Source organism: Lepidothrix coronata, unplaced genomic scaffold (genome assembly GCF_001604755.1).
Source record: "Lepidothrix coronata isolate B3197 unplaced genomic scaffold, Lepidothrix_coronata-1.0 Scaffold183, whole genome shotgun sequence".
In the NCBI taxonomy this organism is placed as follows: domain Eukaryota; kingdom Metazoa; phylum Chordata; class Aves; order Passeriformes; family Pipridae; genus Lepidothrix; species Lepidothrix coronata.
In genome coordinates, this window is record NW_016690363.1 from 246148 (window position 1) to 318236 (window position 72089).

At 42.4% G+C, this 72089-nt stretch overlaps 1 protein-coding gene across 3 annotated transcripts; it reads right to left on the reverse strand.

Moving 5' to 3' along the window:
* Positions 1-26124: 26124 nt before the first annotated feature.
* Positions 26125-53885, reverse strand: VGLL3 (vestigial like family member 3). Of its 3 annotated transcripts, XM_017830791.1 has the most exons (5): positions 53793-53885; positions 44303-44558; positions 38644-38879; positions 38379-38560; positions 26125-32051 (listed from the first exon to the last, which is right to left on the reverse strand). In XM_017830791.1, exons 1-5 carry the CDS (start codon positions 53883-53885, stop codon positions 31982-31984), a joined length of 837 nt encoding a protein of 278 aa, XP_017686280.1. In that variant the 3' UTR covers positions 26125-31981. The 3 variants fall into 3 exon arrangements, with proteins under 3 accessions (XP_017686280.1, XP_017686278.1, XP_017686277.1); XM_017830789.1 differs by having other exon boundaries at positions 38379-38879; positions 44303-44555; XM_017830788.1 differs by having other exon boundaries at positions 38379-38879.
* Positions 53886-72089: the final 18204 nt, after the last annotated feature.

Here is a 72089-nt window from a genome sequence, read left to right on the forward strand (position 1 = left end):
TAATTTTTTCAAGATGGCACTATCAGAACCCTGAACCCCCTTTCTGCCTGTGTGGTTACAGCGAATCAGAGAAAAAAGAGAAGTTATTCTTTGATGATCCCACCAAGGACTGGTTGTTGTTTCTATTAAGCAGGACTTGTGAGCTGTACCAGGTGCTTCTGCCTAGAACTCTCACCAGTTACAGGGGATGCATTATCATTGAAATGTGAATATTTTACTGTATTTTATGAATATTTGACATGTCCCTGAACAAGAAGCAATCAGCATCCAAGAGCTAACCCATTAAAGATGGAACTACCTCTTGCCTTTTGCTTCCTGCTCTGCTGCTACAATTTTCATAATTCACATCAGATCAGTCTATGGAAAGCTGTTAGTCCTCTGTGATCCCAAGGAAAGTTAATGACTCCCTTTAAACTGCAGTAATTGATAAATTTGTTTTCCATTTTAACGAAAGCAAGTACTTTCTTCACATTTCCAGGATACAGAGAACGCCCAAAGCTCTTGCATAAGTTACTGTAAATATGTTGCTAGGCCTGGTTTTGTCGAATTTGCTCATCCTGAGTAGTTCCCATGTATTACAAAGCATGAGTCGACATGAGCGAAGGTGGTAGGGACTGGCTCCTAGGGGTGGCTTAATCCCTGCAGCAGCAGGGTTGTCATCTAAATTTAGACTAGAATTTGGGAAGCCAGTAGAGTAATTAATAACTGGAGCAAGCTACCAAGTGCAATGACAGTGACAAGTGACAGTTTTGGGCTACTTTGGCATCCCTACACTACACCACACCTGCACTACTGAAGATGGCTGAGTATTGCATAGACAGTGTTGCTCCCAAGGCAAGAGGAGATAGTTGTACATTCAGCTTACTCTGGTTCAAGTTCACAAAAGAGCTGTGGAATGAACCCTCAAGTTGGTTTCCTCAACAACTTTACTGCTTTCTCTCAGGGGAATTGGGAGAAGAGTTTGAATGGTGATTCAAGGATATTATTACTGGAATTCTCCGGTAACCTGGCTCAGAGTTTAATCACCATTACCCATGGGTGCCAGGTTGAGCTCATCACACAGCATGAGAACTGTTGGCCAGAATCAAACCTATGCAAGAAGAGTCATGTTTGCAAGCAAAAGAAAATATCATTTCTGGGAGGCAGTTGTTGCAGAGCTGTCTCCAGTGGTTAAGGGCGTGCATCAAGAGATCCTCAAGGACAGACCACAAGTTCAAGACCTTCATTCCTCTGACTGTAACAGCCTACAGCAGGTCAGAGACTTATTGGCTCCTCACCACCCATGATCTGACTCCAATTACACCAGTTCTTGTCTTTTCCATACAAGATTATAGGTGTGGAACTAAGCAGAATTAGAAATAGGTAACCTCAACCCAAACTGCAAAACCTGAGATTCTCTCAAGTTGCTTCTCCAAGAATCCTGAGGTGAAATTCTGCCCCTGAGTGACAGCCTTCAAGGTTAGGCTTGGTTTTGGCTATGCACTCGAGTCTTGCACTGTGTTCTCATTTGCTTTCATAAGCTCTATTTAGCACTGATAGCCCCTGAATATAGGTGCTTCCTCTGCCAGCTACAGGACAGAGTCCATGAAATTCAGTATCAGCTGAATCCACGTTGGCAACCACCCTAAGGCACTCACACTTTTGGGGATCTGTACAGACACACAGTTAGATCTTAAAAATCAAGCAATCAGGTAAGTAACCATCTCAGTAACTTTTCTGTGGAAAGAGATGGTAACAGAACTTTGACTGTATTTACTTTATGTTGACTAAGAGAAGTCATCTGGTTCTTTTCTAGCTGTGGAGAGCAGTTCAGCTGCTACCACGGTAAAGACAAGACACTGCCCAGAGCAGGATTTTTAACAACTTCAGGTGCTTGGCTGTCAGGTTCAATTACAGGTTTTTTGTTAAACACCAAGTGGTTGCTCTGAGGAAGTTAAAAGTCCACAACAGGTGGCGGAAGGAACCCAGGACTCCAATGCTTAATTTGTTGCATACTCATTTTCTGAAATTTAAGAGCACAAAGGAACCACTAAAGAAAGTCAGACTTGCCTGACAAAGCTATCAATGCTATATGCAGGAAAGGTGCAGGTATACTTGCATAATGTGTGTGAAATAAGAAAATAATATGTGGTCTTAACACAGGTTTTTCTCCCACCCTAAAGCCCAGGCCTCAGGGAGAAAAGAATACATGTTAACCACGTACTCCAGATGATTCCAGGAAAGAATTTCTTTGTGATCTCAAGAGCATCTGCTTGTAAATTTGAAAGATGACTATCCCATTCCAAATGGACTGCTTTAATAAATATGATTGCTAAGAAAACAACAACGAAAAGCAATGAACTCCAAGCCTACACTTCAAGAAGCTTAACTGTGAACTGGTAAAATCAATATGAAAATCATATCTGAAATTAATTGGAAACAATGAATTATGCACTATCTTTTTTTCCCCCACTTCAAATGTGATTTTAGAGTGCATGGGAAAGGCTGTGGTTACATTTAAACCCTTTTCCTGGTCAAAGACCACTGCTATCGTATGTGCCCTTCCCTAGGGACTGTGTCTGGAGTCAGGTTGAATCAGGGATAAATTTGTCTTCTTTCCTCATTTTTGAGCCTCATCCTACTCCTCAAACAGAGCTGTGCAAGGCAAAACACAGAGGGAGTAATGAAGGCAGACCCAGGGTCAAACCAGAAGTGCTGGTGCTCAGACATCTTGCAGGAACCAGGGACACAGCCCAGGATAGGACAGCTCTGGTTTTTGGCATAATCTGCCTGTTGCTCAGGAAACCATGTCCTGGTTACAGCTTTACCACACGACATCATATCTTTTTTTATAGCTGGGTCTGGCATGTCATTGATAACGTCATTTTGCAGCACAGCCTTCCCAAAAAGGAAGGTGCAGGAGATCAGGAAGTGGTACAGCAGTTTTCGTGGGATGGTCCGAATCAACACCTTTCCAGGACCGTGGTCATTCTTAAGTTTGCCTGTGCTCCAGGGTGGACAGGAGCACATCTTTTGAGTGCTCTTTGTCAAAGCTTCTGGAGTCAACTATTGTCATGGCAACAGTTGCATGTGGAGGGTACCATTTGTTGGGTTCTGCAGGATCTCAGCTAGACTGTTACCTCAGTGGAAGTTAGGTCACCATGGCACCAGACAAATGGCTTTCAGAGAAAAGCATCCAGAAAGCTGGCACGCGTGTTATTTCAACCATTTTGACATTGGCCATTTGTGTAGATTCAGACCGAAAGAAATCTGACTTTTCACAAAAGGAAATCCTGAAAATAATTAATCTCGCCTCAACTTAAATATCCATTTGGACAAAACAAGGCCCACTTTTTCCTGCATGGTGACTATTTTTTCAAGCAGAGGCAGATTCATACAAGGTAGAAGGAAAGAAAAAACCCATTAATTTTGGGCAAACAGAGTATTTTAGTTAGAAAAATGCTATAAAACCCCCCCAGCGATGTCTAAAACTCATCTCTACTAAATGCTTTTATTTTCACAAATGACCATTTTCTAGGGTAAATTCAGCCACGGTGCTGGCATAGGGCAGAACCATGTTTATGTGACCCACCGCCCAAAAATAATAGCTACATCAATAGCTGGCACTGATATAAGCAAACAGCAGAAAATCAAAGGTGACAAGTGACTAAAGAGGAAACACTAGGTCAAGTAAATCTGCTACAAACACACAGGTTCAAGTAGTCTGTGCCTGGGATCAGGCAAAGAGTAGTTCAAACTTCTAATTCACAAAAGGACAAAGGATATCACATAATTAATCACCTATGCAAAGAGACATTGATTTCCAACGGGGGCAGTGATTTTTTTTTTTTTTTTTTGCACTGGAAGGGTTTGAAACAGCAAACCACATTATGGAAAGTAAATAGTGCACCAGCAACATTATTAGACACTCGTGTCCATATTTCTAAAGGCACACACAAACAACGTAAAACGTTGCACACAGGCAAGCTGCACAGATGTCTTAAAAAAAAAAAATCCACAAGACTGGCAGGGAAAAGGATGGTTTTACTTCTCAATGTGCCAGTCATCATTAATCAGCCTCACAGAATTGCTGCCATCTCCACACGCTATAGATCCAAGGGCCACGCTCTCGCCAGCACATACGTGGGCCTAGACCCACTGACTCTAGAATTTAATGCAAAGCATACTTTCAGCATCAAGAGGCATATTTCCCCAATCCTGAAGAAAAGTTGCCTGCCTTCTGTTCTTAAAACAAACGGTGTAGTTCCACATCTCCAGAATACTGGATATTTATTTCGTAACGGTTGTGTATTACAGTGATGTATGCTTACAATAAAAAATGCTGAAGTGATATATTTCCTAATTACATTCTGAAAGAATTCACATCCAACACCAGAATCTGAACCACCTCCCAGAAGTAATAATAAGGGTCTTCTCCACTAGCCTGGGAGGGAATATAAACCCACAAGTCACAGAAATTTATATTTTAAATTCTTTCTAGAGGATAATGTGCCCTCTTAGGTGGCTCTTGAATACATGGAAAGGAGCCCACAGGATTCCTGCCTTTAATTTTGACAGTCTTTGGATCTGTCCCTATTGTTTCATTAAAAACTGGAAATAATTTGAACCATACTGTAGCAATGCAAGTATAATTCACTGCAGTCTAAGCCTCCTATGGGGATAGAAGCATAAATTCATGTTATGTGAAAGGGACATAATCCATAACTGCATCCACAAGATGGCTCTGACCAGAATAACATTATTGATCAGAAAACCACCTGCCTTCCCCCTTCCCAACACAGTCATGCACATGGCACAGCAGCTGTTCGTCGGGAGGCTTCTTTCCCACAGTCCTCCTAATTTGTGCCTATCACCCATGAGCATGCACACAGAGCCCTTTGGCTTCCATTTGCTGGGTCTCTCTGCTAATCCAGAAAGCCAGGACATTAAAAAAGCTATTAAATACATGAGCAAAAAAAAAAAAATAAAATAAAATAAAAATGGCAAGTAGCCAAAATATTTTGCATAGACTCGAACTGCTGATACTACTTCTGGATGTGCCCCTGCGTGCTTCACAACGGGCATCTCAGACAGATTCCCTAAAAGTGAGGAGGTGCTTGGGTGTGTAACAGAAGGAGACATTTTTAAATCCAAAAACAACCAAGGGAAAAAAAAAACCTTGTCAGGTTGACTTCTGATCAAAGCTTGATTCCCAGCCACCTGCCAGCTCCAGCCCCATTCTGACATTAAGAGCATGTCACTCATTTTAGTTTGCACAGGGACCTAAAGAAGGTATAAATGTAAAGCTACCTGCTCTTACAGGTGTTCCCTTTGCTTTGCAGCAGCAGACATGTTTTAAAAAGGTGTGAGCTCTCCATCTAACTACTCGTGTCTGTGGAACCAGAGCATAAATCACTCCCCCCACACAGACAACTTCCACACAGAAAGAAAAGAATGCCCTGAGTACAAGGAGGAGGGACACTCATTCCCTCTGCTCTCGACCTGCCAAAGCTGTCAAACTCAAACACCATTCCCCTCATATCACATGATTTATGTCCAATTTGTTTTCAAGCTAAGGGAAGTTTTGTAAGTGGGCAATAACCACTGAATAAACACAATGATTAGGTGAGGTGGATAATCAAATCCACATTCAGGTGTGCCAGCGTTATTTCTTGGTGACAGGGGAGGAAGAGAGGTGGGGAAAGAGCTGGAAGCCAGGATTGCCAAGACAGCTTTGCTCACAGCTGAGGTCTCTGCTGGCTCTCAGTCCCTGCAGCAGCCTAAGGAAAAGGTTAAGCAGTTCAAGGTGTTGGGCACTCACCCTCAACAGCCGTGGGCTACAAGGGCTTGACTGTCTCCCTCCTACTGTCCACCCAATAGGTGCCACTAAAGTCAATCAGAAGCTTTATTAATGCTTCACAGAATCCTTACAGGCCAAAAAGGGTATGAATTGGGTAACAGCTTTTTACTGTGAGACTGACTGAGCACAGGTTACCCAGAGAGGTTGTGGAGTCTCTCACCTTGGACATATTCAAAAGATTTTTGGACATAGTCCCGAGCAATCAATTCTAGGTGATGATGTTTGAGCAGGAAGGTTGAACAAAATGACATCCATAGGTCCCTTCCAACGTGAAGCACTCTGTGAGAAAGTGGAGTGGCAGTAATACACCCTGCCCCCTCCCCCAACCCCCCCCAAGTCCATATGGGTCTTTAGAGCCATCTCTAATATTTTGAACAAAAACATTAATTGGGCATGTCCCATGATTATTTCAAATCACTGTCTCCTTTTCTCTTCCCCACTAAAATTCAAAGTTGCCTCCTGTAAGCTTTAAAAGATTGTTTTGAAATAACCAGCCAAAAATATACACATGTTGTGCATAGTCCTACAAAGCTTGCAGCAAAGCAAATTATAGTCTGGAGTGGATGAAGGAAGCTGAATCAAAACATATCTCTGTACAAAAAGCTTGTGGCTTAGCAAAAGTGGCCTTTTTCTTTCCTCTCATGGTTAAAATGTATTGTGTTATGAGGCAGGCTCATGCTATGAAGCACAGAGAAGAAACCATACTGGTCTTTTAAATAGATTTTTGCGGGACCAAAGCTAATCCACGGAAAATTCCGAATACCTTTGAAATGGAAGAGTTACATTGCTGTCTCTCTTCAGAAGTCTGACAATGGCCTCATATTAGATTTTATCATCAAGCTGAATAACAGCATTTTAGCAGCATTCAGAGAAAGGGAGAGGAGAAAACATCTCTGAATTCTGACCAGAGCACATTCCAAGCAAAATTAAAAGTTCAAGTTTTATTCTCAAACCAACGGCTACCCACCAGGTGGGCAGGTAGGTGCAGCAGTAGGTTGTGTTGGTTTAGAACCCAAATCAGGAACAAATATTTAAACAGCAGAGCCCAGTGCAGGCCAAAACCCACTTTTACTTTTGACCTGGCCCCATGAAGGCTTTCCTGTGGGTTGGTTCCTCCAGAGCCCTGGCTTCAAACAGGGACATTATAACACGTCATGCTCATCTTTGTGATCTAAACTCTGTCTGTCTGGTTTATCATTCAGACATTAAAGGTTCTATCTTTCAGTAAGAGAAATGCTAAGCAATTCCTGTCAGTAAATAGCAACTTCTGCCATGAAAACGGTCTGGATACTGTTAAGCTTCCAAGTGTCTTCCATAAGATAATCTGCATCATCTAAATGCAGTTAAGTACTCAGCAAGTATGAAAAATTGTTGTATCGTGCACCAAGCTGGAAACAGTTTCTTGTCCCCGAGGGTCAGATATGTCACAAGCCACTTGCTTTATCACTCTCACACATACAGGTTGTGTTTTGTAAGATTCCTCACAAGGAGTCATTGGGCAGCTCAATTAAAGGAGTTGCACAAATCACGTGGCCTTAACGCTTCTGTTCTGGCATCTCACCTCCTTGCATTCCCAGTGTTGAATAGCTGGCTATGATTTTCACTCCACTTCACACTAAAAGGTGCCAGAATACAACTCTAGAAGGAAGCACTAGAGAGAACACACAGCCTGCTTATTTTTAATAGGTAGATATTACTCACTCCAAGTACTTTTCTTCATGGACTTGCGTGGTACTCTATTTGCATCTCCTCAGAATAAGGATTTTTTTTCTTTTTTATCTTTAAGGAAATAAAGTCTTGAATATCCAACCTTGTACTACTCTGGTACAGTCACCCTTCTAGTACACTTGGAGCAAAAAATATCCTCTCTCAGCAACCCGTACATTTTGCTTTAGATTTTTAAGCCTTAATAACAAAACGCCAAGCACAGGGTATCTTTCAGCACAATTAAAAGAAGACAATCCAAAATGACAACAGCTCAGCTTTAAGACCCATGCCAAAAAAATTCAAGACTTGCAGTATTCAATATGGCTTTCTCAAGATAAATATGGTTGGGGAGGGGGAACTAAATGTCTTTTTTTTCTACTTGTTTGCTTTTTAATTGATGCAATAGTAGAGCAGATAGATAAGAAAAAGCTCTCAGAGCATCTCATGTCTTGTGCCATACTATCTGATACGCCCACTGCAAGTCAGCCAACTGGTTTTAATCATCCCAGTGGGAGACCATCCTACTTCTAGCAGAGAAGCTTCAGAAAAAAAAAGAGAGAAACTCTGAGCTGCCAAAGGCACCATTATTCAGATAAAGTTTTACACTGGGGTTCATCTATTCATCCATCGCTGATCGTGGGCTTGTGGGAGCCAGTTTATACAGAGATAGAACAGGGGTCACCTCAGTGTCCTTCCCAGCATCTCAGGAGAAGGTTTTTGCTTGCTTGGGGCTGTGCACGAGCAACTGCAAAGCATAAAGTGACAGATGTATCTGTCTAAATGGCCTCACTGCACCACCACCATGAAAGAGGCTGCTCTGGGCCAAACTACAAGTTAAAGGCATTCAGTTCACAACTAAAATTCAATAGCATCTATATACATATATAGATATAAATATTTATAAATTTATTAACTATAAATACATAACCTCACAGGGTTCACATGTCTAGTATATTGGGAGAGTCTGTACTGCCCCAGCTCTGGCCCCAGTCAATTCTCTGCCTTCCCTCACTTCTGTCTCAGTGGAGAAAAGAGTTGGATTTTTCCTCCTGAAATGGTACTAAGATCACCATGTCATGCTCTTCTGGGAGCAAAGGAGGGTCGTGGGGACAGTGATGACCTGCAACACTAACTCCAGCACATTTTAAGCTCCTCTGAGAAGATGCTTGGTTGGCCTTTGAAGAGGAGTACTTTAAAGTTCCTCTTAGCCTTCTGTTAAGCAATTAAACTGCATCTTCTGTTCACTAATTCCATTGGGGTTTTTAAATCAGATTTATTTCTGCAAAACTCTTCACTAAAGGTGAAATGATTTCCCACCCTGGAAAGTATTTTCTCCTGAATGTACCTACATGAGCTTCAGTGTAGATTTCTGCTCTCTGTGCCTGCAGTAATCTTGCCTCTGTTGAAACATCAGAGGCCCAAATTTAGGCTTGAACATGTGCAATAAGAGACAAAATTTGGCTCCCCAAGTGTGAAATATCTCAGTTGTCTACTGACTCAACATCAAAAAAAAAAAAATCAGCCTCTTGGAAAGGATTCGTTTTCAAAACGTAAAGTAGTAAGGAGGTGAGGAGAGGAGGGAAAAAGGAATGAAAAAATAAAACCCACTTCATCTTTTATGTAGCTAAGTATCCATTCATAATACTCTGTTGAAAGCATTGACAAGTGAAAAAAATTCTTTTCCCCCCAAAACAAACCAAGATATTTTTCTGCTACCTTAGATTTCTCTTTCCTTTTAGTTTCGTTACTAATATTTATAAAGCACCTATTGATATAATCACACTTAAATAGAATTCACAGGAAGTAATGCCCATCATAGGATCTGAATTCAGGTGCCTCTGAGAACAAGCAGGTGCTACTTTCTGCATTTGACCAGGGCAGCAGTGGTTTTTATGCTTATTTTTTATTCCATATATAAAAGGAGACCAGCCATAGCCTCCTAATATTTAAAAAAAAAATCAAAACACAGAGATTATTCAATAAGATTTTAACGTCCAGTTCAAGCAAAACCGAAACTGTTTTGGGGACCCTGCAGGACTTCCAGCTGACAAGAAGCAGCTGCACCTGCTGCACATTCCCATCCAGGCAGCCCCTCCCAGCTGAGCCACTGGCATTCCCATGCTGCCACCCAAGCCAGGGAGGAAGGCAAATTTCCTGAGGGTCCAGCCAAAGCCCCACCACAAAACCCTCTCTGACAATCCTGGGGCATTTTGTTCTGAGTGCAGCGACATTTTGCTGGCTTGTGAGTGTGGATATGGGAACATACATGGTATTTAAAGAGCATAAATCACTGAGACTCACAGTCCTCTTATGCAGCAGAAAACTTATTGCTATGAAAGATGGGAATAGCAGGACTCCTACATGGGGGGCACGAAGAACATCCCTTTGTTACACCACTGTGAGACACCCAGATGCCCCAGTGACTGGCACGACATGGGAACCTGATTACACACTAGTGCACCAAGCCAGCTATTATCCCTGGCTTTGCTCTTCCTGCTCCACATTCCTCCCCCCCATCATAAACACGGAAAGCAAAGCCCAGGGATTTCACTGAACAGAGCTCTGAGTGGAGGGGATAAAGCCATAGGACCCGATTCCCGGTTACATGAAAGCAAAAGATGCCAAAGTCTTAAAGTACTTTGGCAGAAAGCTAGCTCTGTATAACTAAGAATGCAAGCTCTGTGGTTAGTTTAATCCCTGGAATAGCTCTGCAGATTTCTGAGTAATATTGCACAGGGCAAGTTTGGCTGTAAGGTTTTGGGTTTTTTAAATCTTTAAATTACTTACTGCTGTACGTTCCTGCCTTGCCTTTCTATAAGCTTTCTTTTAAAACATACAGGAGAAGTGAGAAAAAGAAGCATCTTTCTGAAAACAACTTCCACTGCAGAAAATTTGAATCCTGGGAGAGAAATTAGTTCCAGTAGCTGCCCAAGCCACAACGTAGCCCCATCTAGAAAGGATACATCTGCCGCCTCAAGGAGTTTCTCAAGGAAAAGAGCATTAAAAAAAAAAAAAAAGAAAAAAACCTCTTTATTATTGTTATTACTCTTTTTATTGTCATTAATTGATTCTTAGGCCATCAGAGCTGCACCGACCTGTTCATTGTCACTCTTCTGTTTCCAGAGAAATAATGTCAAGAAAGAGATGGACTAGAAAAGGAGTATTCGAGTTGCATGAATGAGAGAGATGAGTTGGAGTTATTACAGGGCATTTCAGAAATATTCCTTTCCTCCCCCCTTTCTTCAAACACAGGCTTAAGTATCTGAATATAAAAGTTTAGTTTAATGGAGAAAGGAGAGAGAGAAATAGCTTATGATTTCCATATGTTTTAGTACCTTTAAAATAAAGGCATGGTAATACTTAAATAGTATTAAGCTTCAAACAGCTGGTACCGTGTTTGTTACTATAATCATTTCTCTAATTATAGTGGAATGTGACAAAAAAAAAAGTAAAAAAAAAAAAGGGAGTTGCTTTGACAGTTCTGCACTCAGGGCTCCCAACAGGCCACCAATTAGAACCTGGAAAAAGGAAGGAACTTACAAAAACTAATGACTGCTCAGCAATGGGATATAGCCTTATTTTTGTTGTAAAAGTACTTTTTTTTCCCCCTACAATAAATCTAGCCTTCTTTAGCTAAAGCAACTCTATTTAGGTCATGTTCACGATATATGAACAAAATTAAAGATCTTTTTGTCAGTTTGTGTTTTTCCAGTGATGTCCCTCGGTTTCTATAAATGTGTAAAACCTGTCACAAATCTAAAAGAGAATTCCTGATGATGAATGCAGATATTCTGATTGCCAGAAGCTCATGATCAATCTGAGGGGCATTAGCCAGTGATTCCATGAACCTTTACACAAAATGATCCAAATCCCACAGCATTCAGAGAACAGGTTTTCAGTTCTCTGATACAAGCTCTACCCACTGGTAACAGGTTTCTTCTTTCTCAGACTCAGGGACATCTCCCATGCTTAAGAAAAAAAAAAAAAAACCAAAATACTGAGCACTACCCATGTTATTTAAAGCAGCACGAGCTGAAAAAGCTTAACAACATACACAGAATGAGATGTAGAATATGATCCACTAAGGACATCAGTTATCCCAGCTGAAGGCTTAATCCAGCTGCACAGAGGTTAATGGGTATTTTTTTCCTCACTCTAGTGCAGCTGGATTTGGGCTAAACTACTTTCTGTGCAATTAAAAGAAACAAGGTTTTCCCCTCTGCTGCATTTCTTTCACTGCTGCACTGTGGCTTCCATATCTTGTCTTTTCCACCACTCTATTGTTGACATTTTGAAATAGAACTACATTTCCACTGTGTAAGCACAAGAGCATGTGAATTCAAATCTCATTTAAGACAAGGTGAGTAAAGCTTTTCAAATGTTTTCTGATCTTGGTTTTGGTGCCTGTCTGAGTCTATTCCACAATACCTGGCAATTCAATATTCTGTTTTGAAATTGCACAGGACGCTTTTCCACAGACAAGACCGCCCTGAAGTAGTTCAAAGAAAGCCAAGTTTGATGAGGAATTTCTTATTTCTAAATGCCTGCATTGAGGTTATTCTTGCCCAGAAGCTCTGCTCAGTGACAGCTGCACCCCGAGAGCCTCAGCTGGAGGGAGGGCTGTGCTTGGTGTCGTCTGTCCTTGTGAGATGGTTCAAGCAAGAACCATCTATCTATGTTCACACGTGGTATACAAATAATTATGGCTTCATATCCAAAAGACTCCCTTTAATTTAGCATTTACAAAAATGAGTGTTGATAGAGGAGGTTCCTCTTTTTAGTTGAGGGGTTGGTTGGTTGTTCATTCAGTGGCTTGATCCTACCTTACTTAAGAGCAAAGAACCCGATTCAGCCAAGGACTTGTGCCTAAATATGACCACTTATATAAGCTCTATATTTCCCTCAAGTTTAGATGATGGGCTGAAAAGCTGTGAAATAAAAAAAAAAATAATATAATACACTTAGAGTTTATACTCAAATACTATGGAAAAAATATATAGGAGTAACTGATCTTTCAGTAAGGTTTTTCTATTAACATTTTCTTCCCACTGATTCTTTTAATGCTCCCATTTTCTACTGAACTTCCTCCTCCATTTTGTCTAGATGTGATAAAAACCACACATCTTTGAATACCTTGTAATGAAAATTGAAAATAATGGCCTCTCAAAGGTACACAGAGTTCTTTTCAGTGCTTCCAATACAAGTATTAATAAAGACAATTTATATGAGAGATAAGAATGTCATTTTAAATACTTAATACAATTTAGAATATGCTATGAAAGTTACAACAGTTAGATTGTCTCACTGGCCCATCAGTTATTAGCATGAAGAAAAATGTTCAGTTGCTGTATTTCTACTCATGGCATATCTTCAGTCACTAAATACAAAATTTTTGTATTTATTTTTGTAACCATGGTGGTGAAGGACATTTAGTGACAGCAGTCACAAAAATTTAAAACAGGTATTAATTTTTAATGTTCAGAATATTTTTTTTACCCCTGCAATAACAGGCATTTGGAGGATGCATGGTTGAATGTGCTCTAATACGTATTTCCTCTCATTTCAAACACTGTAACAGGAATTCAGAAATCTTTGCAATAATCTTAAAACTTATCAAGATGCATCCTCATACTATAAGATTCTTTCCAGTTTCTGATGTGAACTCAAAATCTCTCTGGTTTTGTGAAAGTAGTTAATTAGTTATTGTAGTTTTTCTGTTAATGATTTCACTGAAACAGACTGAAATTGCTCTTAGAAACCAGCATTGTATTTTCCCAGGCTCTGCAGCTTCTTTTCTGCTCTCATGCAGTGCTGTGGCAGTGACTTACATGAAATAATTTGTGAGGAGCAAGAGTAAAACCCTTTCCTTTACCAAAAGATATCTTGGTCTGATTGAGGCCTTGATTGCCAAGGAAGCTGCACTGGGCTTCTGAAGTTGATATTCACAATATATTGTGAATTCACAATATATTCACAATTTCAATATATTGTGAATTCACAATATATTCACAATTTCAATCTAAAAGTGACAGAGTGCAAGCAGAAAGAGGTAAACCCACAACAGCTACAAGGCAAACCTACACAAAGCCACTGGGAGCTCCAGGGTGGAGCCCTATTGCCACCCAGACCCTGCAGCTTAACAGGTTGCCACTTGGCCCTGCCTGGCTGTCACCAGAGATGTGCTGTGCACTTCAACCAGTTGTACCCATCAGTTTAACTCTGCTGCTTCACTAAGAAATGTTGATCTGGAGCAACACGTCATCCTAATGACATACAATCTTTTCCAAGCTTCAAATCCAGCCCTGGTGTAAGAGGTTACTCTCTTACATAAAAAAAACACAAAGCTCAAAAAGAGGCAGATACCCAAAGCGTGCTTTTTCCTCCTTTCAAACATATATGTAGAACTGTATCTTTCCACTAAGCCTCCTGGAGATGGACTAGTACATCAGAGAATTCCATGCAACTACTAATATCATGTTTTGTATTTGTTTCGTACAGATCAAGCTACAAAAAAAAAAAAAAAAAACAACTTTAAAAACACCCAACCAACAGTAGACCAGAAACCAACCACGTCACAGTGAATCTGGTCTGCTGGCTTACCCTAATAGCGCTGCAGCCATTCAAAAAAGGTTCAAATAGGACCTTACAAGACCAGAAAAACAGCAATGAACACCACCTGTCACAGAAATCACTGTTTGGGGAGGGTTCGAACGCATTCAGCGGAACCTTGACCAGTAAAGGCTGACATCTCAATGAACATTAGCAAGAGGACATTGTGCCTGTGATCCACAGCCCCACAACGGTACTGATGGCAACATGAGGCTGTGCTGTAGCCTTCTTTTTTAGTTCTGTCTCTGCTGGGAGCCTTCCCCCAACAGCAGAGCTGGGAGGTTTTTGGCTGGGCAGCTGTGCCCAGGCTGCTCACAGGCAGGTGCTACAGGTCTCACTTTAAAAAGCTATCCCGCATAGCAAGCTGTCTTCTCACTTCAAAAGCTGCACAACTTCCATTCTTCTTCCTGTTGCATTCCCCCTCCTGCACGTGCACCCAATTTTTGAGCGAAGTAAAACCTTTGTGTGCCTCTATTGGCACGGCAATTTGGTTAAAATAGCACAGGTTCATCCTACAGTGCTAAAGCAATTGTGTTAAAAAATATAAAGTCTAAAAGCAAACGAAACACTGCTGTAAGAGCAGATAGAGGTAAAGCACACAGCTTTATTAAATGACCAGCTTCATAGTAGGTTACATCATTAGCCATTTCACCTCCTGCTCAACAGCTTTCCCCCACCTCGTTTCCCAGCTTGAATTCTTCAGATGAGATCAGCTGTTCATACCCAGTTCATAAACAGCTGGAGAAATTTAGCCTGCTGTGAATGGGACTTTGTTTGTGTAACTCAGGGAAGTTAGCTCAATCTTAATTTCTCTGCTAAGGACAGAAAAGCAGCCTGCTGTAATGGTGAAACACAAAAGCTAAATGCATACACGGGTGTCTTGAAAGTAGTTTGCAAATATCAGAGCCTGTACACAGTCTTTAAGGGTAGATGTACCATTTAAATCCCTAGATCTCAAAAAAAGTGAGGACAAACCCTCTATAGGTATATTTAGTCCAAAGCCTTTTGCTTTCACTGTAGTTCACAGAGCTACTTTTCACATTAACAGTTCAGTGCCAGCAAAAACATTATTGCCTTCAATCCTAATTAGAGAGGTGGCAGTAAGGGTTTCCTAATTAAAGTGGATTTGACTTTTGTATGTTAATTACTCTCAGTATCAATCAAATAAAGGAATAATGGGGTCGTTTCACATTTAAATCACAGAAGCTTCAAGCATAAGCTGCCTTAGAGGAAATTAGCTTGCAATTAAACAGTGTTATTAATAATTGCTTGTAAATAGTAACAGCCAAGCTGTTGCACAGGCCGTGTCTAGTGGTTATAATTATAACCACCCACACAAAAACTGACAGAGGTAAATTCCAAATAATCCTTTTTCAGGATTTCAATCTGCTCACTTTGTTTAAATCTCCTGCCTTCATAGTTAATGTTATCCATCACTGCCTGTCAACAAGACATTTGTCTCACAGGGCACTGAGAAGTGCTGTTTCACCACACCATCCCTGGCTGTGCTCACCTGCCTCCTGACAGCAGGGGGACCTCCCTGTTCTCCCAGCTCCTCTCAGCTGCACTTACAGGCACTGGGCAATTTTTCCAACATGAAGAGCAGCTTTTGCATGCACCAGTTAACCAAGAGTGTGACTCTGATCACACCAGAGCCCTTAATGTAAGGCTATACTGGGAGAACTAGTATTAATAATATTGTCCTCTGACACATTTAGACCTCCTCCTGCCTGTGCAGTCTCTGTATCAATAGTTTAAATATATAATCAAGCAACTGGTACATGTTGTCCACAGAAAAAAAAATAGATACTTATCTTCAGTTACAAGCTTAAATCCTTAGGTTATGTATAGTGTCTTCTGAATGCCCATGCATCTCACATTTATATATGAGCAGGTTGGGAAGGCAGATCAAAGCCAATATCAGAACACTCTCTGCCTTCAGCTGAGCTAAAATTTCACTCAAGGATTCTGGCAGCAGGAGATTTTGTGCTGTTGCACCCATTTCCAAAAGCACACCTATTCTTGGCACCAATAATAATAATTCTCCAGCACAATAAAAGACTTCACTCTGTAAGAGTTCAGTTCAAATGAAAGCTTCTCTAAAAATTCCCCAGAGGAAAAGAATATTAGGAAAAAAAAATTAAGTGGGTGGGAAGAACCTCCAATCTAGAAGACTGTACAATTCCCTCAGTAAAGAAACTAAATCCCCAAGTAAAACATCATGCTATGCCTCTAAGCTTCCTCCTGCTTAAGAATCTCAGACAGCTTTTTTTAAGTTTTATTGAGTGAACAGCTGTAGAATAGTTACTGCAAAACCAAGTAACTTCCTTGACTTCAGGAACAGAGGCACAGAAAAGATTTATTACTCATCAACTTAGCTGATTTCAGTGCTGCTGATCAGACCCTACAGGAAAAAAAAGAAGGCCATTTCACTAGTGAAAAATAGATGAAAACCTGCCTGAGTTGTAATCTTTGTCAGCAACAGTCTGATGAAATATGACAAAACCTCTTATCTCTTTTTTCAGCTTGGTCAGCAGTCAGCTCAGCTGTGAATTTCTATGTAATTACCCTCACCTTTAATTAATAATTCTTTGCTTTATATTATAAATAATATATATTATTTATATTTCAATACATTGATAACAAATGATACATTGATTCATTTCTATCCTGGAATTGAGCTCCTTTAATGACACTCATCTAGTGAGCCAACACCTCTAAAAACAGAGCTGCATCCACCTGTGTTCTAACCAATGTTTCCCCACTCCAGACATTATATCATGGCTCCTAGGAAGTCAGACCATATTCAGCTGTGTACTGAGAAAGGTAACACCTTTTACAGCAAAGAATCAGTGGTGATACTGCTCTGGGATAACTTCGTGGTATTAAAGCATTTCCAGAATGGGACAGAAAGAAAAAAAAAAAGGTGTTCAAATTAATTGTTTTGTTAAACTTTTGGGAAGTTTTTGTAGCCAGCTTCCCCTTAATGAGTCAGCTTATAGGCAGTGGGGAAGAAACATAAACTGAAAACTGTTTTCTTGTTCCCGTTTGAATTTTTAGAAGCCATGACTAGGGTGGCAATATGGAGGTGAACATATATATATCTGGCTGAGGAGCTGCATTGACAGAACTGCACACCTCTACAGCTGGCTGTTTGCAGGGGTTGTGTAAATCTGTGTCTTTTTCAGAGGCTGAGCACTGTTTGCAGCAGCTACAAGTTCCATTTGTATCCCACGATGCTTTCTCTGCTAACTGCTTTTGGGTGGTCTCAGGTTTTTCTCTCCTTAAAATGCCCCACAGATCATTTCAGAGCTCAGTAAGTTACCCTCTCTTACAGTGCTTTCTTTCTTAGTTTTATTTCAGGTTCCCGTTACTTGAGCTTGTTATTCTCCTCTGAAGGAGGGACAGGGACTGCTACAGATGCACCTGCTCAGAGATCACAGTGCAAGGCACTTGCAACTGGATCTGCCATATGGGAATTAATCTCTTAAACCTACAGACAGCTGAAAACCACATGAAAACATATGTCTCTGAGACACCAGACCAGCCTCAACTCCTTGAGAGCATTTTGTATCCTCTTTTTTTGTTTTTTTTTTTTTTAATCATTTACAAAGATATCAATGGGCAGCAAAGGAATAAAGGTACAAGTGAATATTGGGAACACTGGCCTTTTTTTCCAGACCTCTAAAGAAAGCAGTGTAGAAACCAGATCTCCTTCAGCAGGAGCCAAGGTGAGTTGGTCAGATGAGGCTCCTTCATCTCACTCTCACACTGCTCAGTGTGGGAGGTGACAGAGATGCAACCCAAAACATGTCCTGAGCAGTCTGGCTGAGCCAGGGACAGCAGGATGGTGGGGATGATTTTCTGCTGTTTGGTCACTTTTGTGCTCCTTGACATCAGTGTTCAGTGAGTGTGGACGAGCACAGCCAGTGCCGAGGGGGAACATTTCACACGTGCTCTGTGCAGGTGTAAATCACAGTGCAAAGTGCAGAGTGGGGAACACAATACACCCCTTACATAACCCTGGTAAGGCTGTAAATAGTACATGTCCAAGCACTGGATGTCAAGCACAGAGTCAGGAGAAAATAAGCACTTTGTTAAAGTCGGGTTTGATGCAGTTAAACCCAAATCTTGTTACTCTTTCCAATAGGAATATACCTTCTGGATTGATGAGAGTGACACGAATAGGATTTAGCCTCTATTTGGCTTGTTGAAGTTCGGATTCTGGGCCCCAAAATGGGGCAGAGCTGAGGGGAGGCGGGAGGGGAGAAAGAACTGAAACATCTTCAGGCCTTTCCCTTCCTCCCACACTAGCCAAATTATGACAACTGCAACAACATAGTCCCACCTTACCTTGATCCAAGGTGGTTGTGAAGTGGGTTTCTTGAGCTTGGAAGTCCAAGCTCTGATGAACTTGGTCTGATGAACTATTTCCAAAATTGCTTTCAATCTGAGCTATTGTATAACACATCCAGTAACCACTGAATAAGAAGAGAGCAACTCAAATCTTGCACACTGCAAGGGTTCAGATGGCTTAATGATAGGTAACAGCTCACGGTTCCTGAATGCCTTATTCTCTTAGTTTTACCCTGGTTCAAGCACATTCTGTCTACAGATGTATACAGCCAAATTATTTAGGGGATAAAATACAACCTGAACAAATGCCAACATGACAGTGTCAGCCCCAGGAGATGGAAATGACACATGGTTGTCACTTCAGAGCAGAAAAATACACCTCCCAATATCTTCATAGCATTAGCACTCTCAAAACTCATGAGGAAAAGGACAGAAACTTTATTGTTAACTGTCTTAGGTCACGTTGCTAATCTTAATACTGAAACACTTAAAAAACCCCAAACAACAAATGAATGTACATCACCACAGCAGAAGTATCCCACTAAATGGAAAAAACCTGACAAGAGGAAGGCCTAGGAATCATAAACTTCACACTGCTAACGAAGAACCGCACTTCTTCATGCAAAGACACTGAAGTGTGTAAGGTGATTTGAGTTTTAGACCACTTTGGGAAACTCATTCATGTTTCCTGAAGATGCCCATCTTATGCAAGCAGAAAGAATGATTGGTCTTATAAAGAATAGCAAGAAAAACACTAGCAGCAAGATGCACGAGCTCCCAGCAGCGGATCCGGCCTTCACACAAACTAAGTTCCTGTGGAAAGGCCCGCCTTAAAAAGCAGTGGTAACGCTGGTATCACCAAGGAGCCACTAGTGTTCAGACACGAAGCTGTAATCCCATCCACGCTGGGAGGATTTGAGTCATAGCTCCTGGTGTCCCTCCTAGAAAGCTCTGCCTTAAGCCCTTTTTCATTGGCTGCAGCTGTTAATGATGGGGCCACAAAGTAAACAGAATTATAAAAGCAATACGTCATGACAGGTACTGGAAGAGATGGCTGCAGGCTCTGCCATGTGGTAGGACAGTCACAAAGCAGTGCTTTGTATGAAAGATCATGACTATCACTTGGAGAGTCACCCCCTCATGCCAAAACCAACAGGGTCTCACTGAGGCCCAGCAAAAGCAGTACATAATTAAGTGCATGATTCCCTCTGCAAAGCCCTTGGGTATGGCTAAATAATGATCTTGTTTACCTCATTTAGCCCCAAGTTCTCCGAGTAAGAGTTGGCCATGAAGAGTTCTTATGCTCTCTGATGTCCAGCCGGGACAACGTGTCCTGTCTTTGTTTTCAGCCATCAGGCTTGTGTCAAACACACCCTGACAGCTGCAGAATTTTTTGGTGAAAACAATAATTCCACTTTTCCTTTCCATCTGCCTGCAGATGGTTTAAATCTGACCCATCAAACAGCGAAGAAAAAAAAAAAAGGGGAAAAATAATATTCCAGCTGAAATGGAATTATAATGATTACTGATTTCATATAAAGAAAATAACAGGTCTGAGATTTGCGTAAGAGTCTTTGCAACAATGAATTAAAGTGTGCATGGGGGAACTGGAGGTTTTACTGGAAGTTGATCTGGGTTCTCTATACTTCCTCTCAGATCAAATTAGCAAACAGCCACATGAAAAACAATCAGCAACATCTGTCATGGATGACAGCTACACCTTCTCCTTTATTAGGAAGAACCTTTGTTAAGAATCACTGAAACACAGTCCAAAATATTAGAAGGGAATAATTTCCAAAGGGGCAGGTTTGAAGCTCGAGGATCCTACTCAGTGTTCCTCTAAGTTTCTCTATTTTCAAGTCCAAATAAAACAACAGATGTCATCCCCTGTTTATAAACCCTCTGCACTGCAAACGCTGTTTTGCAGGTGCCCACTGTGAATGATGGGTTTGCTCAGGAAGAACATCAAACTACTGCAGGTAAAGCACCGGCCAACTGAGACAGAGCATGTGTGATGGGACCAGGGCATACTGCAAAGTACCATAAACACAAAGCAACTAAAAGAAATTACTTTCTGCCCAGTGATCTAGGGGTGAAGAACGTAATGCCATGTCATCTTGTGCTGGTCTCGCAGCAACATGAAGGCAGGCATTGGATGGAAGTGTCCCATTCTTGAGTTGTTTCTGCCTCTGACTCTTTGGCTCACCCAAGTCTGGGCCCTTCTACACAAGTAGGAGGTCTTTTGGTATCTACTTTCACACAAAAAGCAACTACTACTGCATCACAGAAAAGAACAGAAAATCAGGCCATATATGAGCCACATCTTTTTGAGTCATAGGCTTTAACAGTGGCCTCAAAGACTTTACTGCATCATCCAGGCTGACAGAAATTTCCAGTCACTTCAAGGTGAAACTGGTGGTAGAATACATGCAACCACTGGAAGATGTCATGTCGAGTAAGAGCTGAGAAAACAGGAGATAAGGAACCTGTCGCTCTTTAAACTAGGAGAATGCAAATTGCAATTTAGGAATTGCAAATTGCTAGAGATTGCCAGAGTTTCCTAAACCCATGGTGATGGTTTTTTCACATTACAACAAAGGTGAGGTGACAATGAGGTTCAGTACTAGATTTCATAAAGGTCTCCTCAAACCTGTTCACAGGCAAACGTCACTGACAGCAAGGCAAGGAGGCCAGGCAGCCTACTGGGAGCAAGGAGAAAAAGCAGCAGCAAACCTCTGTAGGATGGTTAAGTTAATAACTTATTTCCCTGGACAGAGTAAATGGGACTTTTTCTGAGGGAGCCGGAATGTCTCCTGGGATGCTCTGCTTCCACTTTGTCCTTTACCCAGAGCTGTTGTTCCTGCCAAGTACTTCCATTTATTGTGACTGAAACCACCAAACAAACAAAACGAGCTTGCATTTGTACTGCACCTTTTGACATCTACGAGCCCAAGTGCCATTGCCTTGTGGGCAGATCAAACTCAGTGTGCACAGGGAAGCTGTGTGCCATGGAGCCACTGTGCCATGTCCCTAGATACCCACATGGCCAGCCAGCCAGGAGTTTGAAAGACTGCCCTTAAAGCAGTGAAACTGGAAACAAAGAGCAAGGATAGAGGTGGGAAAAAACCAGTAAAAATAACAGGTGGCTAAGTCACACAAAATATCCTGTAGAATTTGGAAGTGGTACAGTTGCTACGCATAGGGGATGAATTACCCTCTGAAAGGCTCACTAAAAAGCAGCACACTGCTTAATTAAAAAAAAAATATGATAAGTCTAGTAGTGCCATGGGCTGAGTGTGGGTGACTTTCTTCTCACTGTGGTGCTCCCCAGCCTTCAGCAGGCTGACACGAGCACAGAGGCTTCAGCTCTCTCCCTGGCTAAATAAAGGCTAAATTGAGGCTGCAAAACCCTCGTCCTTTCCTAAGCAAGAGGTTCAAATCAGGAAATTCCGATTCATCCACTGGTGACTAATGCTGTTGTCACTCCAGTCACGAAGCACCCGAGGATGGCCGCGAACACTCTGTGCTCTGCTGTGTCTTGCAGGGCCAAGTTCAACCAGACCCAGGCACCATCACACCTCTAAAGGAAAGGGATTGCTGTGTGCTGCCCCTCAGGGCACGTGCTCTCCTCCTGTGCCCTGTGGAAAGCAGGTTTCACCACACAGAAGCAGGCGATTCACCATTCCCAGAAGTTTAGTCAGACTTTAGGGTATCACACAGGCCCATCCAGCCTCCTCCCTCGTCGTCCAGTGGGAATCACAGACGAGAGATTATCTTGGAACAGACACAGATGCTTTAAAAAAAAACCAACAAAAAAAAGACAGGATGATGGAAAAAAACATTACACAAAGCCTCCTCACGTGAGCAACGAGTACACCCCACAGCTGTTAGCTTTGTTTTGCATATTTTACATATTTACATACACAAGATATTTCCAAACATCCCTGTGTTTATTTAAAACTCCATCAGAAACATGTCTGGCGAAACAGATCCAGTGGAAATATATTTACTGGATGACACTTCCCTGCATTGGTTTTAAAATGCATTAGGGTTCCAAGGCTGCTTCTAGTGAAGTCAACAACAACAGAAAAAAATAATCAGTTTTCCAAATGAGGAAGAGCTAACTCTATAATCCTGAAGTATTCACCTTACAACAAAGGCCTTCGGCCAAACAGTCTGCAAATGAATGAAGCAACACTTTTAAAACAAGGACAGCTGGTACATTAGAGAAAGGGATTTTTTTGCTCAGATGTCACAGATGCCAGTTGCTTATGGGTGGGTGGCGAGGGTGGGCTGGAATGGGAATAAATCCTTCGAAGGAAAGGCTGAATAGCCTTCCTCAGATCATGTAGAGGAGTTAAAAAAAAACCTGCTTAAGATCAGAAAGGGAGTGTGGGTGTAGGTGTGTACCTCCCCCTAAAAGCATATTCTAGCTTAAAAACAAGTAGTGACACCCATGTACATGCTCATCTTCAAGGAATATTAACTCCCATCCGGAAATTCTCAAATCATTACATGAGGAGGAACTTTACCATGAACATTTCTGCTTTTTTTTTGTAAGACATCCTTTCTCTTCCAGCCCATCCAGCCAAGCAGGGAACTGGACAGCCACACTGCCCACAATCACTCTCTGAGGGCACAACTTGAAAGTCTGGGCATGGGAAAGAGCAAAGAGATGGCTTCCCACAAATGCCTGGATGAGAAAGCCAAGGAGGTTTGGGAGCATGGGCCAAAACTGCTGCTCCATGTTACCTTGTCAAGCTTAGTCGTCAGGTGGAGCAGAATTCTTTCCCTCAGAGCGGAGGAATTAAGTTCTCCACGAAAGCAAACCGGAAAGAAAAGGGTGCAGATCAAGCAGGGGTAGTTTTGCAACTCGTGGAATTCCCATTCAGCGTTGGCTCTGTTGCTAAAAAGACAGACAAGATAGGGCAGAAAAAAACACACCAGCAAGCAGGGAAGATTCATCCAGACTGTCACCCCAAAAGTACTTTATTGATGGGGTTCTACAGAAGCCTCCTCATTGGCTTCTACAGAGACACCAAAAAAATAAGTTTAAATCTTTTATGCTGGCCATTTGAGAGAGACCAGAGAGTTCCCCACTGACAAACTGGCTTCCCTAAAGTTGAATTCTCTCTTTATCCATCTCCATCAGAAAAGAATAGAGTGCTATTCTTAAAAGGGAACAGATTTTTTGGTTTTGGCCAGAGATAGAAAACTTTGTTGCTATATTTGGCTTCCAAAGCAGGACTCTCTGCTTGCTGGTGGGAGGAGGAAATTAGAGCTGGTGTTATTCATAACTAAATGGGCATGAAAAACAAACCACCTCCCTTTGAACCGTGGTGCTACCATGGGCATTCACATAACAAATCATTTTCAAAGCCTGTGATACCTCTGTACATGCAACAGCCAACATCAAAACTTTATTACCCACTCATTTTCCCATAGTGATAAACTGTTGCAGATGTATAGTTATTGACAAGGCAAACACGTCGGTGTAGTTTCTGGCGTTGTTGTTTTGTTGTGTTTTTTAATACAATTTCTTACTCGTCTTCAAAGAAAGCAAAAGTGATACTTTGAAGGAGAGACGGTTACTGGAAGGCTGCGGCATCTAAATCCCCCTCCTCCTCCTCCTCCCAGCAACCCCAAAAAAGAAATCAGCTAAATTGCTCGGCATCCCAGCCCAACGCACAGCTCAGCCACGAGGAATTCTCACCAGATGTCTTTGTCCCCACCCGGCCTCCAACGTCACGCAGGCAGCATAACCCCTCAGAGCCCGAGGTCCTGCCGGGACGACCGGCCCCACCACGCCTGGAATCTCCAGGACAGGCTGATGGCACCCCTTGTCCCAGCAGGGCTGGCCAGCCCCAGTCCCAGAAGTTGGCCCCTGTGCCCCTGCCAGCACAGAGGATGCCAGTCCCACTCCTCATCTTTTCGTGGCATTCCCCCGTGCCAGGTGGATTGAGCACAGAGGTCACCCAGCCAGACCCTGGCTCTGAGGGAAGCACCTCACCCATGCACCCACCTGGGACCCAGTTTCCAGCTGATAACATCCAAAATGAGATTCATCTGGATTTAACCGGTAAGATTCTCCACGGGTGTTACGTTCACTAAAGCCAACTGAGTGACAGTGATTCGCATTACTGGAGGACATGGATTGCTACGATTAGAATCAGCCACAAAATAAGGCATCACTTCCCCAGCTTTCATTTCTTGGTGCAATGAGGGTGTGTAGAAACAAGCCCCACGAGTAACTGGAAACCCAGGTGTGGAACAAGGCAGCTGGAGACCTACTCTGGCAAGAGCAGTGAAGTTATAGGGAGAAGAAAAAGCACTTCATCTAGCTCATCCCCCAGTTTAACACACTCTTGCTTCCTAAAGTACATTTCTTTGGAGAGGATAATTGTGGTTGTCTTGAAGCAAAGGGGTCCCACATCTCTTCTCACAGACTAAACTGCAGTGCACACGGCTCACTTCAAAGAAAGACATTTTCTGCAATGTTTATGCTAAGTTTTCATTGACACTTAGTTTATACCAAATTTCTAAGTCCTCACATTATTCTAGTCCTTTTTGATAGCTGCCACATCCCACTCTAGACCTTTCATGTGTTAGCCAAGTGATCCTTAGGAAATATTTGCTTATTTTTCAGCAGTCCACATCCCATCTTCATCTCCACTGTCTATGGAGATTGTTTCTGTTCCAAGAGCTCCCAATCCCATTCTCTCCTACAGAAAGCTTTTGAACCCTGTCTCCTCCATTCTTGGCCTTCCTCTCCTGGAGTTTTTGGCTGCCAGCTCTCTCCAATTCCTTCTCACAGCTGAGCAAAGAAGAACACAGTGACTCTGCACAAAGTGCCCTGCTTGCTGCCTGGTCCTGGAAACAGGGCCTGAAGGAGGACGTATGGGAAAAATCCTGCTCATCTCCTGATGCTCCGAAACAGAGAATACCATATGGTCAGGATCTTCAGAGGATTTTGCAACTAAACTCTTAACAGCTCCCTGCTGATTGCGTGCAAGTGGCAATTTTTTTCAAAAGCTGAGTGCTTGGCCAAAGTTTGGAGGGGTTTTTTTCCCCCTCACTGTTGGAATAGTAAATGATATATCTGTGACCAAAACACCAAACCTTCAACACTTGAGCCAGAATACAGACATGCAAACATTTCTTAATTAAACAGTTGTAAAATAATTTCAGCAAGGGCAGTTACCTCCTTAGTGGGAATCACTGAGCTTTGCCAAAAAAAAAAAATCAATTTGAGATAAATAACTTGCACAGAAAGTCTCTGCCTGATGACTGTAAATAAAAACTGCGAGGAAATGATAAAATTAAAAAGGGTCTTACACTATGAAGTCTCAGGTGGTGATTCTACCACATCTGATTGTAAAATAGTCACTGGTGTTAAAGCAATTTAAAAAAGATATTAAAAAAAAAAAGAGGACATTGTAGCAGAAGTAATTGAAACTACCTGAAAAAGCAAGCTTGTGCCTCCATGAGATCCCTGTTTGAAATTCTTTTGATGCTAGGCTTTCACTCTATTTAATTTTAGTACAGAACCAGTTTAGAACACTTGTTTTATGACGTTTTCAACAGAAAAAAAAATTAATCTCATGCAAAGAATAGAAACTCAGAATGCTGTAATTTATGAGTTCTTCAGTTGCTCAAGAGTAAAGAAATAGCTAATTGGTGAGAAATACAGACCAAACAAAAAATTCGACATGAAAAAAATATAACAATAAAATTCACATTAAATTATTTATTCAGTAATAAACAGTGACACTTTTCTTTATACAAAGCCCCCCCCCCCCATCGGTTTTGATGAGAGGGGCAAAAAAAAGTTCGATGGAATTTTGAGGGAAGCAAGATTGGAAAACAGGTGTGGGGGGGAGAGAGGGACCCTGATTCGACTGATGGTTTTAAACAACAGCTACAAACAGCTAGCAGGGAAAGTGCAGCACATTCTGCAGATACTTTAGATTACTGTAAACCTCAACTGCTATAAATATCAGCTGTCTATAGGCACTAAATACCTGAGCCCAAAGCTCACCAGAGTCGACAATGATTCCCATTGATGTCGGGCACTGATGCCCAGGCCACGACACTGTGCCAGCCAACACTGGGCTGCAATTTAGGCATCCAAGGCTGGTCCCAGTGATGCCAATGACATTGAAGATTTCCAAAGACACTGACAGGAGGAAGCAGAATCAGGCTCCTGTAGGCAAATGGCCATGATCAGTGATGCACAGCCAGTAAGCTCGTTTATCTTGAAGGCTTGAGCCTCTGTGCAGGTGCATGAGATCATTGCGACGTTTTAATGACCCCAACCCTAAATTTTATTTTTTTAATTGGCAGTTAAAAACATCTTGCATTTCACAGGGAACTCCAGCCCAGCTTTCATAGGTCCCACTATGGTGTCACAGAGATTGCAGAGCAAGAATAGGGAGAGGGTCATGGGCACTGTGCAGACCAAGGGCAGCTAAAACACAGGCTTCCAGGGAAATTTACAGTTCACCCTGTAAGTTTAAACCTGCTAACAGAGTCTACATTTAATATGTTGAGCAGTGACTGCTCAACCACCTACATAGAATGCTGGAGAGGATCATCTCTGCTCTCAGCTCTACCAGCTCAACTTTTCCAAGAAGACCACTCCTGCCCCTCCTGTCCCAAGGACTGGATTTTGAACTTGCTCAGGCCAAATGGTTCCTTAGTTTTTAAAGGGACATGTTCCTGCATCACAACTGTCAGATTGTGCCCATAGGGCTAATATGTAAAAGCAGTATTTATTTTTAAATACCTTCCCACTTTACATGAGATTATCAGTTCCAAAGAGCATGCATCAACTTTTTTTTAAAAATCCCCACACAAACAATATTTATCATCCAAATACTCTTTAAAGGCTCAAAGGCTGACATACTAAAACCAAGAACTCAACTTAAAAATTATATATATTTCTGAGTTGTTTATAAAAAATACACGTTGCTGGTCCATTGATATGGAGAAAAAGCTTGTACCTGAAATTAATTAAAAGAATCATATTCAAATATATGCTCGCCTGCTGAAAGGCAAAATATTGCACCTCTCCACATAACTCTGCTGTCTCCATGGTCATCTTTACAGATACAACCAATCAGGTGCTTTGAAAGGCATTTTTTGTTGGGTATTTGTTTGGGTTTTGTTTTTACAAGCGTGGAAAAAATCTATTCACTCCTGAGTCAACAGAGAACGCAAAAAAATGCCTACATTTTCCATCTCAGATGAGATTTGGTGATGCCATTCACTTTATTTCCAAAGGATGCACACTTGAAGCATGAGGGTGGAACGGAGGCACCAGGTATAGCTACACGTGTATGTGTACATATATATTTGTATAGACATATATACATACACATAAAAAACTGTGGGAGCAAGACATAGGTCTTTCTGCCTGGAAGCAGAAAGGCTGGGGGGCAGGCAAGGCAATCCTAAGTGCAGGCAGGGGGGAAACGTGACACTCCCCTCCCACAACCTCTGCTCTCTGAGAGCTGTGATGAGAGATCCATTCTTGAAAGCGTGTTTTGATGCAGGAGTAGATGACTGAAGAAAAAACTGCCATTCACTGGAGACCATCACACTGTAAAAGAGGTATTGGATAAACTGATAAGTGAACTTTTGCATCTGGTGACGAAAGGAATCAGAACACAGTGAATTTTACTCTCGCCAAGTGCAGCTTACTCAGCTCTCCAGAAATCAAATCTCCAGGGCAGTCAGTAGCTGCACTATTCCATCATCTTGTGTGGATGGAAATGGGCCGTTGAAACAAACTGGTATCTGCTTTTCAAAAAGTGGTGGACAGCTTGAACCCTCCTGGCCTTCAAATGAAGACACAAAAATTAACGGCAGATTTCTCAACACTGGTAGGAACAAATAAAATCCTGGACAACTTTAGGAGTTTAGTATGCTGATTTTCTTGAAATAAAACAACAATCTCCCTATGTTCTCCCAGAAATAGCGACACAGTACAGTATGTTTTATAAGCCCTCTCAAAATGAATCATCCGCTTTCTTGGGACAGCGTCAGAACTCATTGCACATAAAAAGAATGAAACAACTCCTTTAGTAACGCATTAAGACACGTAACTTATCTGTGACCTGATTTTAAGGGCCTTTTTTTTCCTATCTGCAGAAACTTGAGCAGTGTTAACATTTCTGTTTCTTTCTCACTGCCACCAATTCTCCACAACTGCAACATTGCGGGCGAGCGCTCCCCTCCTCTTTCAAGAACAAAACCAGCGCAGCATCTGCTTCTCATAAGCACATTTGTGCGTGTGTGTGAGAGAGAGAAGTAAATCTGCTGAATTTAACTTAAAAGTTTGTCACAGGGAAGGATTATTTTTTTTTTCCTTTTCCACCCTCCGAATTGTAGAACGCAGAAACAGGGCTACTGCTACGCACTTGCACTTTCAACTCACTTGTTAGCACAAGGGACAGTTAGGGACTGAAGGAAAAGAATTTAATTTATTTAACTTCCAGAGTCAGCTGACTGGTGCAGGAATGGCTACAGATGATGGCAGGTTTTTATTGGCACTTGCCTCTCAGAGCCTGCAGAGCAACAGAAGTTCCTCCTGCTCACTCACAGGTTCAGCAGTGGAAACTGGGCACAGAACAGTAGTCCTCGAGGTGGAAGATGCAAGAGCTTCACCACTTATTCATCCTCCCTAACCAACAACTCAGCAATACAGTCCAGAGAGAGATTCCAGTGCAAACTGTCGGCCTGGGTTTTTTGTGTCCCATTTTGCTTTGACATCCACAGGGAACTGGAGGAGGTCCCTCATAGTATGAACGTGTGAAGAGGAAGGCAATGAACAGACTGCTCTTGCTAGACTTCAAACTATTTCAGGAAGCCAAACACACTACACCTCAAAAAGAAATGTTGCCTTTTCTTTTGCCTCTCCCGCCACCCAAAGTCTCCCTCCCCAAAGTTTATTGAGGACATATTGTTTCTTTGCCTTCTAGCTTTGCCAAGTCCAGGGAAAAAAAAAAACAAACACAAAAATACCTTGGATTTTTTTTTTCCTCCCAGTATTTCTAATACTGTCAGAATTCCTAAGTCAGAACTCTTATTTTTGAAATATTTCTTGAACTATCCTGTCCTGATAAGACAGTGTACTGTGACAGCTATTACTACATTCCCTTCCATACAGTTTTCCCATAGCATGATGAATTTATTGACAAACTGAGAAGCCAGCTCCACCAGAGCAGCAGTAATATATAGCACTGTCATGAGAGTGAAATTTATTAAGAGAAAGAAATACTGATGGACTATAAAGATGAGGGAAAAAACCCCACCACATTTAATTCATCATCCCAACACAAACTATAACCCCTCTATTTTAAAGCATTATTTAAGCATAGTCCATTCAGCACTTATACATTGCCTCAAACTTCAAATAAGATATATATATATATATGTAAGTATAAGGGTATTGCCAAATTGTGATATAATTCTAATGCCTCCAGTGCCAGCATGTCAAGTCCTGTCATGTGACAAGGGAGAACGCTCAACACCTCGTAGGATCAAGTTCAAAAGGGCTGGAGTGCAGCAGCAGTGCGGGGAGGGAGCCCTGAACCCTGGAGTGGCATGCACATCCCAACACCTCCCTCCCCTTTCACACGCAGATCCATGTGGTCTCCACCTGACAAAACTACATTTACAATGCTCAGTGCCTTGAAATTAAACCGTTTCTTATCTCAGTCATGCGATTACGTCTTGGTTTCCACTCAGCTGGTGTGTCTTTCAAAAAGGGACGTCTGAAAACAGTGGTAACAAAACACAATACGTTTCAAGAGCCTCGGGAAACATCACAGAGGGACCTTGGGTGCACAGAGAAAGGCAACATCTCCAAGCAACAGCCAGGACCTCCACTCAGTCCCACCTAAGCACGTTCTGACACTCGCTGGAGTCCCCATGGGTTGGACACGGAGGCAGCACCGAGGCTGCCAAGGGCGATCTTGCAGCCCTTATTCGGGACTGGAGCACGCTCACCTTGGCTCCAACTAAACTCATTATGCAAGTCAGACCCAAGGCCCGGGCCAGAAAGGGGGTTTTCCCAAACACTGCAGAGGGCCGGGGTTGGACGTGGCCCCACTGTTTTCCAAGTTTCCAGATTCCTACACCCTGATGGCAGCCAAGCCTCAACGTGTGCACGCTGAGCACGTGCAACCGGTTATGAAACCCAAGAGCTGCAGCTGGGGTCTCGCAAGGCCCACAGCACAGCCCGGGTTGGACAAACACATTCTGGAGTCAACGGGAGATGAAGATTTCAGCGCTTCTCTCGAGGTGCTCAGCACACAGATCAGGCCAGTTGAGAACGTTTTGTTTCCACGAGTCGCACGTTTTTATAAACCTGGCTTTTTTCATTGGGTTTTTTTTCCCTGAATATCGATGCTATAAGTCACCACCCCTTGAAATGGCTTATCTGAAAAAGTCCTGCCTATAAGGTTGTACTGATATTTATGATCACTTTGAGGGCCTGCAACATAACTCACAGGGGACTGTGTTCAACAGCTTCAGTGGATCATAGAAGAGGCCCAAATTTATGTTTGGTTTAAATCCGTAAGAGTATTTGGTCCATTTTGAAAGAATGGATGGGTTGGAAATGCAGTTCCTGTAACCTCAAGCTTCATTTTATGCTAAAGGTGTTTGCGAGTTTCTGACAATCAGCCCAGCACAAAGCCACCTTTAGAAGCAAGAAAAAATACAAATACCCTTACTACAATCTAACATCAGGAAAAAATACTTGGCTGAAACTTTAGGTGCGAATTATACTTGCTTAAGCTAGAACAAAAGGACAAAAACATCAAAATCTAGTAATGTGGAAACGAGGGAGGTTTAGCTCTTTAAAAAGAAAGGAAAGATAGACATTTGAGGTAACAAACAAAAAAAAACCAAAATGCACAAACACATCACGGACATCTAAAAATAGCATTTTATACATTTTTGCCAGTGCTTCTCTGAGAGCAAGTTCTTTAAACAGAACTTAACAATTTTACAATTTTTTTTTTAAAAAAATATGTCATCCTAAAATAGCCCATCAATCCTTACCCAAACTTTCTGTATTTCTACAAAAATAGATGCACAAAGAGCTACAAAATACTGTATTCCTGAAAGGAGGCGCACTGTAGTCAAGGGAGAGTTTGTTTTTTTTTTCCTGACAATTGAGACTGTTCATAAAAATATCAAGCTGAACAAAACAAAACACTGTTAAAGGAGCAGAAAGGAGTTAGGTTGCCCAGCTGCAGCAGGCTCAGATGAGGAAAGAAAGAGAAGTTAAGTTTCTGGGTTTTTTTCCTACACTGTGGGACCCATAAACGGCCTTACAAACAAAAGGCTCAACAGCAAAACCAAAATAGTTGGCTCTTCATCTTCATGTGTGTCCTCTGCTCCACTGCAGAAGGAGTCAACGACTGCTGTATTGCCCACCCAGCTGTGCCGACTCCAGCTCTAGCTGGTCTTAATTCCTCTGCACTTCAGAACCAAGCAGTCTCCTTGCCCTTGTCCTGATGTTGTAGACCTGCATTTCACAAGAGAAAAGAAGAATATTTAAAATTTGGTAGAGTTGTTTTTGTTTTTTTGTCCCCCCCTCCCCGAGCAACCAAAACAAGAATAAACAAGTTTTGATTTAAAAAAAAAAGAAAAAAAAGAAAAAAAGAAAAAAACCCACAATTTACCAGCTTAGTGAACCTGTTAGCAACGCTGTTACTACTCCCAATTTTTGAGGCATGGTAAGCTTAAACCACACTTAAATTTGAGACTGGCTCAAGCAGCCCAGGAACGCTGATAAAATCCTGTATGTGCTTCCTTGTTTTGACCTAACATGGAGCATGGCACGGTATAAAAAACTCTCCAGCAAGATCTGCATTGATAATCCAGTATGCAACAGAGTAATGTTTCCTGACAGGGGCCAGCCACACACACTACCTCCTCCAGAAAAAGCCTGGGACACTCTAGGATCTCACAGGTTCTGTGGCATTTCACCTTACAGAGGAGAGAGGGAAAACGTTCCTGCAGCATGTAAAAAAACCCAAATAATTTCACCTACAGTGTCAGATTGTCAGCCAAGAACGGCTAGTGCTTCCACATGGGAAAAATTAATGATTTTCAGCTTGCATTTGTTATGAGTTCCTCTAACATTTTCCTTTGTAAAAAGTGAGGACTATCTAATAAATGTGGTGCTATGTTGTGGCTTTAGTATTATAGACTTGGAACCTGTATTATAATCTGGGATTTCTCTGCTCCAGAGGGATTTAATCTTCTCTAGATTTACACCTAACAGGGCGCAAACCTAAAATCCAGACAACAGAAAGGGAGAGGCAGATTAAACTTTCCTGAAGAAGGTACATTCTTGCTCATTCATAGGGAAAGCAAAAAGGATGGAGGGAGGTGCAGGCACATATTTTCAGAGGTAGTAGGGCACTTAAAACTCAACAACATAAAACCTGCCCCTTAGTGTTTTGAGCCAAGCAAATCACGTTGTATGAAATGAAGGTGCACTTCCCACTATAAATCATCATTCCTATACAGACAGTAAAGCTCCTGGGTGCCATCCTACATATTGCCCTTGCTACAGTGCTCCAAGATCAATGCATGAGCTAAGAATTTAGGGGTGATTTCACCACTAATGTAAATCGGTTCAACTCCAGACTTCAACGATGTTGCAGCATGTTCACTCGATATTTAACCTGCCAAAACTGACAGATCCGTGTGCTCAGCACAGATCCCATTTCCGTATTTGATCACCCAGCAAAACACACAGGAAGTCCCACATGTTTCCAGAAAGCCTAATAGGCACAAAGGGTTCAGATCTGACGACTACCTCCTTGTTTTAAGAGTACAAACAGTTAAATATTTAACCATGATCAGCATTTCACACAGCTGAGCTACAAAGCAGTTGATGGTCGCAGAAAAGATGACACGGCTCTATCCATATGAGGATTTCTAAGCAGTGCACAAACACTTCTGTGTCCAGAAGTGAAGAGGCAGGGAAAGCCAAGCACATAGGTATGGCACACCAAACCTTGCCCAGGGGCTTTCTGCTCCATTTCACATGCACTTGTTACCTACTTCTTCAGACTGGAAAAACTGGGATATCCCTCATCTAGAGCACACCTATAAAAACACGTTCAGAGACTCTTTATTCAGTGAAGATGTCTTCTTGCTGCTTAAGGGCTACTTGTTTTCCTGGCAGCATCATACACAGGCAGAGATGTAACAAACTGCTGCTACTTTCCTTCAAAGCTCCCTCCAAGTTAGTGATGACAATTTGGGGCTATTTTTCCTCTGCTGTTCACAATTTTTTAAACAAAGGTGACCCCAGAGAAAAGAAGGAAGGAAGGAGGAAAGAAGGAGGGGGAAAAAAAAAAAAAGATAGAGGAATTCAGACAGCAGAAACCTTTCCGAGGATAAAGAAGTCATTTAAGTTCACCAGTGGAGCACTAAAGGCCACCAGAGGCAACGGAAACTTGTAAGAAGAGAAACATGTTATATGGATCCTAGCAGCTTAAAACAAATGACACACACCTGCTTAAGAGGTCATTCACCTGACAGTAGCAACTGGTAGAAGTGGAATAACCAGCTGAGCAGATACCTTCCTAGACAAGTATCTTTTCAAGACACAAATAACTGTAACAAGGAGGTTTAAGGTATAGCTATTAAACCTAAAAAGCCAGAGAAAACAATAAAAAAAAAAAAAGCCAAAGCTGCCTTAGCTACTTAGAACTGAATGTGGAACACTTTCCATGCCTTTTCCTCATTACATTCCCACCTCCTTCATGGCAAGGCCATGTGCAGTCCTAACACAGAACCCAAGTGCAACCCTGCTGCTAACAGAGAGCTTTCACTTGCAGCCTGTCCTAAGCAGGGATATCCTGGCTTGCACTGCATGAGGCAGGATTATCACAGGTGTCCCGTCTCTGGGACACCAACCTTATAGCTAATTGCCACAGCAACATCGTGCAGTTTCTCTAGGAACATCTAAACAAAGTTAATGAGTTGTGAAAAACTCGTGGGATGTGTGTGAACAGAGACAAATGTACAGGAGGCAGCAGACTGATCCCTCAAATTCCATATTCAATGTGTCAAACTGATGCACAGGCATTTCCAAAAGCAGACTTTCCACAGTTAGCCAAGACTAGAGGATGTTGATTAATTCACCTAAATTTAAAGTTATTCACCTCAGTGGGTGTTAACTTTACACAATAAAGAATGTGCCTCTCAATTTCAATACAGACTTACAGCTGTCAGATATGCCAGAATCCTGCTTTGCTTTTAGTGTGCTGGGGCTACAGGAAGCCTCCTCCAGCACATCTGTCCAACAGCAGGACAGGATATCCTCCTAGGCCCTGCAGTAGCAAAGCAAGTTGCTCTGCTCTCCTCCCCACAGGGCTGCCTGCAGACCAGGCAGCTGCCAGCCCAGCCAGATCCGACTGATCAGCTGAAGTCCTGGTGAGCAGGACATCTCCTGCCCTGCTCCCGAGGGAAACACTCATGGCTGTAACCACCAGCTCCATTGCAAGATAGCAATTCCCCTCCCCAACCCCTGATCTTAAGTGCTGGACTCTGTTTGCACACCCTCCACGTAAACAGGAGGATTTGGCAGACGCCGTGAACCACAGCCAGCGCTGTCAGAGCCTGACCTGGCTTTGCAGGGAGCTGTGGCCTAAAGCACAAACATGCTGTGCTTATACCAGCGTGTTTATACACATTAAAAAGTACATATAAGACATACTTTTACACTGAGCATTATAGCTCGGGCACTGCAGCTTTGGGAAGGCACTACATACCAGCAGAAACAAAAGTAACAGGTTTTAAGAGATCTTGAGGTAGATCTGCATTTTCTTTAATCCCACTTGTACCAACAAAGAAGCTTCTAAAAGGGTTAATTTGCAGCGTACAATGTTAGGATTAAGCCACATTTAACGGGAATCAGGTATAAATCCCTCTTCATTCTCTAAAACAGGACCATGTAAGTTCAAACAGATGTGCAAGGCAGATCAATACTTTGTAAGCCCAATGAACAGTGCTACACTGATGTCCCATGCAATCTGTTCTGAAACATAAATTCCCAAAGTCCACCGTGCATGCAAGGGGAACCTCCTCTTAACCTCTGGAGTGATTCAGCATCATCCGTTCATGAGATCGATTATTTGGCTTAGTATGGCAGAGATGCAACAATGTAGCTGGAAGAGGGTAAGGTTACAGGCAGCCTGCCCTGATCCCAACATTATCATTCCATTTAATTCGGCATGAGGAATTTTTCAAATGTTTCTGTAATCGCATGTGACAGTAGCACAAGAAATGTGACCCACCATAAGGGAATCAGTTTTTAGCTGCAGAGCTCTGAAAAGCAACATCTAGGTATATACCAAATGAACTTTTTAAGTATAAATCACCTGAAGCTCCTGGAATCTGATATAGTCACAGCTCCACAGGCTATATTCTCCAGGGACATATGAGCAAACACTTTTAGGAGTGATGTATTCTTGCCACTATGGCCTTACCCTACTCTGAAGAAACCACCTCTGTGTCACTAAAAGCCAGTACACTCTTCCAGGCCCTTCAGTTTCTGGCCTCTCTGTTGAGATAGCTGCCCCACATTAGCATTAAATGTAATGAACTTCTGTGTAATGTGGAGGCTTATCCAGTACAAATCTCCCCCTGAAGTGCATGAAGCAGTAAAAGCTTCACTGGTGCTGGATGTGACTCGGTGTGGTACTTCAGCAGCCCCCTTCTCTCCCCACAGCACAACACACCTTCCCTGGGTCGACACCTTTTGATGTGCCTTGAGTGCCTGTAACCAAAGCACTTGTCTCAACTGCACGAGCTGCAGAGGCAAGGCTGAAAGGGGAGCTCAGCCTTCCTGCCCTTCCCAGCAAGGAAGGAGAGACGAGTGTGCAAGGAAAGAGGCCAAGTAATTGTAATGTCACAGGCCTCCACTACCTGCTGTGTTTCACTGTTTGCACCCTTGTTGCCAACACTGGGGCTGCCTAACAGGATTTTGCTGTTGTGTTTCGGTGTGTGGTCATTTTGAGCAGTCACAAGACAATGATCTGCTGAGATCCTCTGTTCCTGCGAACCAGTCACACATTTCCCCTCTTTCTTTTTCCCCATAGGAACTCATGGGCCAGAAATTAACAGTTCAGACCTTTTCCAGTTCCTCACTGAGCAACTACATGACATGCAAGCCACTGCCAAATCAGGATCCTGAAAAAACTGGCACCCTACTGTACCTCTCCAAAGGGATTTTTACAAGGAACAGGCAGCATCAGGGAAAAGCTGTATTAGTCCTGTAAGGCAGTGCTAGGACCCATAGTCCTTTTTGAGGTACTGTGCTCTTAAAGGGAAAAAGCCCCTGGTTTATTCCAGGCACTACTACCAATAAAGCAGCAGCAAGCAAACCAGCTTGCACAGCACTGAAACTACTCACAGTCTAGGCTGGACTTAAACCCAAGCCAGGTAGTGGTTTCTCCTGACTAATAATTCCCTACACAGTTCTCAGCTCCATCCCCAAAAGCCTAAGTCAAAGAGCAGAGCTCTGCAACTGGACTGCTGGGGCTGGTGTGAGACCAGGGGGGGCTCATCCCTCTACCACTGGCAGTGAAAATTTCCTCATACTTCAGGGAAGGCAGCTCACTCCCCTCATGGAATTTGTCACAAGGGCAAAACTTGAGATTCCAATCTGGTTAGACTGTCATTCCATAGCCAAAAGCACAAAATGTATCACTGGTATAGCTGGAAATGTTATTAATAGATATAAATTTCTGCAGTGTTAATAATCCTAATAAGCTTTTTCTTAATTTTCTTGAGGCAGCAAATGGCATAGTATTTTATTTAGAAGAGATTATTGGTTCCCAGTTGCTTTAAGGGGAAGAGAGAGGGATTTGTACTCAGTTCATTGTATTTCATCTTTAAGAAATTTTTCCCCACTAATTCTTTGTTGCTCTGTGCACCAGTCAAGGCAAGGAAGTGCTTCTCACACATTGAATCAGTCAGTGAGAGCTACCAAAAAGAGAGACAGATACTTTAATGAAAAGGTAATAGAGATGCAAACCTAGTCTTTCCTTAATCAAATAATATGCTGCCTTTTAAAGTATTAATCTGCAAGGACTGGGGCCATTGGGATAAATACCAAACAGAAAAAGGAGCCCTCAATAGCACACATGAGCTCCAGGATGGAACCTGTTAGTCACCCAGCACCTGATTGCAAAAGTGAGGGCTGCCAGACTGCTCCTAACACCGAGACAAGAGCCTGCTGGTCAGAGCTCACAGGCACAGATGTAGTTCATGGAGGCTGGCCTATGGCTACAGACCCTGCAGGAAAATAAATCTAATTCACAGACCTCTACCCAAACCCTATAGAAAGATGTTTAGGCTTGATGGTGAGCACAGCTCAACCAGCATCTCCACTCTCCTTGTGACACTCGGATACTGCACAGGAAGGAAATGCTGAGCTGTTGCAATTTAGGTAAGATGCAGTCCTCATGTAGTGCAAGTTCTTAGTTCACTGGAGCTACATTTTGGTGAATGTGCATATGAACTAGCTGAATGACCTGGGAGCTTCCACATGGAAGTATAATTAACCATTTCCCACAAGATTTAAACAAACAAAAAACCCCCACTGTATCATGTCACAACTCGTTTGGCTTGAATGGGGCCAAGGCAGACAAAGGTCTCTCAGCAAAAAGGTAGCTTGTTTCACAGCTCATCTCCCCTGACAGCAATCACAGGAGGGATTCCCACCTGGAAATACATTTGAATACGGCCTAGAACCAGCCCTGCTTCAGCTGCAGGGAGTTCACTTTTTCCACTAAAACAAGTCACGGACACCACCGAACCATCTTACCTGCATCGAACCCAAAACTTGGCACAATGTCCACTGTTCCGTGAAAGGCTCCAGCCCATGCTGAGGTAGCGCTGGTGACAGCAGCGGGGTCTGTCTTTGTCCCGTCGCACTGGGGAGCAGGAATCCTGGCGGCGCGGACCGACGGCATCAGCAGGGACCCGTAGCGGGGGTCGCGGTGCGAGCTGGGATGGTGATGGTGCATGTGTGGATGGGGGTGATGGCGATGCATGTACACATCATGCATGTGTGCATACGAAGGGCTCACCTGAGATGCTAAAGGATAATGCCAGGATTCGGAGGCAGCGGGGGGAGGAGGTGGGGCAGTCTGATGGAGGCCGTGTCCTGGCCAGCTGCCGGGATCTGGTGTTGGGAAGGTGCCTGGTGCGGTAACGGGGAAATCAGGGTGTACTCCACTTAAGCATGGTGGAGGAGGAGGCTGATAAGAGCTGGTCCAAAATGAAGTTGGGAAACTGCTCCTTTGGCTTGAAATTGCTGAGCTTTCTGGTAGAGAGGAGAGAAATGAAGCATCACTGAAGCTGAACAACACATGACGTGACAAAAAAAACCTCCAGTGATTTGCTACTCTTTGAAATTTTTACTACTGAACTCAAATCTCCTCAGTAATTATAGAAATCACAGGACAGCTGAGGTAAGAGGGGATCTCTTGAGATCACCTAGTCCAATTCCCCCGCTCAAATGGGGTCACCTGGAGCAGTCTGTCCAGGACTATGTCCAGTCAGATTTTAAATAAGATCCAAATTCCACAGCCTCTCTGGGCAACATGTTCCATGTTTTATCCACCCTCAGCAATTACAACAAAAACCCAACAAAACAAAAAAAAAAAACAACCAACAACAAAACAAGCGAAAATAAAAAGTTTTATTGTGTTCGGATGGAATTTCCTGTTTTCTAATCTGTGCCTATTGCCTCTTGTCCTGTCACTAAGCATTGCTGAGGAGAGCCTGGCTCTCCCATCTGTCTCATTTTCCCCCCCATCAGGTTTTAAACATATTGATAAGATCCTCCCGAAGAATATTTTTCTTCTTCAGGCTGAAGGGTCACAGCCCTCTCAGGATCTCGGTACAAGAATTATGAGGAGAGGCTAACTCCTGACCAGTCCAGACCATATCATTTAGAAAGGCAGCTGTTGTGCCTGTAAATGCACCTGAGGACAGAGAACCAGGTTACACTACAGAATAGGAGATATTTGGCTAAAGGAAGAATACCACATCTTCTCAAACTAATTGCATGCTTTGATGGTATAAAGATCATATCTAACAGACCTTATGTTAGCCCCTTATAGAATATATCGTGTTGCCCTGTACCCAATAGGATCATACAAACAGAAACCTCTATGCAGCTCTAAGAGGTTTTGATCAGAAATAAAAAAGACTCACTGCTTCTTACAGCTAGGGCTCAACTTCTATTTAAATGGATTCAAATACCTCTACATTATGAAATCACATTCTAAAAATTCCTCTCTGGAAGGAGCGGTTACTGTTTTCGATGTGTAGGAAAGTATTGGCACCTCCATCCTTACAATCCTCTTGCCAGCTCATGTTAGAAAGTACTGCTTCGTGCAATATGTCTCAGCTCAAACAGGGTGTTTTTTTTTTTTGGTCAAAGATGGAAACATAAAAACACAGGACTTCACCTCTGATGAAAGAACAGTCATAAAAATAGCCTATGGAGGAATAAAGCCAGGGAAGTTTAATATCTGATGAGGCGAGGAATCCTCTGTTCCTCATATAACTTTTATAAAAATACTTTTTTTTTTTTAAATGACCTTTTGTTTTGCTTTGTTTAATAAGCAACTGGAATGAGACTTGGGTGAAGACACCATTGAGAATGAACAGATTCTTCAAATGCTCCTGCCTCTGAACTTTGCTTATACAAAAATAGTTTGGAAACCAAAACTTAGAAGTGTTTTCTGACTCTATCACTTGGACAACTCACCTCTCTGTTTTAAAATCTACTAAAATCACAGTATTTTTTCCACACATCAACTGGCTTTGATTTATGCAGTTTACTGAGTCTGATTAACTTCTTGTATTGGACATAAACTTTGCAAACACACCATGGACTAACACAGAGGATGTTTTGGGCCAAAATGCTTCAGAGGCTGCAAGCTTATCTGGCAACCTGTACTCCAACATGGTTTTCTTCAAAACGTTGGGCTGCTTTTAGCAATGTATTTCTATTGCAACTCATGCTTGAAGACTGGAAAGAGTTTCAAGCATATTTTAGAAGCCTCAACACCCCTCCAAAGTTGGTATTGTTGCTTGTTTGTAAACCATTCCTTGTTAAAAGGGATTACATTGAGGTGGAGAGTGCTTATGGTGATGGCAGCTAGGTTGACACAAAAAAAGCAAACCCAAACTTCTCCATGCCCAGTCTGTTGTTTTCCACACTGCTTAACAGAGGAGCACAGCTTGATAATGCTCTGCCAGTATTCTGGAAACAAAACCTCCGTAATCGAGAGTTTTTGAAAACTATCTGGCTGTTATCTGCATGGAAAAGCCCTAAATCCAAAGCACTGCACTTCAAAAAAAGCACAGAAACCCACAAAGTATCTGCAGGACAGCTTTAATACCAGGAGAGAACGCTTTAAACCACTGGATTTGCCAATATGAATTCATCCCAGATTGCATAACAGCTTGGCTTTACCAATCATGCAGGAGGTCTAGGCCACAGAAAACATGTTTGGTCACCTCCGTTTTTCAAACCTGTGCACATTTCACAAAGCCACTGCTGCTGTCAGACATTGCCGTGGACCAGCCCCCACCAAGACATCACTGAGTGTAGCAGCAGAGGCCAAGCTCACTGCTCAAGGCCAAGTCATGTCACTGGAGACACAGGGCCCAGCCAGATTATACAAACAGGCCAGAAAATTTCATCCATCCCGAGTGCTCGGAGACACTCAGCCTCTACGGAACACGGCAATGGAGAAACAGCCACCGTCCTTGAGAAAGAAAAATAAATAGAACAAAATCTTGCACGGGTTTTCGAGAGGGGAGACGAAAAGAGGCATTTAACGAAAGCTGTTTGCCAAGAAAGATACTTCAGCCGCCACAATTTCCTACCCTAAGTACAGGGAGGCAGGGAGATGGCAACATCTCGGATACCACGAAGTGGTAACTGATGCAAATGTTCGCGGTGGCTGACACATGCACCGAAAATGTGCCAAAGGGCACACGCCGTGAAGGAGACAACGTGTGGAACTTCCTGCAGCACAACACTGCTCCTCAGTCAGGGCAAGAGGAAAGAAAAATAAGAAAGGAAAACCAACCTTTCAGCTAGGAAAAAATACCTTGATAAAAATAGGTAACATCGGTTTCAAGGTGTCTTTAGTTACATTAGTGCCTGCAAAAAGACACCTAAAATTGAATACTCAAAGTCCGTGTTACTGGACCCTATTGCAGGGAACTATATTTTATCAAAAAATCAGTTTTCAAGTTAATGTGAATAAACAAACTGGTCAGTATTTTCAGCATACAAATGATGAAAACTTGTTCTTTTCAGGACAACGGGTTCGGTTTTTTCTAGGTAAGCAAAATCCTTCCTCAAAACAAAACAAAACCCAACCGATAAAAAAAAAAATCCCAATAGCACTGCAATGATAAAATCAGAGTTTGTGTTTTCATCAGGACACCTTAAAAAAAACCAAACCCAAAGATGGAAGGAAAAAAAAAAAGGCAAAAAACCAAAAAACATTATTAATCCCTCCTTTCAGGTAAAGGAGAAAACACAGTGAGCTGGGGAGCCACTTCATGCTCACACACTTTCCACTTAAATTTGTACCTTCCAAAAGCAGCTGTTGCAAAGGTTTTTTTCCTTTTTAATTTATCTTTGAGTAATAAACTGACAAAAATTCTGACTACCCATGAAGGTCATTTATAAAAGAACTTCAAGCTAACGGTATTTTAACCTCTTTAGGTAGTGGGATACAAATTCACATTCACAGAACCATAAAACCATTCGGGGCTGGGAAGGGACATTGAAGATCACCTAGTTCCAACCCCCCTGCTATGGGCAGGGACACCAGCTAGACCAGGTTGCTCAGAGACCCATTTATTTGCTGTTAACTGAACATCTCTAAATACTATATAAACCAGAAGGCCAAGGTGTTAGCATTGTTCCTTCCCACTGTTTTCAAGGAGGCATATTTCAGAAACTCATTTGGGCCTGATGAAATCATTGTCAGCTTCTCTTCTCTGAAGTAGCAAATGCCCTCAGCTCTCTCAGTGTCCACAGCCCTGCCCAGCAACCTCCCTGGGGATTTTCATACCACTTCAGCAGGTGCAGCAACAGCAAAGGGCATATCTCCTTACTTTATTCCCAGAAGACTTTCAGGACACGCAGACCTCCATTCCCCACTGAGGGCATGGGGCACATGGGGTTAGGAGGCAGCGTGGCTGAAAAACCCTTATACCAGGCCACCCTGTCCCCTGCAGAACCCTCTGGGGATGGTTGTGCAACCATGGGGGGAGACAGGGAAAAAGAGCTGGGTATGTCTGAGGTCAAAGACAAGACACACAACCCCTGGTATGTCTCTAAACTCAGTGAAGAGGGCTTGCTATGGGCAGGGGGTCTCTGGGGACTGCCTTGATCCCATCTCTAAAACATTTATAGCCTGTCTGGGCCATTTATAAACGCTCCAGTCTCCTTTTTAGTAAGCATAGGTTCAATCCTGCTCTCAGTCGAGTCAACGGAAAATTTCCCATTAACGTTAATGGTCCCGGCTCAAGCCATAAATTCCTCCAGCTCCCTAGCCACTTGTGCTGACCTTTGCTTAAACTTCCCTCGGATTTGTCATCATCCTTCTGGAAAGCAAGTCCTTCTGTGCTATTTTTCTCTCCACAGTAGTTTCCAAAAAATCCCATCTCTTCAATATCTGTGACTTTCATCAATGCGGTCTCACCTCAGCGTCGCTGATTATGAGTTCCACTGCTCCCACACTGCTATCTCTCTCACTCAACCTGATGCAAGGCCACTGCTCACGCTGCTTAGTTTGTGTCCCTCTGCCAGTCCACATAAGGATGTGATCAGAAATAATGCAGCTGTGGATCTGAAAAACTACCTACACCTCCACATTCAGCGATGGAAATACCATCTTACTGGCAAGGCTTTCTTCAGCCACCAATTTTGAAATCTTACCTGCAAGGTCTACCCAGCATATCTGGCAAGATCTGCTCTCTGTTACACTGATGCATATAATGCACATAAGCATTTATATGCACGACAAGACAGAAGTGTTATGACACTGTGTAAATGCCTCACAGATCCTACCACGTTTCTACTCTCTGCTTGGAAGTAGAGTAGTGTCACCCCCATTTTAAAAGCAGGAAGCTGTAACATCAGCCATCTCTCTCCCATGAGCAGGCTGCAATGCACCACACCACATGGTTGCAGCCACAAGGGCCAGGGCTTGTCCCCCAGCCTATTCCAGCCTGTGCTGGCTCCTCCCCACTTGAAAAGCAGCTGTGGATGAATCCTAATCACCTGGCAAAGTCACCCGAGAAGGCTGCATAGGTTTCCTCACGTCCAAGGCCAGAATCCCAAACAGCTTTCCTCTTTCCTCACAGGCCAAGTTTCACACTTGGAGCTTAAAAAAAAAGAGCCTCCGACCTTGCAGGAGACGTTTGTGAAGCTGCGTGAGCTCTGCCCCATCCCGGCCAGGCCTTGGCAGAGACAGGGGTTATGGCAAGAGTGGGAGACGCCTGCTTCTTCCATGCCTTTGGCACCCATCTCCCCCTTTAACACTTCACATCACTCAACCCCAGAAGCTCTGCGGTTCTTTCAAGTTTGAGGGAGAATTTTCCACCTCTACAGAGGAGTGAAATTTCAGCTGCAATGCAATATGTGTTACCGCAACACAGACCGAGTCAGCCACGCCAGAGAGAGCAAGTTATTGCTCCTCTTACCTCTCCACAGAGGACTTAGCCCTGTCTTGCTCTTGGTAAGGGCAGTTTCTGAATTGAAGCTACTGGCTTGGCTCAAAGCTCTTGAGAAATGTTCATCCACTACTGAACCAATGTCTCCCTGGAAGTAAGTGAACAGGACGCAGCGAGAGTTAAGGTACTCCATCTCGGCAGGCTGGTCTTTCTCATCCTCCTCTTGCTTGCTGGGAAGGGTCACTTCCAGAGACTCCTGCATCTTGTTGTACACAGCTAACTTCTTCTGGGATTAAAAACAGAACAAACAAGAGACGTTTCAGTGATGGCATTCAGCGGAAGATCAACATATGGTTTCTTTAACGAGAAATAACTGAATACACTGAATATTTATTTCATAATTTAAGTGGGACTACCAGGATATTTCACACTGGCATTTCGCAAAGAAGAGAATACCAGTGCCCACTTATGAGCCTCTGTCCCTCTCACACAGATGGACCTGCTTCTCAGGCATGTTTCATAACTACAATTTATCAGCAAGAGCTTTCACCCAATGCTTTCAAAAGAAAACAGGCAGGCTCTAACAATTCCTTCCTGACTCCTACCTGGAGAGGATATTCCCATTAATAAAGCCTACAGAGGTCAAGTCAAACTCTGTGGAAGGGTGTCCAGACACAGGGTGCCAGAATTTCACCCATCTAAGTGAACATACACCGGATTTTGCCGGCTGTGCTCCCCCAGCTGCGCGTACACGGCTCTCGAAACTCTCCTCATTTATCCACTTATGAGGAGGTAAAGATGGGAGAATTTCGTGCTTCCACAAATGCATAAGTTTTCACTCATTGCCAAGAAAATTTGGCAATTTTAAAATAAAGCTATACTTTAGGGTAGTGATTGGGGTTTGGCTGGGGAGTCGAGGTCTTTTGTTTTGGTTGGTTGGTTGGTTTGGGGTGGTTTGTTGTTTTGAGGTTGGGGTAAGAGGTGGGTTGTTTGTTTTTTTTCTTCCCTTTTCCTTTTTTCTTTTTATTTTTTAAACACAAGTTTCTGGAGAAAAAAAAGGACAAAAATTTCAAGTAATAAAAAATTACACGTGCAATCTGGGGAGGAGAGGGATTGATAAGTCTGCAAACATATGCAAAAGAATGCACCCCAAACCAAAAACACAGAGAATCACATAAAAAAAAAAATAAAAACCGCACAAGCCATCTGTGAATGGCTATTTCAGAATTTTCTCTCTCTCTTTCTCTCAAATCAAACCTAAATGTCAAAATAAATGTGTGTGAAGATCCATTTTGCACGGAACATATTTTTCAGATGTTCCACTCTACAACTGTTTTCACGGAAAAAAAAAAAAAAAAACAAAAAAAACTTTCCCCACAACAGTCAAGCTGCAGGAATCACAGCTTTTGGCTAGCCAGCCATTTCCACAGCTGACTTTGCACACAAGCACTTTCAGGAACCCAAAAACAACTACAGCACATATGCAGAAGTATTTCATAGCATTTCTATAGAATTACAGTTTGACTTCTCTTTAATGGTTTGCTTGGCAGCTCTCTAGAGCCATCAGAATCTCTTTAAGTTTACGGCTTTTTTACCCTTTTTCCAGAGTAGTTCTATAGAAAAAGTTAAGCAACTGTACAGTCTATAAAGTTTCACTTATACAATAAACACGCATGTCTGAATTAAAAATAATTAAAAGCAATTTCCTGATCTTATGTATCATCAATACATTTACCTTCGGTACTTTTTAAAAAATCACATAAGCCGATACAAATTCTCTCATTGTAATGTAAAACAAATACTCTGGGGTTAAGTCTTAATTATGAATGGTTATTTAAAAAAAAAAACAAACTGTAAGGAAGAGCTATTAACAAGTGGAATTAAAACCTATAGTACTAAAAGCTCGTAACAACTAAAGGATCTATGTGACATTCCAGTAACTGATAAATGTAAACCAGCTCAGTAATGCCATTAATTCAGGTGCAATGAGGGTCATACACAATTTTATTTCAGTTTGGGATATTCAGGCAAAGGGCTGGAATTCGAGTAAATCTGTGCTTCACAAAGCAAGTTATAGCATGGCTCAGCTTAGCACAGCGTTACTTATTTAGACTTTCAGTTTTATCCCAAGATCCTACAATATATAAAGAAAAACTCTGGGATTCACACATAAAAAAACAAAACAAGCAAACACAAGGAAAAAGCAAATTAAAAGTTTTACTACAAACACTAAGATTTACTAAAATTGTTAAAATGAAGCACAGCCTGAAGCTCTGAAACATATTTTTGCAAATGCAGAATTTGAGGTAACCTATTTTTTTTAACTCTTTGTTCATTTTTTACAAAATTTACATCTCAAAAAAAAAAGTCTCCTAATATTTGTTCCTGAAAGGGAACAATTGGAAAATGAAATGGAAAATCTGTTCCTAAGGTATCGCTCATAGTGAGCTTCACAATTTTGCTTAGGTAATCACAGAACGATGAGACTTGAGTAAGACAGAGATGGTTATAACAATACTGCATATATAGGAGACGCACACATTAGAAATATGTAATAAATCTACCTCAGTGACTTCATCATTCTAAAAGGTGCACCATAACCCAGAACCTCTTAAAAATGCAAGACAAGTGGTTGGGGAGGGTGGTTTTCTCATTTTTGGTTTCGGTTGGGCTTTGTTTTTTTTAAGTAGAGACAAAGCCCGAAAGAGATCTTTACAGAAGCCTAAACAGACACCGACCTATTACAACATCTCAGGTGCAAGTGTATGTGCCAGACCCTGACTAATGTAACACACTTTAAAAGTTGACTTCTATCATTACAGGTACAATACTTGTATCTACCCTGCAGTTATGCAAATGCATGTACAAAGCACACAATTATATACAGAAACACACTGTTTAATACGGCCCCTGGCTTGACTTGGTTATCAGGAAGGAAGTCTTTCAATGTTCCTATACAGGGACTGGAGCTCAGGAAATTAAAACTTATCTCCAGAGTCGCTTCTCTGTGCAGGAATGTTCCTGCAGCCTAAGAATCTAATTCATTTTCCATTTCAACTCTCTTCCCTCCCCTCCAGTCCATGGGCAGTCATTACAAGATGCTCTGAGCACTTTCTTCTTTCGAAAACACCAAATCTGACCTTTTTTTAATGTAAAAAAAGACAGTAGGACTGATGAACAAGTACAAGGCCTTGTGCATGGACTGAAGTTTTGACAGTGAAAAGTTTACATTTTGTGGTGAGTTTTCCGCAAACGATGAGAGTTCTAAATGAAAAGATTTTTCAAAACAGCATCAAGCCTGTGATCAGACATAAGTATAATTAATTTATATTTCAGGAAGAAATCATCAGCCTGTAATTGCAAAACTCTTTAAATGAGAAACTACAGTGAGATAAAGTGACTCAACGAGTTTTCCTTGTATGCAATGTATATACAACCTTTCCATTGTATACATCCTCTAATAATGTGGGGTTTTTTTTCCCCCAACTCACTTAAAAACAGCCTGTTTGCACAAAAATTCCCTAATTTTTGTTCTGACCTTAATCTTCTCACAGCATTTCTGACTGCACTTGTGTGAGTGGAAAAGTATGCAAGATCATCAGCTGCTAAATGAATTTGTCCCACCATCGTGGGGTGTGAGGGCACAAAAACAATAAAACAAACATCAGGTTAAGTTTCTGGTAACCAACCTGGGCAAGTCCAGTTTCACTTGTACTTTTTCATACAAACAGTTCTGGCATATATTTAAGCAGCCAACAGTGTCTGTAGATCACAATGCTACCCCCTGTCAACGTTCAATACTTTTATATTAATGAAATCTACCTCTCCCTTCCTTACAAATTAGAGACTGATATCAAGCAGCCTCTGAAAAACAAAACAAACCAAACACACAAAATCTTGTCTTGGTCAAAACCCAGAATACAGAATTTAAAGTCAGCTGAGCATACTAGGAAATAGGGAAATTCAGAGTCTACAGCACCTGATGCCAGCTTAGACCACAGACCCCAGACCCCAGTTCATGGTTGAAGAGGCACAGCCTCTGGGAAACAGTGCTGTACAGCATGGGCTGAATTCAGCCTCAATCAACACTTTCTTTTTATTTCACATATTCACAAACAGGCTCTTCCAAAGAAAATTTAAATCCTTAACTGCGAGTTGTAGAATAAAAGGAAACTAAAGGTCAACAGCACGTCACCATTGATATGGGAATATTAAAGAGCAGGTTTATGCTGAACGAGCATCATCTTGTCTTCTAAGGAACACTGACCACTTTTAAAAGGCTTGCGGTCCAAAATCTCACACAAAATCCTCGCCTTGAAGATTCCTGTTATTTGCTGACGTGCCGTAGCCAGAACCAAGCGAAACAGTTCCCATGCAGCGAAGTGCTGGCCACATTAAAGCCAGTGGCAAAGTCCAACTGACTTCAAGGGTCCCGGATCTCACCCAGGGTGTCTGGTAAAAATGTCAGAACATTCCTCCTCGCAAATTGAAATAAATTCGTTTCCAGTTGAAACTAGCTAGTAGGCAGCAAAACAGGAAAAAAAAAAAAAAAAAAAAAAAAAAAAAAACCCCCAAAACACTGACAAACAAAAAACAACCACACTTTAGAACAGAGAAAGTTTTAGTTTAGCCAAGTCTGAATCACATTCAGGCTAGCTCTTGTTTTTCATATAAGCTGGTTGCCTATTCCTACAACTTATTATCTCCATACATGCCATCATAACAGCATATGGTCCTTTATGCTCCCAAGCACGAAAGTCTGGTGTGCCTGTGGCCACCTGTTACAGATTTTCCATTATGAGAGAAAGAACAGGAACCAAAAATAAAGAATAACTACACTGAGGAAACACTATATGACCCTCTCCTGAGAAAAAGGCTGTCATTTGACATAAGCTGCTGAGAAGGAATTCCAGCAACAAACTCAAGGCAAATCACGGACAGTTCCTCCTTTTGTGGAGCTGTCTGCCAAGCAGGCTCCTATTGATAACATAGAAAGTATTCAAGGAAGAAGACAATTTCAAGCAATCAGGGCATCAAATGCTGGGCCTGAAAGCAGTATTTATGGCATGCCCTGAAAACATGAAATGATAACTTCTATCTGCACAAATAAGCAAGGCAAGAGCCTGTTTTTAGGTGAGCCACTGGATTTGCAGCAGTAAAGCCTCCAGTTCCTGCTATGCTCTGCTAATGGAAGGAAGTGGTGAAAAAGGAATGAATTTATACATCTTTTGCTGTACATGCAAACAGAGGTGTACCAATAAAGTCTAAAGGTCTATTTTTATGTAGGTAGAGGAAGATCAAGTAGAATTTGGTCCCAGTCACAATGACAGAGTAAAGCAAGCCAAACTTTTAAAATCAGCGGTGTCCTGTAGTGTTAAACCAAACCAACCAAACCAACAAAAACCCCCACACAGGGGAAGACTTAATCCAAGTTTTACATCCTGCAATTCTGAGAGTAGCCTTTAAAGGTGAGTTATACAGGTCTGATTCAGCTTCCAGAGAAGTCAGTAGCAGAGCAAACACCAGGCCTCAGGACTAGCCTTGAGAAAGAATCTGAACTGCAAAAGCTGAATGTGAAGCCACGCTCTGCTGTTAAGGCACTGCCACACAGCATAAGCAGTATAATAAGCACATCCTCAAAAGTTGTAAGCACATGACACAAAGAACTTTACTGAAAAAAACAAGTTGCAGTACATGAACTGGGGTTTAGCTACAGCCAGCTGACACAGCATTACACGTGACCTGTCCTCGTCTGCAATGTCGATAGTTTGGAAGGAAGAGCTGAGTTAGTGACCTAATTTGCTAATGAAGACAAGCCCTTATCTGGAAGAAGTCTGTCTACAGCACTGCCAGCACTTGAGCATATCACAACTCTTTATGCAAGACTCTGATTTAGCAAGGACGGTGTTGGCTTAGATGTTGGCTTACATCTACATACCATGGAGAAATTCCAAAACTACCATTTACTGTAACTTCCCATTTCAAAAGTCTTAAGCTCAGGTGTTAGTGAGCCAGGGTGAATCCTGCCTTAGCCTCAGCTCAGCAGCTTGCTGTACCTGGCCTGACAGGACACGACAAGCCGTCACAACGTGCCGAGAACACAATGGGATTCTTCAGCAATTATGTGTTTCCAAAGTCTCTTCGAATTCCGTTACACCCATTCCTCACCCAACCCACAGGAAAGCCAAAACTTACTGCTGCAGCTGCACAGCCCCTCAGGAGAGCGCACGACGAAGAGTGTTTCAACTTTGCCATTCTGCAGGGTTTTACCCTCATGCAGGCACAGATCCTCACCAGACACAGGAACGCGCTCACATTCTGACATCGACACTCACTCCCATCTTTTGGCAAAGTATGGAAATTCTGATTTATCTGTAAAATTTGGGCCACACCCCATTTTCATCAGTTCCTTCTGGCATCACATGGAGCAGGTATACAAACCATATTCCCCTTACTTCCCTCCAGCAAACACCCTGGACCTGAGAAATCTCAAAGATCTAAGGTGCTAAGCCTCCGCTCCCATTAACGTTCAATAGGAATTCAGGCTTCAGTCCATTAGGGGCTTTAAAATAAAATCCCATCTAAATTATTTGCCAGCAAGTCCTTTCCTGGCTAAGGATCGGTGAAAGCTAAGTTTCCAGAAATTCTGCCTTTCATTGCAAGGAAAAAAATCAGTTCTGTGCTGATTTTAAGGGAGGAAAAAATACAGACACAGAAATGTGGAAATGACTTCAGAGTGGGGAAACTTTAAAAAAGCGTGATGAACCATCCCCTAAACAGACATTTCTGCACAATCCAGGTGCACATTAGTCCATCATTTAAAAACAGTCTGAGACCACTCATTAAAAACAAAGAAAGAAAGAAAGAAACAAAACAAGACAACAAAAAGGAGACAACCATTTGAACTCCCTTCGCTGCAGAGCAGTGACACAATGCCAGCCCCTTGCTGAAGGCACTTCTCCTGACCCCCATATGCACCATAAGACCTACAGAAACACGATGAGATTGGCTCTCCAGAGAGACACCACAGCCCAGAACTGGAGCCTGTACATCTGGAAGGGCAGCTCTGCAGTTAAGGAGCTGCTTTGCTCTTTAATGGATATGAAAGTGATGCAGAAAGCTGGCATAACCCATTAGGTGTTTGAGATGGCTTTACTACACAACACCTGTGAAGATGCAAGAGCTTTAGTCACAGTAACACACCTACATCTCTCACTGAGAAAGAAAGGAAAGCCAACAGAAACAGCACAGAGGAGCTTTCTCTCAGAAAACAAACCAAAAGACACCAGAGTAGTACAACACCACTGAAAAATGCTTCAGTGGAGTCCTCGGATATTTTAAGGGTGAGCTCCACTTTATCAGCTCCAATGCAGAGCCTTATTTCTAAGATAGCCCACTAATTCATCTTCCCTCGCTGTTATTTTTAAACCACCGTTTTTTAATTCCAGCAAAGAGGAACATTCTTTAAAATGGTCATCATCCTCACAAAGAACACAGCAGCATTTTACATGGTGAACACATGTGTAAGAAGAACCAAAAACCTGGCAACAGATTCTTCATCCTTCCTTCTTACACTCTCTACCAGTTCATTAAATGTCTCTGACAGGACAATTCTGAAGGAATAGAAGAGGTTTGCAAAATGTCACACATTACCCAAACAATAAATCTTTTCGCTATGAATACAGATGCATGAGGAGTTCATTCTATGTTTGCTTTTTTAATTTAGAAAACATTGGATTCAGAGAAAAATACATAAACTGCTCTAAAGTTAGCAGCTGCTAGAATCAGAGGGCACAGCACCCTTAGTTCAGCAGCAACAGCTCAGTTTTTCAGTCTGACATTTCACTAGAGTGGGAAGACCCTCCAGCTTCAAGTATTTCAGGAAAACTGGTGCAAACAGGATTGACTAAACCAAACTGTCAATAACGTGTAGGATAGCCGTGTTTAGAAAGTTTTTAGGTGGAAATGGAATATATGGTGTCAGCCAGGACTCATGAGCTGTACTGGCTCATTAGAGCTGTCTATGTTTCTTGCCTTGCTTATCTACCTCCACTTGATAAATAGCATAACCCACGGGAACTCCGTTTATCCAAAATTATTTCAAGAAACTTTGGGTTTTATTATGGTGCCTCTGGGACATTTCATATACGGTGAAGGAGAAACTTCATGATTATGCTTAAAATTAAAAAGCAATTGCGCTTGAGCACGACACAGCTGCTAACGACCATTTAATAGATTTTCACATACTGCGTGTTCTATAAATCTGGAAGAGAAATACAGATCATCACCTCCAGACTTATAGGTCAAAAAGCTCAAGAAAGTTTCAATTGTAGTTTTCTACTTCTAGGTCTCTTGTCAGAGAGTCAGGTTATTAGAGATTATTTATTTATTTTCCGTCCAAATCTAACAACGGGAGCTCCACATATTCAAATACAAAGTTCATAAGTAAAATTATTGAATAGATAGAAGGTTCTGCAAGCTGTGACCTAGACGAGAGAAAAAATAATTGAAAAGGTACGATGCAACAGACAGAACTCACAGGTTTTCCAGTGAACAACGTGAGCAACCTGGACAAGTTCACTGGGGTATCATTTCTGCAAACAGGCTCTGTCTCCCAACAATAAAGGAAAAAAACCAGCAACACACGAGAGGAATTTTAATGTTTTAGCCCATACTCGTGTCTCCCAGGCAAGTTGATATTAGGGGTCACTTCCCATGTACGGAGAAAACAATCTTCATGGATAATAATGATAAAACCTTATGGAATGCAGCAACAACCAAAAAATGTATTCTCAGATGACTACATTAGGGCCAAGTCAATATTAGTCCCACTTCACCCACGCACTGCATAGTCTAAAAATGCTGTCAGCCTGATAAGAATTTCCTGATTCACTTAAAAAAAAAAAAAAAAAAAAAAAGGGAAAAAAATACATCTGATCACCAAATTCAGCTGGAAACCCGCCGGAGACGATCTTCCAGGAGCGCCGGGCTGAGTGGCGCGGCGCGCCCCGTCCGTGGGGAGCAGCGCGGGTCCCCTCCCGCCGGCGGAGGGCGGAGGTTCCGCCCGTGTGCGCGCCCGCGGGGCGAAGGCGCTGCTCAGCGCCCGCAAAGGGAGGGTCGTCCAGTAAGGAACGACGGCGGAGCGAAGAGGGAGGGGAGGGGAGAAAAGAAATAACTTTTTCCCCCTCTGCCCCGCTCCCGCCGAGCAAGCCAACAGCCACCCCCCCAAACACAAGAATTTTGGGGGAAAATATTTTTGTCGTTTAAGAAAAAAAAAAAAAAAAAAGGTCTTACCAAGCTCCGTTGCTCTGGGGCACCCTCACCAGTTCCCCGCATCTCCAAATCAGGCCGGGGGCTGCAGAGCGCATCGCTGGCTGGCCGGGGCGGAGACCTCAGCCCCGGCCAGCCAGCGATGCGCTCTGCAGCCCGCTGACGGCGGCGGGGAAGGGGGGGTGCGGGGGGAAAGCACCCCAAAAAAAACCCCCTCCACCTCCCAGCTCTCCCCACCGCAGCGCCTCACCTGCGCGCATCCCGCCGCGGGCGAGGCCAGATAGCGGGGCGCCCCGCACGCCGCCGGGGCGGGCTGCTGCATGGCCACGTCCGAGCAGCTCATGGCCGCGGCCGCCCCGCGCCACCGCCGTCTGCCCCTTCCTCCTCTTCTTCTTCCTCCTCCTTCTCCTTCTTCTTCTGCTGCTCCTCGTCCTCGGCGCGGGGCGGCCCCGGCGAGGCGCCGCGCAGCTCCGGCCGCCAGCGCATCTTCGGCGGCCGCCGCGCCCCGCGCCCGCACTTATAGCGCGGCGGTGGCGGCAGCAGCGCGGGGCGCCCCGGCGGCCGCGGCCGCGGCAGCGCCGGGAGGGCGGAGACCCCACCGCGCCCCGCCCGCCGCTCCGCGGGCGCGCAGCACCTGCCCCTGCCGCCCCTCCCCATCGCTCCGAGGCACCGAGCGGGTGCCCGTTCGTCGGGTCCCCGTCGCTTCGGTGTGCGGGAGCGGGAAGCATCTCTGGTTGCCGGGTTTGGGCTAAGCCTAAGCAAGGTGTCACCTGTGTCAAGCAAGGTGTCACCTGTGTCAGCCACGCTTCCCGCTCCCGAAGGGTTCATCCTGGAAATTCATCGAGGAGGAAAGGAGGAACCTACTTGTTCCATAGGATGGATTGTTGGCTAGCCCGGAGATTCCCTTCCCTCCCCACATTTGATCCGCGATGTTTAAAAAAAAAATAAAAATGAAAATTAAGTGTACCGTTCTCCTTGAAAACCCGGGATCTGGTTGTAATGGCTACAGTCATATTCAAAACTATTCATATTCACAAATATTCATGGCCTACCTCTGTGTGCACATTTCTGCCCTTACTGCAGTCCTGCACCCGGAGGCTTTCGATGCCATTCCTCACATGGAAAAAACTATGCATAGGGCTTGTTAGCATTATTCCAGCTTATGAGCCTGGGAATGATTTACACTTGTTTGCTCTTGTAATTCTTCTCGTTTGGTCTAAAACTAATCATTGTTTCAAGTTTCTTTTTCACGAAACTTGTTTTGAAATTTGCCTACATTTAATAGTGGCCAGAAATTGAAGCTTTCAATCAAAAATTCTAAATTTGTACTCTCTCTCTCTTTGTATATACACACACACACAAACACACACACATCTCCTCAGCCAGAACAGTTAGATGAATACACAAGGTTAAAATAGCTCTGTCTGACCCCAGTAGGATTCCCTGTTTATAGAAAGCATTTCTCTAAAACATTCGACTGCAATACTTTGAACAAAGATCCAATTTCCTGCAGGCGTGTTTAGTTTCTTTTCTTTATTTCCTTTTTTTATTTTTTTTTGTGAGTTTTGGGCATACAGATTTTAAGGTAGGGATATACTTTTTTAGTAGCACTCTGATAACTTGCTCCTCTTGCATTTTGTATATCTGTGTAAACAGATTCAGCCTGAAGTGTGAAACTCTGCAGTCACTCAGAAGTATCTGCAAGGGTACAACACACTTGCAGCAAACACTTTGCTGTACCAAATATACGGACTTCTGAATGGTTTCTTTGCAAAAACAGAAAATCCAAGCGCTGATTGCCACTCGATCTGGGCCCTATTAATTTCAAAAATCTCTTTTCCCCCCTCATTTCCTACTGCAACAACAAGCCTAAGGCAGAACATTATCCCGACAGCGACGTTTGCAGGAGCCGGAGGCCATCGGTCGGGCAATAACAAGTACCACCTTCTGAAGTTCGCTGTTCCTGGACACGAGCCTGATCCTGACCTGGAGGGTTTTACCACAAGCATATGGCCAGGCTGCCTCCAGGCATTCCTCTGGCCTCCCTGTCTCCTGGCACCCGGCCTCCTCCTCGCATTTGGACGACTGGCTGCTCTCCACCCTCGCAGATCCTCTCGGGGAAGCTTGTGCCGCTCGCCGCAGAGGATTGTGAAACATGTTTCCTGTTTTAGGGAAAATGTTGTTTAGCACCGTTCTGTCTGAGGTAAAACGCTTTCAGATGCAAAGGCGACGACGCCTGATGCTAGTTTATAAAAAAAAAAAAAATCCCAAACCCCCAAACCCCAGGACAACACCCTCCTTAATAACGCACTTAATAGCAGTAACCAAACAAGCCTGTAAAATCACAAATATAGAAACAAGCTCTTTCAATACCAATCGATCATTTTTAGGAGAAAATCCAATATCAGTCCTTAAAGCAGAACAGATCAAAACAGAAAATGATTTATCATCTACTATGTTAATGTGACACATTGAAGTGGGAGTACATTAGTGATCGTTTTTCACCCAAGTACATGAGGCACTTCCAAGAGGTTTATAAATGCACTAACACAGAGATCACTGTTTTCCACAAGATGCCAAAATGCTCTGATATTCAGTTAGCACACATTCCTTATTATCAGATCCTGCCACAATTCCTATCAGATGCCTTCGGGGCACGGTACAGTGGCGTGATGCATCATGTCAAAAAGCAGGCCAGGACCATTATCAGGCAGATGTTTGACATGATGCACCGTGTCAGTCAGCCAGTGGCATGCTGCCATTGCTCAAAAGGATTTTGACATGATACAGTGTGCCAATGCTGTAGCACAAAACTAGCACGTTCCAAAAATAGGGACAAATTCACCTCTGGCATAAGTAGAAGTAACTGCAGTGACTTCATTAGATTTGCATCTGCTTATGTCAACAGTGAGTTTGGCTCATAATCTGGAATTTATATAAAAGAGTGGTAAGTGGCTGCATTATCAGATATTGGTTATATTGTTTTCTACTCCCAGTATTCAAGCATCATGAGACAGCTGGGGTAAACCCACCACCTTTCTCAACTCTTTCCCCTCCACCCCACAAGAAGCAGTCTCCGATTTCCATTTTTAACAGTGTAACAATACCTCAGAGTACATACAGGGTCACTCTTTTCAGAAACATGGGAGGTCGTGAGTTTGGGGGTTTCACAAGGAGTAGGAATTTACAAAAAAGGAAGAGAGGGTCTCTGCTTTCTGCCTCCATACTATTTCACAACAGTAGCTGCAAGCACTTGGGTGCACAAGTACTTAGGTGCAAGAACTTAGGTCCACTCAAAATAGTAAATTTTGAGTGGTGATTAGAGTAATAGTTAACGAATGGCATGAAAGGGCAGCCAGGATGAAATGTGAGATCTGATAAGATTTGGAGACTTCTTAAAAGGCATTGTAATTTATTGTTGTCCCCTTTCATCACTTTGGAATGAAAAGCACAGCTTGCTAACGCAGATGCCTCACGCTGACAAAAGGAGAGGAGGGGAATCAGCTAAGATATGACTGGTGTGAGATCTTCTTTACAGAAAGGAAACATCCCAGCTTTCTGCCACAGTGTGTTTCTTTAATGAGGAAAAGAACTGACTGGCTCTATTTTAAGCAAAGTTCATTCGTCTTTGCTATGTCTTGTAGCTTCTTAAATCCATCAGGGTTTAAGTCCAATCCTTGGACTCGCTGAACTTTGGTGATGCTAAGAGTAACCATAAGAAATAAAGACCACAAAATCCTCAAGGAGCACTACTTCAGCAGCACCTCCAAACCTGACTGGATACAGCAGCTACATGGGTTGTAACATCAAGGGAACATGGCTTGTCTGGTACAGTGTAGTACCTGGAGGAGAGAGGAAGAGCATAGCAACGTGGTAGAAGCATTCTGCACAGGCTCCTCAAGAATTGTCTGCTTGGAGACGAGATTTTGTGTTGGAGCTGGAGGTGCTCACCACTTCCACAGATCAGAAAATTTATGTCAGGGTCTCAGTAAATGTTGGGAAACAGTTTGCAAGCCTTTCCAACCTTTTGAAAATAACAAGAAGTAAGGGTTCTTCCCCTCCCTTCTCACCACTATAGAATTATTTCCAAATATTTCTTTGAGGACACAGCTCTGTGCAGTTAGGCAGTTCCACAGAGATTAAAACAAACAAAACAACAACTCCCCTCCTTCATCCACCCCCCCTCCTTGTTTCACCCTCTGCTGGCATTCTATAAGTATTTAAATCATTGGAAACCACACCCTAGCTAGCTGTGGCTAGTATTTACAGGCAAAGCCCCTTGGCTTTGCTGTTATGGGCTGCTCAAGAGCCAAAAATGTAACACTGTTAGTTTTTCCTAAACAAGCAGACCAAATCGGAAGATACACATGGCATCCCAAGGAAATACACACCAGGCATTTTCTATGCCTTAAATATATAAAGGAATAGTAACGTTAAAAGCAATGTTTGTTCACAACTAGCTGGGAATTCTCTGAGGAGATGGACAATAATTTAAAAAAAAAGTCAACTTTGATGCAACAGCATTTTCTAGTGGAGAACTCTCAATTTTGTCAAACCCTCTCTAAAGCAAGTTGAGTTTCTGTTGAGATCTGCCACCACACAAATTTCTAAAGGTTTTCAAATTACATTTTACTGGGTAGCCCAGCCAGGAAGCTCATCTTGACCTGAGGACTCAGGGGATGCTGGGCATATTCCCGCAAAACTGCAGTGCCGTCACCACTGGGATCTACACTTCCAGAGGATAGGCTGCAAGTCCCAGGAAAGCAGGGGGGAACAGAGAGCTCAAAAACTCCTGAGCTGAGCTCTCTGTCTTTCCCCATTCCCCAGGGAAGAAGCACAAATTGGAGGCAGACAGGCAGGCAGGCACTTCCATTACTGGAGAAATGGAAACAGATTGCCCCAAACACTTGAAGAGGGAGAGAAGGATGGGAGTTATTTCCATTCTGGAGGACAAAGTTGCATTCTGTATATACTTATATTGCTCCAATTTGAAAGAATACAGAAAGTGAAGGGTTGAGCGTTTGAGAGAAAAAAAAGAAGTGTTCCATTCACACAGTGCCATTTTAACTCATACAACACCTTGTGAGTACAGGAAACTGGCTTAAAATTTCCCTTATACATACAGCCATACACACTCACCACCAAGGTTTTGACCCCTCTGGAACAGGAGGCATCAGTTTGTGTGTGGCAAGTACATAAACCCGAGATTTTGGGATCTCTAGATTCGAAAGGCAATGAAATACAGCAAGCCACTGGCCAAATTGAGGATCATGAGATGCAATGCAACCTCTCCATAGGATGTGAGCATCTGGACATCTCTCTGGTTATCTCCTTCATATTTTGTAATAAAACCAAAGCTGCAGTGCCAATTACAGCAAATATCTTTCTTCAAGCCACTAACAGCTTTCACATCTCATGCCTGTAATCTTCAGCAAATACATCAAGGACTGTTATTCATTTTGGTGCCTGAATGCATTATATTTATTCTTGTTATAATATGTTCTGTTACCACAGAAAATGTTTGGCTCCCAAAGAAAAAGAGGGAATTGTGTCAAAAGTCCAAATTCTTCCTTGAAATGCAAACATTTTTAATGTCTTTAATGGAAGATATGCACTGGAATCCCAGGGCACAATCTGGCACTAAAATCCTCCATCTATACTGGAATTTTTCACCATGTCTTTTTCATAATCTATTATTAAGCATGTTTCCATCTCAGCAGTTGAAATCTGGGGCCCTGTTCCATCTGAGAGGGAAGTGTGAAGCAGCTGGGAAGTAACTGCAAAGGAGAAGCAGAAAACTGATTGAAATATGCTCATACAGCTGGATGATACTGTTCTCTTCTATCCTTCTCCTCATAAAAAAAAAAAAGAAAAAAAAGCACATTGGGGTGCTCCCTCAGCCTTCCAGCTGGTACAGTAGCAGCAGCTGGCCCAGTGCAGGGCAGCTCCACTGCTGTTCCCAGTTACCCTGTGGGTTTCTTTGGTCCCTGACTGGCCACAGATTGAGCACAGATTCCCTCCCTGCTTCCCCTGTGAAGCTCTCGGGCTGCAGCAAAAGTGGTGTGCATGGAGCAATCGAGGATGAAGCCCAGCAGTTCCTGGCAACCGAAAAGCCTGGGAGGGTATGTTTTTATTTTTCTGCAGGCTGGGGACCAGAGACCAGTTCGTGATCACTGACTGACACTTTGCTCTGAAATGGGTCCTGCTGTCATCGGCATGGTTGCTCACACAGTGTCACAGCAGTGCTCCAGTCTTTGACACACCACCTGTAAGTGTGGATTGGCATTCCTATGGGCATGTTTTTCATGAGTTAGCCAGAATAAAATACCAAGTGTCTGCAGATACAGAGCTGGGGGCAAGCTGACAATGCCTGGCCCAGAGTGAAGCCCACAGGAAACCATCAGTCCAGCATTTTTAGAACAAACCTGAACCACTAAAGTGACTGTAGCAGAGCACGTTTGCATCAGCTGACTGCAAAGGGTTTGACCCAGTCCAACAAACCCTAAGGTAGGGCTAAGGCTTGCTTCATGTGAGCACAGACGTGTGTCTGTAGGATTAATAGGACAGAGACACAAGTCCAAGCTAGGACTGAGCAAAACAGTGATCAGTTTTATCTTGGATTAATTCTCAGTTTGAAAAAAACACCCCACAGTCTTACAGTCTGACTTCCCTGTGATGCCTTGGTGTTCTACAACCATCCGGCTGGCACAGCTAACGTTCTTCCCCATCTTGCATTCAGATATTGCAACCTGCAGGAGAACAGGAATGATTTTTGTATTCCTGCTTCACCCTCAGACAAATATCACACTCAAACAGTTTTGTCACAGAACACTGCAAGTTCATCTTTCCCAGGTAGGCTACTTCACGAAACAAAATAATAGCAGTACTGTGTCCAGTTTTTACTTCCTCCTCCTTTCCCTCTGCCTGACATAAGTGGTTTCAATAATATTTCAGCTAGAAACACTTCTTATGTTTCATTGGGTGCGAAGAGTGACTGTAGGAACATTTGATGAACACTCTTGTTCACAAAAATGGGGCAATGTAAACCCTTTTTTTTTGGTTTACATGACAGAAAGCATTTACTACAAGGAACACTGCCATGTTTTTAGTACCACATGCCATTTCCCAGCTGTAAACATATATACATGTAAATGGAAGTGAAAAGTTGTTTTCCTGCAGTTTCATAAATGCCTTTAACAATTTAACAACTGTTTGGGGGGGTTGGTGTACGTTTTTTTAATCCTTTGGCCGAGAGTGTATATTAGAGTAACAATATAAATTTCTCTTATACTAGGTTATTACAATAATCAAGACTGTCAGCATTTCCCAGTTTCTTTTTCACATTGCTCTTGTGATCTCATTATCTTAGGCTTTTTATTAGCTTTCCTTTGCTCATCTAAGGAATTTTTGTGTATGGTGAAGGAAATGGCTAGAAAAATACTTCTAGAGGATTGCCAGTCTCCTGGTAAATAAAATGCAGCTATTGATAACGCTTAGCCAGCTCTTCTCAGTTGTCTGTGGCATCATTCCTTTCCCATCACAAAACCAAAATACTCTGTATGAGTGAGAAAATAAGTACTTAATTCCTAGTGAAATAATATATTGCATAGTAAAATGTGTAAAATATTTGTATATGAATACACTAATTCCCACAATGACTATGTCAGCTGTCACCATTATTTCTTTTAGAGTTGGAGATATAGAGGCTGTGGGCTTAATCAGCTCAAGATCATGCCCAGAACTCTGTCATTCAAGCACAGGCTTAAGTCATGCAGCTTGTTTAGTCTCTTGTAGGCAGCAAGATTCATTGACATGGTTATTTCCTCCTCTGTGGATGTCTCTGTGCTATGGGATGTGACTGCCTCAACAAAAAATGAGGTCTTCAAGTGAGCAAAACCAGCATCCTGAAACTGCCTGAAAAAAAAGAACAAACTTAAAAAGGAAGATATTGCTTTCCTGAAAGCCAGAGGAGTTGGGAAATACAGTAGAATTTTGCTTGCACAAAAGCCAAAGCAAACTACTGAATAAAGATAATGCTCCCAAACTCAGGCATAAGAGAGCTGAAGATTAAGCTCCATCTTTTTCTTCCATAATGGAATTTTCTCACCTGTTAAACAGCCCTTGCCCCTACACACACACACATGCATTATCTCTAACACTTAGAAGACGTACTGTGCTTCTGCCTTAAAAGTGCAAAAAAAACAGTTTTTTTGGAGGAGGGGGGTCCAGCACAACAGTACTCGATGTTTTACTTCATTAATGTCTGCTTTTCTATAAAAAATTATAGAGGTGTATATATATATATACACACAAATAAGATACCTTGTTCTAAACTCATCTTTCATAGTTCAAAGTGAGACAGAGAATTGTCACCTCTCGAAAGGTACATTTGAAGCAAACAGAGATGCTTAAGGCACTGGCATAGCTGCTGTAGCTTAGTATCAATAAGATATATAATTCTCCAAGTGTATCAGTTCCCCTGAGCACCATCAGTTTTGGGGGTGAGTTTGTCTTTTTATTTTAGAGATATCTTTACAGTTTTGGGGAGTCTCTTTGCAGACTCAAAGCCTCTAATTTTGTAAATAAGTACTAATTGCCTTCCAAATAAGAGAAGACTGCACCACTGGAGAATCACAGAATGGCTTGGGTTGGAAGAGGTCTTTAAGATCATCTAGTCCCAACCCCCCTGCCATGGGCAGAGACACCTTCCATTAGACCAGGTTTCTCAAAGCCTTGTTAAACCTGGCCTTAAACACTGTGATGTTCTTTTACTACAAGCAGCCTCTCACAGAGGTATTAAACACCAAATTAAGCTGCTTGCTGTTGCTCTCACATCCCAGCCCAAACGAGCAAGCAGCAGAGAAGCTGCTCACCTGTTCTTGAAATTCTTGCAGGGAAGAGCCGTGTGAGTAGGCTACACGGGCAGCAGTGGAGAAGCATTTCCTCTCCTGGAACAGGGAGCACAGCAACAGCCCTCTCTGACAGCATTTTCCTTGGAAGGAAAATAGAAGCCTGTTTGTCTGCTCTGTCCTTACACCTAAGCCCTGGGGTCCAAGTCTGCTGCCATAACTCCAAGTTAGAGGTGGCAAAGTCCTTTCACTCTGACTAAAGGCAACTATTTCTTCCACCAACAGCATCTGCATATTCCCAATCAGGGAATGCTTTAATAAGCTGCAGCATCTGAGAAAGGTGGGCTGCAGAGTCCTAATTAAATAGCAACTGACATATCACTTTTCAAACTAAACATCCAACTGGGATGCTCAATCTATCACACTTGGTTTGTAAACAACTGAACAGAGCACTCCATAGAGCAGCCCTATGAGCTTCTGCCATGAAGTGCTGCAGAGGCTCCCTTCGCCCTTGTAACAAACGATCTAATGGTTCTCAGGAGGAGGAAATGAGGCTGATTTGTGGCTCTCTTCAAGAGGCTAACACAGTTAAGCAAGACTTCTTAATTGCCTGGTCTTTATTATTTAATGCATAAGAAAGTTTTTAAAAAAAAAACACTGAGGGCCAGATCCCAAAAAGGCATTTAGGTATCCAAGCAGGCAGCTAGGCAGACGTTAGCTGCAATTACAAACAGTGATACTAAAAACCTCTGCTCAGCTGCTGCCCAGCTCTGAAGGCTCTTAAAACTAAGTAGGTACCTATTTCAATTTTAAAGTTCTCCAGGTGCCTAGCATTCAGCTTCTGCACGTGCCAAAAAACACTTCGTTCCTGACAGGGCCAAGGAAGCTCCTGCTGGCCCAGTGCTGAACCTCCTGAGAACCAGGAGAAACCCAAGAGGTTTCAGTCACAGTGAATGTTCACCTAGTGGACAGTAACATCTGAAAGCCTACTTGTATCTCTTGAATGGGTTATGGATAACATCAGCCTACTTATAAATTAGAAATTATAACATGGCAAGAGAACAGGCCTGTGCAACAACACGTCACAGATCCAGCAGCTGCATGACAGGAAGCAACATAGGAGAGAAGCAACCCTAACAACCTCAGAAACATTCAGAACTGCAAGTTGTGAAGGACGAATGAGCCAGGTACCTCACCCACAGCAAGGCATGAAACATGCTTTTAAAACACTGCATCTCCTTTCTTCAGGCTAAACTGTAGGAAAATTAATCCTTTAAATGAGTCGGACTGAAGTCGGGCTAACGTACGAAGCTGTGGGGTCTGATAGCAGGGGGGCAGCTGCTGTAGCCTTGGCCTGTACAGACTCCTGCCAGGAACGTGGAGGGAGAGAGGGATGAAGGTGGGAGCACTTTGTCCCCTCTACTCATCCCATCAGTGGTTTTGTAGGCGGACAATTTGAAAAATCTCACTTTCCCAAAGAACGGCATTTTTTGTGTTGTGCAGTTCATACATCACCGTTCTGAAAAAGTTGGTCGTTCTCTTTTCCCGCTTGTGATCTCACTGTCTTTGATATCTGCTCGAGAGGGATGTGGATGGCTCAGGAGAGCATTTGGGAACTATGTCTTGCATGCAGCATCTAATAGGATTTATTGCCATATTTCATTGGTTTGCTGTGAATTCAGGTAGTGCACTAATGGAACAATGAGATAGACCCTTGACTTGGTAAATACAGAGCCAGAAGGAGAAAAAAAAAGCCTTATGTAAGAGCCCATGAAAACAAGACGATTCAGAATTCAGGCAGCTGCTCTATTCTTGATTCCTTCCATTGTGCCTCGGGATGGACAGACGTCAGCCTGCCGGAGCTCTTACAGGCATTATTGTGTTTTGTAAATTTTGGGCACAGTAGAAACAATGGCAAAGATGAAATAGTAGCTTTAACTTTTGTGGTCATCTTCTGGTGCTTTAAATCACATCACGTGACATTGCACTCCTAGCAGATTTGATTACTTTTAAAATAATACTGTGTAAGAAAAAAAATGTCCCTCAGGCATATTGCAGTATTTATAAAGGTAATTTCTCCCTTCTCAGAATATTTAACCTTGGCAGAGATACTCCCTTTGTTCTCAATGGCATCTATATAGCAAAATAATATGAAAATCAGTCCTAAGGTCCAGGAGTAGCTTCGATCCATGACTCATTGGTCATAGTCAGTGCCTGGAGATGACTCCAGGACATTGGAAAGACCATCTAATGCTCCATCCTGAAAACTGGTTAGAAGCAAAGCCCGTTTGGAATAAGGTTTCTGCCTCCCCAAAGTAAGAGTAGAGCTCCCACAGATCTAGAATGAAGGGACACAAGTCTTTACAGAAGACAGAAATTTCTGCAAATAAAAAGGTGACCAGAGTCCTTGCAAATGTCAATGTTGTTTCCAATCAGATTTGAGAATTTACTCTCTCTAAAACATTCAGAGAGACATATACAGCTATTTCAGTAATTGAACAACTCTCTCCCTTTACACCTTCTCTTTAAAGAGAATATAAACATCACCATGCACAGGTGGAAGTTGCTCAGCTATTACTGTTGGTTTTCATATTGCTGTGTACAAGGAATAGAATATGAATGCCAGTACTAACAGCAATAACTAATATTTTTGAGATGCAAAAAAACCTGAAGTTGTTGCATTTGTGCATGGCTTTCCCTCTCAAAAAAGAAAAAAAGCTGAGTGCACATAGTGAATTTTAAATTAGTCAAATCAGAAAGTTAATCCACTGCACGTAGCAAAGCACCAACACACACCAACACATCACTTACCAATTGTCTCACTATTTATTATACTTTGGAATTGTCCAAATGACACCTTGAGTAGGGTTTTATTGACTTCCTCTGTTTAGAGCAGCCTTAAAAGGTTGTTAGAATTAAAAGTTATTGAGAACAGTAAGTGTTTTTCATACAGAATTACCAAGTAACCCTGAAGCTTCTTGCTAGAGGTATCCCATATCGGAGGAATTTCCTTGCTCTAGCAAGCTCACAAAACACACCACAAGGAGAAAATGTCTTGTCAAATGGCAAACATCAATTTTTAAGGTAAGTTAATGGTTGTGAATGCTGCTCTACTCAGTCTGCAAAGCATTAGGGACAGCACAGCTCACAGGGTAATTCATTAGCCTGATATAGGTACTCCAAAGAGAAAAAGAGTATGCACAGCAGGACACTCAATGCTCAGAGGCCATCAAAGCAAGACTTACAACCACTTTCCAGTTACTCCGTGGTCACTGCCCTTCTGTTCAACAACTCAAGTAAATGATGACTGTGTTGGCTGGGATTCAGAAATATGGATCTATCAGTTAATCACTTCAGTCAGGCAGTGAAGACACACTCCAGGGAGAACAGATAAGTGCAGCATATAGGCAGCAACAGTGCTACCTTTTCATGTTGACACGGTGGGAGGATATGAAATTCAGCAGGATTCCCATTTCTGGCAGTTCAACCCTTTGGTTGGTACTGAAAAACACTTTCCTTTTGAATAATTTTGATTAGATGGTCTCAAAACCATATGACATTTTCAAGAGGGTTTTGTAATTTGATTCTTGTTCTCTGACCCGTGTTTAGTTCCACGAGTTATGGTAACCAACATGAGGGACTTGGGACTCCCTATGAGGGACTTGCGATGCTCTGAATTATTCATCATAAATAAAATGGATATAAAGCTGTTTGTTAATCAGGTTAATTCAAGCTTTTACCTTTCTGTTTTAAACATAGGGGTTTTTTCAGGTACACTGTGCTATCACATATGCCAGTTGTACATCTCCTAGGCAGCAAGACCTAGTGCACATAAGACGATTCATTTAAGTCTCTCAGGCGTATTCCCTGTGTGATGTCTGCTAAAACAAATGGAGAGGGATTGTGGAACTCGGCCTTTAACTCATTTACACTGTTTAGGTCTCTCAGACAGCAAGAGACCAACATTTTTTTTTCCAAAATTTCCACTTTTTTTCTGGTGGTAAATTTATCAGCAGGGAACTAGGCACTGTCCAGATTTTGAACTTGAAGAAAACGTCAGCAGCAGCAGCCTCAGCGGGTTGTAAGTAAGAATCTGGAGGGAGAAAAAAGCAAGAATTTATCTCAGTCAAGAGCAATAGGCTTACTGAGGAAATCAGTCTGCCCGGTAAACTGTCCCGCAGGCTTCAAGAATTTGCAAATAAACCCACCTCCATTAAGAAAATTAAATCCCAGTGATACACATAGACAGTGCTGACACACCTTTTAAGAAGCTGTTGGCTTTGGCTGCTGTAATATCAATTTGTGTCCAGCAGATGGACGTCATTGACAAGAAGCTGAAAGGTTTGGATCCGTGCAGGGCTCCGGGCTCAAGGACAACCCCACACACGGCACCTTCCCCTCTGGTTAACACCTGACAGAGACTTGAGCAGTGATAGCTGGATATAATTGTCTCCACTGATGATCTGATATGTCCATTTTCACTGCCTTAGCAAACACAAGCACTGACTGGACTGTTTCTGGAAGGTTGCCCGTGAGGTAAGATCTGTTGGCTATTTTCTCCATTTTAATAACCTGATTACAGTGAAGCTCTATTTTTGGTCTACTGTAATCAAAACTCATAAATTGATGTCCTCCTAAAATCACAAGTTCAAATCAATTTTAAAACAACTGAATTTAAGAATGAGCTCATCTAAGTTTTTTGTTACACATTGGGCTTCTAAGCTTTTGGGTTCATTCTGCTTTTACACTGCCTTTGGTTTTATTTGGGTTGGATCATTTGGAAAACACAGTTCTGGTGTTTTCACAGTAACTGTGAGAATAAAATTTTATTTGAGTTTTAAATAAAAGGTAAGGAGTACTAAAAAGTAATAATTGCATGACTCAAAGAATAGCTGTGTAAGCACAGCAAACACTGTGTGGTTTGCAACAAGAGTAAAACATTTTGGTAAAACTTATAGAAGAAAATTTCCTTTTCTTTTTTTTCAGGCTCATATTTGGCATTATTCACTCAGGCACTTTGGTACCTATGTAGTTTCAAGCTCTGCTTGAAACTACACATTTCTAAGCTGTAAAAGCCCCTTTTGAATAATGTGCAAGGTAAGTCGGGCTTCTTCCAAATCTGAATGCCACCTGACTTCAAAAGCAGAACTAAACTCACCAACAGATTTCTCCGAGAACTCTTGGAACACACTGAACCTCTGAAAAAAGGATTTTGCAACAGTGGCGTGGAAATGCAGGCCAGGCTGGAAGTAAGAATGAATTAGTATAATAATATGTAGAAAACTGCAGGATCAAAGATGTGATAAATTCACTTTATGAGATCACCCAGCAGTTTTTTACACGACTACTACTATCACTTTAAGGATAGGTTCTGGTTTAAATCAACAAAGTGCTTGGTTTAGCTGGAGATTTTGTCAGTCAAAGATTTGGCTCCCAGCATGAGCTGCTGCTGTGCATGAATTAAGTGAATACCCTGTTAATTAACACTACAGAGCACCACTTACTCGAGGAGTTCCTGTTTGTAGCAAGGCAGTCTGTGCTCACCAGCTGGTCAGCCTGACTCTGGTCCAGCCAGCAGGCTGGAGGAAGAGGGTAAGGCCCATGGTGAGATCTGTTGGTTTTTTTGGGGTAGGAACACAGTGGAGTGAGAGATCTGAGGGTATTACATGGGAGAGAACAGGAAAGATCCTAGTGGGAGAAGTAAAGGACAGAGAGCACAGACCAATATAAACGAATTTCATTATCCTGAGGATCATGTGACCATTCATTAGTGAACCAATCTGCATTTAGCATAGTTGTCAAAAAAAGCAACCGAGTGAAAGAAGCTTTATGAAAGAGCCATTTGTGTTTCTTGCAGAGGAAATATAAAATCATACATGCAAATTAGTATTTCTAGACCACTGTCATGCAACCTGCTGCTTAAATCAATAATCTGCTGAAAGACAAACATACATTAAAAAATGAATTAACCTCCAGGCTGAAAAAAATTTAATAAAAATAGATCTTAAATAGATGAAGGGCAATGCTTCCAAAACCCATGAAATTAAATTGCTTTTATATATCCTTGTTCTTCCTATAGCTTTGCCTCAGAGTAGTATTTTCATTATAATTGCATCAGCAGTTTTTTATTGTTCTTCAAAGTAAATCTTTCGTAACTCAGGCTAGCCAGGAATAATTTTGCTCTTCAAATGAAAAATCAAAACCTGGGCTATTTTAAGTGGGTAACATGACCACTGTTCCTCAGGGGAAATAAAACACTGCTCCTGAATGTGGTCCAGAGTCATACTGAATGATGCCTTTCCATGCTTGGTGAGAGGAAGTTGCTCATCATGGGAGGAGAAATTCAGATGGTGATCTTAACTCTTAGAGCTCAGCAGAGCTGTGGAGCAATTGATACCGACTCCTCAGGCACCACACCAGCAGCCTCTGAAGTCAAACCTGCATCTTGCTGGGGGCACGGGAACTACAGACAGCACAGAAAGGGAAACTAATAAAGTACCCCTCTCTGAGCAACTACTGGAAACACCTGAAAATTGTCTGATTTCAGCCTGCAGCTTGAATTGCAGGAGGAAGTAGAATTCCAGAATGAGTCTGTGCCTTCTTGGACATAGGTCGATAAAGCCACTTCAGTTGAAATAGGTCTAAATTCCTGATAGAACCCATCGAACGTGATCATAAAAAAGTCCCTTAAAGAAGTGAAATTATAAGTTTTATCCTACATTGCAAGAATTTTTTTTTTATTATTTTTTTTTAATGGGGCTGCCTTTATTACCACACCGGGCTTCAGTCAGTTCTTAGTGAGTTTAAAGAAAGCCTGCAGAGGATGAGAGCGGGTGCTGAAGGATCTATCTTATCTGATTAAAAGTGAGTAATACAAACGAGCCAAATTGCTGGGGAGTAGTTGCCAGAGGACAGTTGGTGATATGATATCAGTCAGGAGTGCAGCAGAGAAATCCACAGTAATGACTTAGTGATGGAAAGCCTGGGGAAAATACCAAGTCTCTTCTAGGCATCTATAACACGGATTTATAAGTACAAAATGAAATACAAACTACCCAAGTTGGGAGAATTTTATTCAATCACGCCTTCTGTCTATTTATCTACTTTTCCTTTAAGCATATTAATCTCTGGTTTTCAGTGTGCATTCTGTAACTTGAAGCAAGGTTTCCTTTGAATGATGATTTCATTAGGAATTTTTCTACCAGATAGTGATGCCCCCAGAGTTATGTACTACATTAATTCTGTCACATTTTTACCTTACTTCTATTTTTATTTCACACAAAATATGAAAAAAAAAATCTACATGCTGGTAAGTAGAGGATGCTATTTTCATGTATTTCTCATAATGTAGATGAAAATTGAACTTCAATAATGCACAAAATAAACTACACAAAATAGGACTGCTTACCATGCTAATTGAATGAGGCTGTAGCTTATCAGAAAATTGTTACGAAAAACAAGATTTACATTATTTAAAGTCAAAGCCACTACCTTTAGGAAATCTTGGAAAAGTCAGCTCTTTGAAAATACCCTTTGACTCAAGCTCTACATGCTCTTTACCACAATCCAGTAATTCCTTCAGTCATATTAAGAACCTCTCTCCATATGAGAAAAACTATGAGGGAAAGCTCATGATAAATCATGTAGTCACCAGAAAACCATGTAAGAGTAGCCAACTCAGTTTATCTGCCCTGGTGTAGGGTCCTCCCCTATGAAAGGGAGATGGAAGAGTCCTTACTCAGTGTAAGGACTGTGCTCTTAGAACAGGGATGAGCATTTACAGTGCCCCAGCATGGAGAGGCACTCACTGTCCAAAACCAGAAGTGAATTAGACCCTAGAAGCATCTCTATGCCAGCAAAGAAATTCTCCCATTTAATTCAGAGCAAGGATATCTTGGTAGTTTTCAAGTAGGGACCCTTTGGACCTTGCCAACAGAGGTTGTTGAATAAAATGCAATAAATTAACCTATTCCTTCCTACACTACAACCTTTCCCCCACCAAGAGTCCTGGGGAAAAGGCATAACATGGGAGGGAACAGAATGGACAATTAATCATGTTTTCAGTCCTTTTAGGTATCATCTACTGTCATAAGTCTCCTCCAGAGAAGAGGGTTCTGACCACCTGGCTAAAGCACCAGCCATCAGTTTACCACAGCGCTGAGCTAAACCCATCTGTTCAAAAGAAACATTTCATACTCCTTCATCAAGGACACTGAAAAGAACTCTATGCAGAAAAATGATTTGGTCTTATTATAGAAAAATGAGCTTGCTTTTAAATTTTAGTACCTGTGGTGTATCAGCTCCAATTTGAAGTGGAAAGCGGGGATGATGGAATAACTCTAAAAGTTTATTGAAAACAGATAAGGAGTTTGTGGTTTTCCTCGGAGCAGCCAGGATAGCTTAGGTAGCCCTCACCCAGGCTCAAATTTTGGGCTGTGCTAAATACTGATGAATACCTTTTCATCTCTGCAGGTACCAAGTGTTGATTTTGTTCTAAGCACACAATGCATTGAAACCATAGACACATGGAACTGCAAGTAACTGTTCCCAGCCTCTGCACCATCCCCAGATAACTGTCAGATTCGTTTCAAATTCAGTTCCCAGACGAGTGACACATTCAGTCCAGTGGGTAGGATTGTGTTGATGGCACAGCAGAAGATTTTTGACGCTGCAATACACGGAAACCCTTTCATATATTAAAAATGTGAAGTTTCCATAGGCTACAGAGGCTCTTTCTGCCTTTTTGCCACGAAATCTGCAGGGTGAGTTTCACCCTGGTGTGTAAAGGCTGCATTAGTTACCTAAACTGAGAGCAGAGACTGAGTTAATGACTGTTCACTGTGATTTATATTCTTAACCAAACCAAAGTACTAGTCTTAACCAAATAACAATACACAAGTCACTGTTGGTCCTTTTAAGTCATTCCTTCTGTTTAAAAAGACTGGAGGTTTTAAATTCAGTCATTTCAAGACAGCAAAACAAGTAGCAGTGCTGTTATAACCCCACGACAGGGTAAAAAAGAATACCCTGACAAAACAAAAAGTGCCACGTGGAAGAATCCTGACTGTCCACTAGAAACACGAAATTATAAGAATTTCGTAGGAAAATGGTAGAAATGTTGAATATTTAAAACCGGGATAGCTGATGTGGGGTTCTTTAAACAGTTTTAGTACAAAACCTCACAGTCTTGACTCCCTTCAGATGAGGGGAGAAATGGTTGCTTATAGGATGTAGCTAGTCACATCTCATGGGGGGTGGCTAAAACAGATTAGAGGTAGTTGAACACTAGTGGGATACGAAGCTACAGGTATGACTAAAAAATGTCAAACTTCTGTAAGTTTCAAAATAAACCCACTTTCATTCAAAGTCCTCAACCTTAGCCCAGATGGAAAAAAAAAGCCTCAAATTTTCATTCAATGTAGCATTTCTTTAAGAACAAACAAACAAAAAAAAGCACTAAATTGATGCAGGTCTGCAAATTGCTGCATTAAGTCTGCTATACACAACCCACACACAATAACATAAGGGTAATGTAAAAACATGCATTAGGGATGAAGATCCCTCTCTCCCCCTATGAAAGGATGAGCTGAGAGTTGATGGTGGGTGAGTGCTGCTAGCAAAGCAAACACTTCAGTATCTGTGGGTGAACATTTCATACGTGCTCTTTATTATAAAACCCACTGAAAACTTAAAGCTGC

What these genes read in the sequence shown, in the direction of transcription:
- VGLL3 (XM_017830788.1), bottom strand. Translation starts at nt 53,885, where the DNA reads ATGAGCTGCTCGGACGTGGCCATGCAGCAGCCCGCCCCGGCGGCGTGC. An exon ending in CCGCGGCGGGATGCGCGCAG is followed by an intron (nt 44,559 to 53,792) that starts GTGAGGCGCTGC and finishes TTTTAATCCCAG; the next exon opens with AAGAAGTTAGCTGTGTACAA. An exon ending in GCTAAGTCCTCTGTGGAGAG is followed by an intron (nt 38,880 to 44,302) that starts GTAAGAGGAGCA and finishes CCTCTCTACCAG; the next exon opens with AAAGCTCAGCAATTTCAAGC.